Source organism: Coenobita brevimanus, chromosome 57 (genome assembly GCF_032717465.1).
Source record: "Coenobita brevimanus isolate Jiangsu-jjx chromosome 57, ASM3271746v2, whole genome shotgun sequence".
Lineage (NCBI taxonomy): Eukaryota > Metazoa > Arthropoda > Malacostraca > Decapoda > Coenobitidae > Coenobita > Coenobita brevimanus.
The window spans coordinates 22770152-22842240 of NC_137010.1; the positions used below are offsets into that span (position 1 = coordinate 22770152).

The 72089-nt window shown below is 45.7% G+C and overlaps 1 protein-coding gene and 1 non-coding gene across 2 annotated transcripts; both read left to right on the forward strand.

The window, feature by feature from the left end:
• Positions 1 to 11578: 11578 nt before the first annotated feature.
• On the forward strand, positions 11579 to 56923 carry LOC145402117 (uncharacterized). Its single transcript, XM_080274234.1, has 3 exons — positions 11579 to 11674; positions 26003 to 26200; positions 53017 to 56923. The coding sequence occupies exons 2-3, from the start codon at positions 26006 to 26008 to the stop codon at positions 56680 to 56682; spliced, it is 3861 nt and encodes a 1286-aa protein (XP_080130360.1). The 5' UTR covers positions 11579 to 11674; positions 26003 to 26005; the 3' UTR covers positions 56683 to 56923.
• Positions 30638 to 30756, forward strand: LOC145402498 (5S ribosomal RNA). Its single transcript, XR_013897793.1, has one exon. It is a non-coding gene; the product is annotated as a 5S ribosomal RNA (ribosomal RNA).
• Positions 56924 to 72089: the final 15166 nt, after the last annotated feature.

Here is a 72089-nt window from a genome sequence, read left to right on the forward strand (position 1 = left end):
TTCCTGCACGTGATCCTGTGGCCTCTAGATGTAGAGGCCCCCAGTGGAACCCAGCCCCGTCGGTAGTAAGGCTGTGACACCTCCGCCACCCTTTTACCTGACCACCACGACGCCCAGATCCGAAAGAAGTGACAGTGATAGTACAGTGTCCGTGACCCAGTAACACAGAGGCAGAGCAGTGAACTATCTAACGGAAGTCAGTGATGATACCAAAGTAGTGGGGTGAGTAACAGTGACAATGCAACCGTGAATACGGCCACCCAGTGAGAGATGGGTCTATCATAGTGAATTCGCTACCACCAGATATTACCCCCAATACTAAAACCGTATCCAGATCCCAGTGCCAAAGAAACACTTACCAACAAGGAACAACATCAGCGACTCAACGAATATATAAAACTCAGACTTCCTATAAATAATAATACTCTGCTCCAAGTGCTGTTCATTTTGATCTGAGCAGTATCCTGCGCGATACTGATAACCTATCTAGATGTAAAGAATTATAATTGTCCAGTGTATCTGTATCAGTGACATCTACTCGTTCCCTCATCCAACTTAGTAATACACGAGTAAGGTTGTTGCCTTGAGTTTTTGTGTCCTACCTCTCTCCTATTTGTCTAAGCTCTGGTCTAGAAAGAGAGCCCCGCTACACACTAGGCGTTTACGGGACGGGAAGCCAGCCCTTAAATCACCTAGCATTACAGTAGTTATGGTAGTTGTTATGCTAGGTGTTTAAGGGTCAGCTTCCCGTCCCTTGAACGCCTAGTGTGCAGCTGGGTTCTCTTTCTAGACAGGAGCTTAGACAAATAAGATAGGCAGGACACAAAAACTCAAGGCAACAACCTTACTCGTGTATTGACTAATTCTGTTTGTGGAACAGGTAGATGTCACTACAACAGAAATCTGGGTAATTATAAGTCATGTACTAGTATCGTAGTATCGCGCAGGATACGATTTAGTCAATAGTTCAGGATAGCAGGGGAATGACACAATAAACAGTATTCATAGTATTTCGAGCAGGGGAATAGTACACTGTCACTTGGAGGGAAATAGAAACTGTATTTAGGTTGGGCAAGTATTACACTGGTCTTGTAGTGCAGAGAAATTACACTATAAAGGCCGAGTCTTATATGTACTGAAATCACTGCACTCTTATTAGATCTCTCTTCTTACTCTCACTGCGTAACTGTTCACCTGGATCTTAATTATCACACATTACTAAACCCTGGACTTATGTTCTCTTGGATATTACCTGCCCGATATTCTAGACACTGTCACTGCACTATTCACTGTCACTCACTGTCGGTGGGGTGGCGGGAGGACTCACAGCCCGACTCCTAAAGGGGGCTGAGTCCCGCCTGGGGCCTCTGTATCCAGCAGCCACAGAATCACTCACAGGGGCGTCCTCTCTCGTCCAGGGCTAGGGGCGGCGAAGGGCCCTGCACTGTCAGGGCTGGGAGTTAGAATGTGGCCCTGAGGGCTGAGGCTGAACAGCCTCCTGAAGCACACACTTAGGTGCATGATGGAGGACAAGGGTCGTCTGCGTCGGGATGGGGAGAGGCCTCACCCGGGGGTCCTGGGGGCGGCCTCGGCGGCCCGGTGGCTGCGGTCTCCTGCTGTCAGGGATGCCATTAGGAGTGAGCTGTGGCATTGGTCATTGTCGGAGTCCGTCAGGTTGGGTCCCTCTGGAGCTGGCTGGGTGGAGTACAACCCTGGGGATAGCACAGGGCCTCTCCATGGTTCCTTGGGACTTGGACCCTTCTCCTGGAGGATGTCACATCGTGGGGGTGTGGCAGCACCTGACGGAGGAGTGGCTGCTGGCCATCTCCTGCCGTAGGGCCAGGCTGCTGGCCATGGCCCATGTGGGGGAGCGGCTACCGACTGTCTCAGGGACACCTTCGGAGCAGCTACCGGCCGTCTCTTGACAAAGGTGGGAGTGGCTACTGGCTGTCTCCTGAGGGAGGGGTGAGTGGCTACTGGCCGTCTCAAGGGCACCTTCAGAGTGGCTACCGGCCGTCTCCTGACGAAGGCAAGAGCAGGTACCGGCCGTTTCCTGAAGAAGGGGTGAGCGGATACTGGCTGTCTCAAGAGCACCTTCAGAGTGGCTACCGGCCGTCTCCTGGTGAAGACGGGAGCGGCTACTGGCCGTCTCCTGAAGAAGGGGTGAGCGGCTACTGGCCGTCTCAAGGGCACCTTCAGAACAGCTACTGGCCATCTCCTGACGAAGGCGGGAGCAGCTACTGGCCATCTCCTGAAGGAGGGGTGAGTGGCTACTGACAGTCTCAAGGGCACCTTCGGAGTGGCTACCGGCCATCTCCTGATGAAGGCAGGAGCGGGTACTGGCCGTCTCCAGAAGGAGGGGTGAGCGGCTATTGGCCATCTCAAGGGCACCTTCAGAGCGGCTACCGGCCGTCTCAAGAAGGGCGTGGCTACCTGCCGTCGCTGGGGTGGTGCCTGGAGCTAGAGTAATAGCTCCACCCCAATCCTGTTGAGGGTCAGCTCACCTGCAAGGTAGTCTCCATTTCCTGTTATGGTGGCGGCGGGCAAGTTCCAGGTCATAGGAGTGCGTGGCCCGGATGGACTTATGTCCCTGTCATCTAGAGTTGGGCCGTGCGCTGTCCGCCCCTCTGTAGGCTCCTGCTGGGGGTGTTGTGATGCCCTCAGTTGATTATTCCTGGTATTGTAGTGCCCTCCGGGGTTATTCCCAGCATTTTAGTAGTGAGTTATGGCAAAGTTTGTTATGGTCCTAATGATTATGGTTGTTAATTAAAACAGCTATGTGAAATACCGGCTTGGCAGACCAAGCCAGACACCACAACCCTAAGAGGAGGGTACAGGGAGGTGACCCCCATCCCACAAGGAGATGACGGAGAGGCTCGTTTCACCTGCCGAGCCTTCCAGGCATAAACAGCGTATCTCCCCTGCGACCCTACACCCCTCTTCCCCGCAGCCAGACCACCGGACAGTGTACAGTAAAAGTACACTACACTTCAGCGAAAGTAACACTCCCCAGAATCGGGTTGGGACTTTCAGTGGCAAAGTTCCAAGCAAACCCTTGGACGCCAAGTCCCCTGGATCAACTTCCTCTTTAAAAGAGGACTCAGGAGGAGCCTCAAGGGTTGCTATCCCCCTACCCCAACAGAAGGAGGGCACACTCCACTGAAGCTGTGGCATAAGCCGAGAGAGTTCATCAGACCTCTTCCGACGTCCCTGAGACAAATCTTTCCCTGATGGCAGGAGGGCACACTCTGTCGGAGCTGTGGCGTAAGCCAAGAGAGTTTGTCCAACCTCTTCCAACGTCGCAGGGACAGGAATCCCTACCCCAGCAGAGGGAGGGCACCCTCCGTCGGAGCTGTGTTGTAAGCTGAGAGAGTATGTCCAACCTCTTCCTCCCAACGTCATTGAAGCAGGAGTCCCAGGCCCAACGGCTGGAGTGCAGACTATGCTGGATCCGTGGCTGTGGCTGGGAGAGCCCAACGGGCACCCACTCACAGCCACCACAGTCGGCAGTGTCCGGGAGAATCTCCCCCGACTCCTCCCACACTCCTGTCTCCTGTAGGAGCACAGGCAGTACCCAACGGGGCTGCCTGACAGAAGGAACGTCCCCCAGGCCTCCCCCGCACACCATGGACCGGAGTTTCAGTAGGACCTCACGGGCCGGCCAAGTAGGAGGGTCGGCCCTTGGCCGCTCTCCCTTCACTAGTCCCCAAGCTCCTACAGCAGGAAGCACCTCTTGCTCCACCCACCCCTCCTGCGGCAGAGCGAGACGCCCCTCTCCATGCCTCTTTCCTTGAGAGGGCAGGATCTGCTCCCCTACAGGAACCCCACCAGAGACCAGATCGGGCGTGACGTCCTCGAGGCCAGGTGTCCTGTCCTAGCAGCCCCGTTCTCCCCAGGTGCTGATGGACTCCGCCAGGACGAGGGGCCACAGTCCTGTCCTGATGGCCTCCTCCAGCAGATGAAACCGCAGCCCCCAGAGTCAGTGGACCTCCCCTGACGCCTGCTGTAGCCGCCAGACCTCCCCCAGTGATGGCGGCCACAGTTTTCCCCTGACGGCCGCCCCTGTCGGACGAGACGGCAGCTAAGCCAGGGCACTGCCCTCCCCACAGCCAACCTGAGGCCCGGGCCTCCCCAGGTCCATCCCCAGTACCCCGTCGACGACTAAGGGCCAGCACCGTGTGGCACGCTTCCTGGCCCTCTTCGGCCCTAGTAAGAGAGCCTTGCATCACCCAGGGCCTCTACAGAAAGAGGGCCGCCCACTAACTCCTACGGGACTCGTGGCAACCCCACAGGCGACCTACCCCTGGAATACACTCCAGATGGCCCAACCCCAATGCCCAACCGCCGCCTGCGCTTCCCGGCGCAGGGTCTCCTGCCGCCCGTGACCCGAGCACTCCCCTCCGCCTGTTCCGTTAGTAAAAGACTCTGGGGTTGTTTGTCCCCTAGTGTCTGGGAAGCCCCTACCCCAGTGGACCCGCCCCCTCGCCGCAGTGTCTCCCCCACCAGTGTTACCTCCCCGTGTGGAATAGTGAACTCCCCACCAATATGCTCACGCGCAGAGTGCGTGGTGCTAGGCCACGGGCCGCCCCCAGGTGTCACCATCCCCTCCCCCCCAGTGTTAAATACGGACAGACAGCGTCAGTGCCGCATCCCCTCCACCTCCCCTTTTGCTTTGGCCATATGAAGTGAATAGAAAGTGATACATGAGGTGTACTCCCAACTCCCTGTCTCGTAAGAAAGTCTATATCACCACTCCCCCCTCCCCCTTCCCCCCCTCTGCCCCACGCGCGGATAGATTATATTCTCTCGTCCTATGTAACGCACACGTAGCATAAGGCTAGCTAGGATATCGTCAGTGTCACGCGGGTGCATAAAACTAGCATAGGAGGCCACTTATGTTACGCAAATATAAATATAAGGACTTGAGTATATACTGTCGTCTACGTCACGCGTTTGGGTATATTGAGATATACTTGACTGTCTCTGTTATATATTTGAGACCAAGCGCACCTGGTGTACAGTGTGAACCATATGTACGACACTGTATGGAAATTATCATATGTAAGGAAAGGTAGAATACTCTGTAAAGGTCAAACTCGCTGAACAAGGTGGAGACATATATTGTAAGGACTAGCCTTCTGAGATTATCTGGTTATCATATGTCCCATAGTTTTGATCACGGGTGTGTATGTTGTTGTCTATTGTTGATACATAAGTGTGCCTTTGACCAGTTGTGTTTGGACTTTCCATCCTTGCCTGTGACTGACCCGGTCGAGAACAAAGAACCCAAGGTCGCACTGTACCTGAACCCGAGAAGTCGGGACTCAGAATACGCTGCATAACACTATGGTTCTGGTGGTAGAGGTTATGGTAGTTATGATAGTGGTAGCTGTGGTTATGGTAGTGGTAGTATTGACAGAAGTATTAGTTTTGGTGTTGGTAGTTATATAGTAATTATGGTAGTGGTAGTTATGGCAGCTATGGTTATAGCACTGGTAACTCTGGTTATGGAAGCTATGGTTATTGCACTAGCAACTTTGAGCCGGTAATTATAACTGCTCTGATTATGATACAAGTTATGGCCGTGGTAACTGTGGTACTTGTAATTATGGCTATGGTAGTTATGATACTGGTAATTATGGCTACTAATTTAAGCAAAGGTGTTATGCTAGGTGTTTAAGGGTCGGCTTCCCGTCCCTTGAACGCCTATTGTGCAGCTGGGTTCCCTTTCTAGATCGAAGCTTAGGAGACTAAGAGAGACACAGGGTACAAAGACTCAGGGCAACAACCTTACACGTATATTAATTCTAAATGTGGAACAGGTAGACGTCACAAAACAGTAATCTAGACAATTATATGACATGTACTGAGATCATGGGTAATAGTATCTCGCAGGATACTGTTTGAACAATAGTTCTGGGTAAAAGTGAATAGCACAATGAATAGCACTTGTGATACTGGGCAGGGGAATCGGTCACTGTCACATTTAGGGAAATCTACACTGTGATTAGAGTGGGCAGCTCGTCTTTAGCTCTTATGTCGGGGAAGAATTATATTACTAGAGCCGAGATACACATTTGCTGAGGTCTCTGTAATAACTGGTTGGCTTCTCCCCCTCTGTCACTGTTTCACTGTTGTTTTACACTTTCGTCACTATAGCACTGATAGATCTTTGACTTAATTTCCCCCTAACATCTTAACACACTGCCCGATGTCTACGTCACTGTTTCACTGTCACTGCACTTCCACTGTCACTCACTGTCGGGACTGAGCAGAGTGGCAGCGTTGGCCGAGGGAGGCGGGAGAGATCACAGCCCGGCTCTTGATGGGGACTGAGCTCCGCCAGGGGCCTCTTTGTCCTACGGCCACGGGATCACTAGTGGGGGCGTCCTCTCTCGTCCGGGGCTGCGTGCAGCAAAGGGCCCCACACTGTCGGGGCTGGGAACTGGAGTACGGCCCTCAGGACTGGGGCCGAAGAGTTTCCTAAAGCGCTCGCTCAGACGCCCGATGGAGGACAAGTGTCGTCTGTGTCTGGGTGGGGAGAGGCCTCACCCGGGGGTCCTGGGGGCGGCCTCGGGGGCCCGTCAGCTGCGGTCTCCTGCAGTCGGGGATGCCATCAGGAGAAGGCTGCGGCGTAAGCCTCCGTTAGAGTTTGTCAGGTAGGGTCCCTCTGGAGCTGGCTGGGTGGAGAATAACCCTAGGGATAGCACAGGGCCTCTCCATGGGTCATCAGGGCTGAGGCCTTCCTCCTGAAGGTTGCCTTGCAGGAGGTGCACAGTAGGGTCGTCTGCGCCCCCACCTGTCGGCAGGTCTGATGGTAGAACGCCCTCTCATAGAGGAGTCACAGGGGGTGAGGGGCTTTGGTACCCCTCCCCGGCGTGGCTGCTGGCTGTTGCTGGGTTCCTGTGGGCAATGAAACGAGAGCAGCTACTGGCCATCCCTTCGTCATAGGCAGCAGTCGCCTGGGCCTGACTCCCTGACGGAGGTGCAGGCGAAGTGAAGCTACTGCCATCACTTGCCTGTTGGCATGGCTACCGGCCGTTGCCGAAGTCCCGTGTAGAGGACAACGTGCCAACGAGGAGCGGCTACCGGCCGTCTCTTGCTGACGGGTGCGGCTACCAGCCATTGCCTGTGTCATGTCCTCTGAGACAACTACAGGAAGAGAGGGGACGTACCCTTCTCCCCCCAGCACAGCTACCCGCAAGGTAGTCTCCGTTTCCTGCTATGGTGGTGGCGGGCGAATTCCAGGTCGTAGGGGCGCACGATGCGGGTGGACTTATGTCCCTGTGACCCGGGGTCAGGTCACGCTCTGTCTGCCCCTCCGTAGGCTCCTCCTGGGGGTGTTGTGATGTCCTCAGTGACTGTTGCCGGAATTTTAAAAGGTAATTAAAGTTATGGTAGTGGTAGCTGTGGGAGTGGTAATGGTAGTTGTATAGCAGATGTAATTATTGCAGAGAAATATTTTTGTTATGGTAATGGGAGTTAGAGCAATAAGAGTTATGGTATAGCTGTGCTAATGCTGGCAGACAACTGTTTGGATGGGCTAGGTAATTGTGAGTTAAGGCAGATGCCATTTTTATTATTATTAAAATGCTGAATAGTATTGCTGAGGGCATCTCAACAGCCCCAGAAGGAGCCTATGGAGGGGCAAACAGAGCGCGACCTGACTCCGGGCGACAAGGACATAAGTCCGCCAGGGCCGCGTGCCCCTATGACCCGGAACTCGCCCACCGACACCATAGAAGGAAAAAGAGACTATCTTCTGGGCAAGCCGACCACCAACAGGATTGGGGTGGAGCTATTACTCTAGCTCCAGGCAGCAGCCCTAAGACAGCCGGTAGACGCTCAACCCTCCTACAAGAGACGGTCTGCAGCTGCTCTGGAGGTAATCAGGAGACAGCCAGTAGTCGCTCCCACCTTCGTCAGGAGATGGCCAGAAGTAACTCTGAAGGTGCCCTACAAGAGACGGCTGGTAGCTGCTCGACCCTCCTACAGGAGACAGCCGGTAGCCGCTCTGAAGGTGCCCTACAAGAGACAGCTGGTAGCCGCTTGACCCTTGTACAGGAAACGGCCAGTAGCCGTTCTGAAGGTGCCCTACAAGAGACAGCCGGTAGCTGCTCTGGAAGTAATCAGGAGACGGCCAATAGCCACTCCCACCTTCATCAGGAGATGGCCGGTAGCCGCTCTGTAGGTGCCCTAGAGACGGCCGGTAGCCGCTCGACCTCCTACAGGAGACGGCCATTAGCCACTCCAGAGGTAATCAGGAGACGGCCAGTAGCCTCTCCCACCTTTGTCAGGAGACGGCCGGCAACCACTCCAAAGGTGCCCTTGAGTTGGCCTGTAGCCGCTACCCCACACAGGGCAAGGCCAGTAGCCGGGCCTTTGCGATGGCCAGTAGCCACACCCTTAGAAGGCCACGGTCAGTAGCCGGGCCCTACAAGAGGAAACGGCCGGTACCGCTCCTTCGTCAGGTGCTGCCTCCTCTCCATGAGACTACTACCCAGAGGGAGGTCCCAGCCTGGAGGACTGCTGGAGAGGCCCTGCGACCACCACCAGCCTCTTCTCTCTACAGCCGGTCCCTTGGAGGCCTCGCCTGACAGACCCCGACGTAGGCCAATGCCGCAGCCCACTCCTGACGGCATCACCGACCATGGAGACCGCAGCCCGCAGGACCTCGAGACCGCCCCCAGGACCCGTGGGCGGGACATCCCCACACCTTGATGCCGGAGATTTTCGTCCTGAGTCAGGCGCCTGAGCGAACAATTCAGGCATCTGTTCAGCCCCAGTCCAGAGGGCCATACTCCTGCCCCGAGCCCTAAGAGTGTGGGGCCCTTCGCCACCCACAGCCCCGGACGAGAGAGGATGCCTTTGCGCGTGATCCCGTGGCCCCTGAATACGGAGGCCCCTGGCGGAACTCAGCCCTGTCAGTAGTCAGGCTGAACTGTTCCCGCCGCCCTTGTATCTGACTGCTACCACGCCCAGTCCCGATAGTGAATGACCAAAAGTACAGTGAAAGTTATAGTGAAGCGAGGGCAGAACAGTGAGTTACTACAAATACGGGAAGTCAGAAATAAAACCTGTCAGTGTTAATGTAAAAGAAAGGTGGAATAGGTAAGGTAACCGTGAGACAGTGAACACGGCCGAGCAATGAATAAAGTGTCTGCCCGAGTGAACGTAATCCCATCACAGTGACGTAGACTCACGCTAAGATCAATCAGAGGCTCCTAGAACCAAAGTAATGATTAACGGCGTAACAGTCAAACAAAGTAGACAGCCCAACAGTGATAACAGTGCTTCGGCCCCAGTGAAAGGAACTCCACCTAAACAGATAAAGTCTAGACTTCCCACGAGTGATAGTGCTTGATTTCTCTGCCCTAGGACTCCTGATGTTAGTTAACGTACTATTCACTTTTGCATGACCTTGTCCCGAATAGTAGGCTATCCTGCGTGAAATTGCTACCCTCAATCAAGACATAAGTTTTATAATTGCCCAGAATAATTACTCTTGTAACATCTGCCCGTTCCACTTGCAGAAAGTGACAATACATGCCTCTCTCTTATTTGTCTAAGCTCCGGTCTAGAAAGAGAACCCAGCTACACACTAGGCGTTAGAGGGACAGGAAGCCGACCCCTAAACACCTAGCATTACAATTATTATTATTATTATTTGTAATGCTAGGTGTTTTAGGGTCGGCTTCCCGTCCCTCTAATGCCTATAGTGTGTAGCTGGGTTCTCTTTCTAGACAGGAGCTTAGACAAATAAAAGAGAGGCAGGACACAAAAACTCGAGGCAACAACCTTACATGTGTATTACTAAACTCTACGGTGGAACGGGCAGATGTCACAAATACAGTTATGCTGAACAATTATAATTCTAAGGCTTAGATATCGGGTGTTAGTATCGCACAGGATACTATATAAGACAAGATCGGGTAAGGTGAATAGCACTTAGGGCAGTGAAGCTAAACACTACTATTTGGGAAAGTCTAGGCTCTGTATGCTGGTGGAGTTTGTGGCACTATTTTCACTGCTGGCAGGCTAACTGGTTTGTCTGTCGTGTTGTTAATTATTATTGATGCACTGGGGCCTCTGTATGATCTTAATGCGAGGCGGAATCACTATATATGGTAGCGTGTTCACTTTAGAGTCTAGTGGAAGACAGTGATAATACCAAAGTGTTGGAGAAAAGAATAGAGACAATGAACAGTGTACGGAATAATACAGTAATAATATCAAAGTTGTGGAGTAATTGGTAATAACTGTTTAAAAGGAAAATACGAGTTGAGGGTAACAAAGTAAATACGCTACGAACAGAAATTATCTCGTAATACTATAATCATAATCAGACCCCAGTGCCTTACACAACCCTCCCCAGTGAGAACCTCAACAACTCCACACGCATTGAGTCCCTGAACTTCCCTGATTAAGAACGCTCTGCCTCAAGTGCTATTCACTGTGACTCAAAACAGTATCCTGCGAGATACTAGTAACCATATCTAGACATAACAGTTTATAATCGCCCAGTATACTTGTACCTGTAACATCTACGTATTCTCTTGTCCAACTATGCAATACACGTGTAAGGTTGTTGCCTGGAGTTTTTGTGTCCTGCCTCTCTCTTATTGGTGGAGCCCCGCTATACGCTAGGCGTTTACGGAACGGGAAGCCGAACCTAAAACACCTAGCATTACAGATTTCATTCTCTTCTTTTCACAGATATAGTCAAACACTCATTTTTTAATCCTCTCTCTCTCTCTCTCTCCATTTTTTTTTTCACAGTAACTCGTACATTCACCTTCACTCAAATTTCATTTTCTTCTTTTCATATATAATCAAACACTCATTTTTTACTCCCTCACCCACATGTAAATTCTTCCAGTCTTTTATTTAACTGAAAAATAAGTGTGACGAAAGAGAAAGAAGTAACAAAAAACAAATACTCAAAAGGATGAAGATGATGCACGCAAGACCTTTTCTTCTACGTATTACTGAGAAATTAAGACTGGAACCACATACTGAAGGCCACAGCAGCTGCCCCATTCAAAGAATACCAATTACCGGTTTCTTCCCCATGAAGTCTTTTCATTTTATTTTTGCAATCATCTGACGATTTTATACAGTTAAGGGACGACCTCTCGTCGTGATGCTGTTAACAATGATTAATATTGTTCCCGAGTCCAAGATCTTTTTTCTTAATCGTCCGCATTACAACAAAATAATAATAAAGAAAATAGACTTCGTAGTAAAGATGTTATGAAAAACAATACGAGTGCACAGAATGAAATAGTTACAAATGAAGGAAGAACAGTAAGAGCTATAAAGGAAAGTACATTGATGTAAACAGAAATAAAATAGTGAAAGGAGTTTTACAAACTTTTACATGGCTGAGATGGAAAAATAATCCTACTTGAAAGCAATGCAAAGAACATCTCAACAGAGCACTAATTAAAAGAAAACATCATAATGAGGAATGAAATTAAGATCCGACACATTTTCAAATTTGGCGGGCCCAGACGTCACAATCTCGCTGAATCCCGCGACTGGCGAGACCAGTCGTGGCATTCCAGTTTTCCTTAGTGTTCGCCGTGAGATGATCTATTTCTCGTATTTTCAACGCTTTTACCCTCCTTAGATCGGTTCCTGGGCCAGCAAATCGTCGAAGGGACTAGAGGGAGTAAGTATGCCGGGGTTGATTGGGTAATGGCGGCCGTTCTCTCTATTTTAAGTGTGAAAATGGGAAATTCTTAGAGAGACTGGGATTCCCGAGGACGCCTGCCCAACATGTCCATAACTGCGTCTCTATTGATTTTCAGCCATATTTGCCTCAATTTCCTTCCATTTTCACAATCGTGAGGTATAATAAGTTCGCCAGAATATGCCCAACGTCTTGTTTGTGTCTTAAGTTGCTTTGTTTACCTTGTTAGGATGAATTAGGGAGAACGGGAAACGAAAGGTAAATTTTTCTTTCATTAAGCAAACCGAGAATGGGAAATAAAAGACGATAAAATAACAATATAAAACCCTCAGGTACCTTCGCCTCCCTTTCTTCCTTCAGCCCCGCCTTCTAACCAATAATGGAATAATTAAGTACGTTGTGGTCTACAGAACAAGCCCTTTAAATTTGAAAAATAAGAAAGAACGGTTGAGAAAGAAAATGGCTACCCTCCCCCTCCCCTTTTAATTTACGGGGAGTGTAAATAAAACCAAAACTAACTAAAAATCCACAACTAAATTAATTCTGATTAATTACCATTGCCCTTCCAATAGATGCTTTGTGTAGGTAATAAAAGTATTAGAATAATTTACTCGGTTTAGCGGTTACGTAAGAGAACGATACGTCATAGATAACGATTTGTATATGAATAGTGACTAGTTTTCTAGTTTCAATCTGCTTTCATTAATTTCTCTGTTGTGCTCAGTGTCTGTTCGAGATGATTAGTTTATTAAACTGCTGCCGCGTTACATCAGTTTAGTAAATTAAAACCATACCAGTTATTATTATTATTAAATTAGGTGATGGAAGAAATTACAGTAGTAGTCTACTTGGATGTCTGTCTATTGCCAGATGCCCACTAGGATGTACTGTACGTAATTATCACGTGGGTACTTGAAAATTTGTTGCTGTAATGTTAATGCTAATGTTACAGTACTGAATTGTCAGTGTTGGGATTATTGTAGATAAGAGGCTAGATAATTTTCATGCAGTGGATTTTAGGGAGACTGCTTGCCTTTTTCCATTGCAAATTATACATTTTATCCAGGAGGATTTGAAGTCAGGTATAATTATTCCCTAGTTCAAAAGGAAAGGGGAAAAAGAAGTGTGTGGTAATCATAGGAGCATTTGTCTTCTTAGTGTAATAGGAAAAGTGTATGGCAGGATACTTATTGACAGTTAGGGAAATAACAGAGGAATCAGTTGGAGAAGAACAGGGAGGCTTTAGAAAGGGAAGAGGTGTAGATCAGATATTCATTCTTAGGACTTTAGTGGAAAAGTTTCTAGAGCAGGGAAAGAAGTTGTATGTGGCCTTCATGGATATGGAAAAAGCATATGACAGGGTGGATAGACAAGGATTATGGAAAGTATTAACCCGTTAACTGCTCTGTACAGCCTGGGCTGTTCAGAGTGCGACTGCTCAGTGCAGCCCTGGCTGCACAGGTGAATTTCGAATATAGTGCCATGGTGACCAAGGCCGACCTATGCAAGCATGTTTGAGCCTTGAAAACCGAAAGTGACACCAAAAAAGAAAATGAAAACCATACATATTACAGGGAATCAGACACTTCAATGTTCATCCATGACTTTACCAAGGTAAATATTGAGCTAATATTTCATTACTATATACGCTGGCATGTGTTCTCTCAATTCCTAAGACAAAAATTTGTTCTTTGGGAAATTTCATTTTTACCCCTATGTCTGCACACCGCGGACACCTCCAAAAAGCCGCCATGCGCAGTTAACGGGTTATGAATACACTCAAACCTCAATTTACGGTAAGGGATTAAATGGGGAATCAACTTTTCCCTTACTTGAAAATGTCCATTGTTTTGCCACATATAAAGACAATTTTATTATGAAATGCAATGATTGTTTCACTTATTTATATGATTATGAATATTAATTTACGGATACTGTATAAAGAAACATATTAATGTGTATAACATAGACGTTACGTATCATTTTTTAATTGTCTTGTCGGTTTATCAGATAGAATATGGAGTCCCTTAAATCTGAAATCCCTTAAATGGAGGTCACTTAAATCGAAGTTTGAGTGTATATGGAGTAGATGAGAAGTTGTTGAATGCTGTGAAGAGTATGTATGTGGGTGCTAAGGCTGCAGTGCTTGTGGATAGAGAACTGAGTGAGTTTTTCTATTTGAAGGTTGGGTTGAAACAGGGATGTGTCTTGTCTCCATGGTTGTTCAGTCTGTACGTGGATGGGGTTATAAAGGAGATAAAAGGTAGGTCAGTGGATGTTGGAGTGGCCCTGGTGAGAGAGTGCAGTGTCTTGAAACTCCCTGTACAGTTGTTTGGAGATGATACTGTGTTATTAAGTGAAGACAAAGGGGAGCTGCAAGGCTTGGTGGATGAGTTTGGGAGTGTGTGTAAGAAAGAATCTAAAGGTGAATGTAGGGAAGAGTAAAGTTATGGTCTTCGAGACAGGTGAAGTCAGTGAATGTACAGTGAGGTTGGATGATGAGGAAATGGAAAAATGTGATTACATTTAAGTACTGTACTTGGGTAGTGTGATGAGTAAGGATGGAAGCATGGAGGGTGAAGTGCTTGAAAGGGTACAACAAGGAAGAAAGGTTGCTGGTTCCTTGAAGGCAGTGATAAGAAACAGGGAAGTGAGCATGGAAGTGAAAAAGTTATTACATGACAGTATTATGATACTAACTCTAATGTATGGAAGTGAAGCTTGGACGTTGGAGGGACACAAGTCAAGAGTGAGAGCAGTGGAAATGAGTTATTTGAGAGGAGCCTGTGGAGTCACATGAGTGACAGATTGACAAATGAGGATATGAAGGAGTGTTGTGGTGTGGATGTGGATGTGATAGGATGCATTAGCAGAAACACGTTGAGGTGGTTTGGCCATATGGAGAGGATGGAGAGTCAGAGACTGATGAGGAGAGTGTATGTGAGTGAGGTGGAGGGGGAGAGGGAGGGGAAGGCCAAGGATGAGATGGAGGGATGGAGCTGAGAGGTATATGAGAGAAGGGGGTGTGAATTGGGAGCAGGGTAGTGAAATGGCGGTGGACAGGGTGACTTGGAGGCGATTTGTTTGTGGCCACCCCGTATAAGGGATTAAGGCGTCTGGCAGTTGTATAAAATAAAATTTGTCATTTAGGTTAGGTTAGGCCGTTTGCTGCAGTTTTGGACAGTCATTCCCCTCGATGCCAGAGATTGAGCATTGTGGAGAGCCACCATTAGGTAACCAAGGCCAATACATGCAAGCATGTTGGAACCTTTATAAACACTGTGATATACGATATGTACTTTGAATTAGGGAGACTGCTTGCCTTTTCCATTGCAAATTTTTCATTTTGTCTATTAATAATAGGTAGGGGAGGAGATTCTCCAATTATCACATCTAAGTTAAATTAGGTTAGATTCTGTTACGTTTGGTTAACATCTTTTATCCTTTAATAAAGGTAAATATATACTGGTATATATGTATGTATATATATATATATATATATATATATATATATATATATATATATATATACAGTAAAAGTCCCATTATTCGGCATCTATGGGACTGGAATGATGCCGAGAAATTGGATTTACTGAATAATCAAAACCCTGCCCACTCAGTACCTTAAATATATTGGGGAACACTGTCATCACCACTTATGGTATTACAACTGTGTTTGAGGAGTACTGTATACTGTACAATACTGCAATCAATACAGTACTATACCTGAATTTGAAATATGTATATAAATTAGTGAATATATACAAGCGTAATGACACAGTAGGCCTACAAGTCAGGTAACACTTCCTGGATGGCCGAAATGATAGGGAATATTACCTACCAGCTCAATACATCACTTGTATTGGTTAATTCATCACTACTTATATTATTACAAATATGTTTGGAGTGAGTACTATGTACAGTACTTTTTCCAAACACAAAAAAAATAGTCGGAAAATTGCATAAAATGATGTGAAGGAATATGAATTGGTAAGGCCTTTCTGATGAAAGTTAAACTTACATTTAGGACTGATTCTTATGTTCGTTTTTTTGTTTACATGTGAAAGGGAGAGTATTGATGGAAACAGTAATGTATTCCAGTAACCCCTTAATAACCTCCGGCATTGAACAACCCTTTACAGTACCGATGTCGAGTTAGTGAGCTATGAAAAACTGTGAACAATTATGGGAATGTAACGAAGGTCACTGGTATGTTTACATGACTCTACGCTACGATTCAAGCAGTCAGGAGGTCGGTTAATCTCAGATGTTTTTGCCCTTTTGGTAATTGCACCATAACTTTGTAATTTCTGCAGTGAATCATAGCGAATCATAGCATGGGTTTAGGAAGCTAAATAACACATTGTTAGGTGCGCCAGACGATTATCTTCACATCTTTAAGAAAACGGAAGAAATTTAATCCCTCTCTGAGTACATAGAGTAAGTTTTTTCCATTCTTCTGAAATCAATTTATTTTTCTTAAAGATGTGAAAATACTCGTCAGGCTCACCTAGCAATGTGTTATATAGCTTCCTAAACCCATGCTATGAGTCACGGAAAAACTGATAAAGTTACAGTGCATTTACCAAATGGGCGAAAACATCTGAGATTAACTGACCGCCTGACTGCTTGGAATCGTAGCGTAGAGTCGTGTAAATATACCAGTGACCTTTGTTCCTTCCCCATAATTGTTCAGTTTTCTTTATAGCTCACACTAACTCGACATCACTGACATTGGTACTGTAAAGGGTTGTTCAGTGCTGGAGGTTATTAACCTGCCCCATCCTGACGTTTTCTGAGCAGTGGTACGCCCCAGTCCCGACATTTTTGGACTTTTTTTTTTTTTTTGGCTCAAACATCCGCTTTTGGTGAGAAACATCGAAAATTCATAGAGAAATCGCTCACCTGAGGTTTAAAATACTCGATTTAGGTACGAGTACTTCCTTACCTGACTGGGTTTTCTAACAGGCTGGCACCAAAGGAAACGAGTTCTATGGGAGGGTAACTATTTTATCCACTCATAAACAGTATTTATTTATTTACTTGGTACGAATTTATATGTAGTACGAGAGTATATTGGTTTTCAAACAGTAATATAGGCATTCTAAGCATTGTTTCACTCACTAACTCATCACCATTCATGACCTTTTTTTTCCCACATTACCTGATCATCATTTCTGATTGTTTCTTCCTCTAATGCTATGTAAACTTTGTCCTCCACATTGTCATCGATTGGGGAATCACTCTGGCCCTGAATGTCTTTATTGGCCATGTCACTGGTAACAGGTGAATTGCCGAGACAATGGCGTGCGGAGGGGGGGGAGAGGTTATGCAGTGTAAGGCATTGTCTCTGCTTGGCATCTTGTAGAGGAACAGAGGAAGGTGTCCCGTGTATACGTGCCAAAAATCACTCGTGAAAATTGAAAATTGTGCAAATTAGAGATCTTGCAATGTTGCCGCGTTAATTCACGTCGCCGGGACATGAGTGCACATCATGTGTGGACATTAATTCACGTCGCCGGGATGGCGCGGGTTAAGGGGTTAATGAGATACATTACTGTTTGCATCAATACTCTCCGTTTCACATTAAACAAAAACGAACAAAAGAATGAGCGCTAAATGTACGTTTAACTTTCGTCAGAGAGACTTTAGCAATTCATATTCCTCCTGTTTATTTTTAAGTATTTTTCTGACTTTAGGTTAGGTTAGGTTTGTTTAAATTATTAGGTACAGTTAAACTCGGTTAGGTTAGGTTTAGTTAAACAGGACAGTCCCTTCCACCATTATGCTGAGGAATAAAAATACTAGAGCTGTCACAGCCGTACAGCTAAAAACAACGGGGAAACTGATTTAACAAGCAACATTTATGGGTAATGCATTACAGTACCAGTGGTTCACGGGCTACGCAATTACTGGTATATTTGGTGGGGGTGGTTACTGTACGGTATGATCTAGCTATCTATCTATAGCCCGACGCCCTAATCCTGCAAAGGGTGGCCGCAGACAAAACGCCTCCAAGTCATTCTGTCACCCACCATTTGACTCCCCTCCCCCCAACTCACCCCCCCCTCCCTCATATACCTCTCAACTCCATCCCTCCACCTCATCCTCGGTCTACCCCTCCCTCTCCCTCCCTCCACCTCACCTACATACACCCTCTTAGTCAGTCTTTCATTCTCCATTCTCTCCACATGTCCAAACCACCTCAGTGTATTTCTCCTAATCTTTTCAACCACATCCACATCTACCCCACAACGTTCCTTCACTTCTTCATTCGTCAACCTGTCCCTCCACGTCACTCCACATGCTCCTCTCAAGTAACTCATTTCCACTGCTCTCACTCTTGACTTGTTCCCCTCTTGCAATGTCCACGCCTCGCTTCCATACGTCAGGGTAGGGATCACAATACCATCATGCAGTGACTTCTTAACTTCCATACTCACCTCCCTATTTCTCATCACTGCTTTCAGTGTACCAGCAACCTTTCTCCCCTGCTGTACCCTTTCACGTACTTCATCCCCCAAAGTTCCATCCTTACTCATCACACTACCCAAGTGGTACTTGAATGCACTCACATTCTCCATATCCTCACCATCCAACCTCACTGCACACTCTGTGACTTCATTCCTCTCAAACACCATAACTTTACTTTTGTTTACATTAACTTTCAGCTTCCTCCTCCTACACACTGTCCCAAATTCATTCACGGTATGATACTATGCAATATTGTAATCAATACAGTACTATACCTGAATCTGAAAAAATATTGAAATTAGTGAACATACTGAAGTGTAATGAAACATTAGGCCTACAAGTCACAGATAACACTTCCTGGGCTGCCGAGATGATTCCGGACATCTGCCGAACAATCAAAGATTTTCGTAAATGGGACTATTTCTCAAAACTGCCGAAATGTCGGATCTACCGAATAATCGGCTGCCGAATAATAGGACTTTTACAGTAGCTACACTGTGCGTAATCACATCTTACACTGAAGGTGGCATCATATTGGGCCAAAAGTGGCTAACATGGGAGCCAGTTTTGTTAGCTGCTAGCCAAACTGACCCATGGTGAGTGGGATTTTGCTTGCGAGACAAAATGGATAACAATTTTTGCTCACAGCTTGTTTATGAGATTAGAACTCAAATGAGCCCATATTAACCCCTCCGTTGCTGTGGGTCCGGAATTTTACATGCACCCCTCGCCGACTCCGGGGCCATTTTCTGAAGTTTCAAAAATTGATTTTTTTTTTTTTCTTGCCATATTGAAGAGGAAGTTCTGATGCATCTGGCAGTGCAAATTTCTGCTTCGTAGGCCCATCATGTGGTGTGCAATCGAACACAGAAGTTGTGTAAATTTGGGCAGCTGATACTAGACACATGTAGGTATTGCAGTGAAGCGGAATCCTTTGTTTTTTGATTTTAAAAAAAAAAAAAAAAAAAAAAAAAATGTCAGTGGTGCTGAAATTGTATGAAATAACTATATATGTGTATTTTGAAGTTTCTCAGTAGCTGCATAATATATGAGGTTTGAATGTAAAAAATTATACAGTATTATGAATTTATTTTGCATTTTTCAGTGTTTATTGTGTTTATGGTAGTATCAACTTATTTTTGTAGTCTGGGTGGTGGATTTTGTTGGAAAAGGGAGGCGAGAGTGTCTGTTTTCAGACCTAAATGATGTAAACGTCATCCCTTGAGAGTACAGGTTGGAAAGTGAGGGTTGAAATGCAAGATGACCTGCCATTCACACCTGGCATGAGCTGATTAGCAGGAAGGGAAGGGAGGCCTTTTCACCCACGATAGCATCACGTGAACACAGAAAACATAACTGTTATGCTTGTAAAATGCAAAGAATATGTAAAATGATTCTAAAGTGCAACAAACCTGAGCAAGTAGGTAAAGATACCAAACAAAAATTAATTTTTCTTTTATTTTCCTGTCTTTTTTGTTTATGCTTGTGTTTATTTATAATTGTAAACAGAGTGGTAGTGTGTGTTTTGCAAGGGAGGAGAAAGATGATATTTTCTGTCTGGGTCGAGATAATGGTTGTAACTGTGTGTGTTTAGGCACGGCCACGAACGAAAAAATCATATATCAACTTGTCACGGCAGCAGATGGTGAACTGACAATTGAGGTGTGAGAGTGTGAAGTGAAGGTCAGTCTCATGTCCCAGATGTTCTTTCACTTCCCTAAACTTTTCACAGTTTTCTACATGTTGCACTGCATCGAATGATCCAAACCAGTACAACAAACCTGAGCAAATAGGTAAAGCTACCAAGACAAATATGTATTTTTCTCTTATTATCGTGTCTTTTTTTTTTTTTTTTTTACCTGTCTATCTGTCTATTGCCAGATGCCTTAATCCCGTAAGGGGTGGCCACAAACAAATCGCCCTGTCCCCTGGCATTTCATTGCCCTGCTCCCAGCTCACGCCCCTCTCTCTCATATACCACTCCACTCCATCCCTCCATCTCATCCTTGGCTTCCCCCTTCCCCTCCCCCCCTCCACCTCACTAACATACACTTTCCTAGTCAGTCTTTCACTCTCCATCCTCTCCACATGGCCAAACCACCTCAGTGTGTTTCTCCTAACGCTTCCTATCGCACCCACATCCACACAACAACGCTCCTTCACTTTCTCATTTGTCAGTCTCTCTCCATGTGACTCCACGTGCTCTTCTCAAATAACTCATCTCCACTGCTCTCACTTTTGACTTCTGTCCCTCCAACAAGGTCCAAGCTTCACTTCCATACATTAGGGTTGGTATCACAATACTGTCATGTAGTAACTTTTTCACTTCCATGCTCACTTCCCTATTTCTTATCACTGCTTCCAAGGAACCAGCAATCTTTCTTCCCCGTAGTTACCCTTTCAAGCACCTCACCCTCTAAACTTTCATCCCTACTCATCATACTACCCAAGTACTTAAATGCACTCACATTTTCCATTTCTTCCTCATCCAACCTCACTGTAAGTTCATAGACTTCAGTTTTCTCGAAGACCATAACTTTACTCTTCCCTCCTTTAGATTCCGTTTCTTACTCTCCCAAACTCATCCATCAAGCCTTGCAGCTCCCCTTCGTCCTCGCTTAAAAACACAGTATCATCTGCAAACAACAGTACAGGGAGTTTCCAAACAATGTCCTCTCACACTAGGGCTGTTTCAACATCCAGTGCCCTACCTTGTATCTCTTATAACCCCATCCATATACAGATTGAACAGCCATGGAGATATGACACATCCTTGTTTCAGTCCAACCTTCAAATAGAAAACTTCACTCAGTTCACTATCCACACTCACTGCAGCCTTAGCGCAGTCATACATATTTTCCGTAGCCTTCAACAACTTCCCACCTACTCCATATATTCTTTATGCTTTCCATAATCTTTGTCTGTCCACCTTGTCATATGCTTTCTCCAAATCCATGAAAGCCACATACAACTTCTTTCCACTAAGGATCTAAGAATGATTATCTGATCTACACACCCTTTTCCCTTCCTAAAACCTCCCTGTTCTTTTCCATTTGTTTTCCCTAAGTCTGTCAGTAAGTATCCTACCAATAACTTTTCCTATTACACTAAGAAGGCAAATGCCCCTATTATTACCACACACTTCTTTTTTCTCTTTTCCTTTGTACAGGGGAATAATTATACCTGACTTCCAACAGACATTGGGTAATCGTAATCTGTAATCATAATCGATTGTAATGGATTACAGACTTTTGTGTAATCGTAATTGATTACTTAGGCATTTTTTTCAACGTAATCGCAATCATAATCAATTACTTAGGCATTTTTTTTTCAAAGTAATCACAATCATAATCGATTACTCTCATATTATAATAATAATCATGGTTACTTTTACGACTGCATGGCCCCAGATAAGTTAGTCTTCCACAAATACTCGTCAAGAATAAAATACTGTAGTTAAGTGTCAAACAGTCAAATATACACCATAAAAGTCTAAAGTCTATAAGTTACATGAAAACAAAAGTGGATTGTAGGTTATCACTTAGAAGCTTCCATATAATATCCTACCTAAGATAGGATAATATCACCTGGGAAGATCTCAGTTTGTAGAAAAGTTAATAGAATGAAAGGATCAAGGACAAAGTAAAGTCTCAGTGCTTGAATTATTAAAACACATTTGTATTGCAAATTGGCAAAAAAATAAAGGAACAACTTACTGGACATAGCACTGTACAGTATATTTTAGCCAGAGTAACAGCTGCCATAGGTTTTGCAGAGCTTAACCCTATGCTCTTCGTTATGCAGGCAATTCTTATTAAAATGATTTGCATATAAGATATATATCCCTAGAAAATATCAGTTTTATATTACTGGACGATGTTTTTGCTTTTAATAACTAACTACAGCTATATGCTTAATGTCAAGTATAAAAGAAACATGCTCATAATGATATAGTGCTTAACAGTACATGTGATCATGATTGTAATCATGATTACTTCTTGTGTAATTGTAATCATAATCGATTACTCTTACATTTACTGTAATCATAATCTGATGTTTGCAAGTAATCCTAATCGTAATCGATTACAATACCCCTGTAATCGCCCTATACCTGACTTCCAATCCCTGACTTCCATTCTACACATCTTCCACATCCGTTCTACTACTATCTCTCCCCATGCTTCAGCATTTCACCACACACTTCATCAGTTCCTAGGGCTTTCCCCACTTTAACTTTATTCAGTGCTTCCTCAACTTCCATCCTACTGATTTCTTCCTCTCCTCTCACATCCCTCCTTCTCCCAGCCAATCCCCAACCACTTATACTTGTATTACTGTCATTCTCTGTGTTCAACGATTCCTTAAAGTGTTCTCTCCGTCTGCTCACTTTTTCTCCCTTCTCGACTAATAATCTACCATTTTTATCTTTCACTCCCCAACTAACTTCTTTGGCACCCTGTCTAACTCACTTTACCTCTTTCCAGAACATTTTCTTACATTCCCTCCACTTTACAGTCAAGTTCCTTCCAAATTCCTTATCCACTCTCTTTTTACTCTGTCTTACTAATCTTTTCACCTCTCTCTTTCTCTCTACATATAACTCTCTTTTCCATCTGTCAACATCTTCTTTGACCCTGTTTCACATCCACTCACTGTATGCTTTCTTCTTTTGTACCACAGCCTCTCTCTCCTCTTCAGTCCACCATGCTGTTCCCTTCACCCCCTTTTGTCTTCTCTTCACCCCACACACCACCTCACATGCTGCACAGATTTCTCCTGTGATTATCTTGCACTCACCTCCCACATCCCCCATCTGCTCCAGTCTATATTTACCCAATTGTTCCTCCACTTCCCTTTTATATTCTGCCTTTTTTCCATCCTCATGTAACTTTTTCACCCTCCTTGAATGGAGTACTTCCTCCTGTCCTTCCCTTCTTTAATTTCTCCATTTCATTTGGACCTTGATTCTGACCACCACTTGGTGGTGGTCAGAAAGTCAACTCCCCCAGCCTCTATATACTCTTGCATCCATAACACAGCTTCTCATCTCTTCATCCACACACATAATCAATCATTGCCTTCCGTTCATTCAGTTCACCACCCTCCCTTCTCTTCACTCGCCATGTATACCTATGGATCATTTTGTGCCTGAAGAGGGTATTAGGTATCACCAACCCCCTCCCGGCACAAATGTCCACTAAGCACTGCCATTCTTGTCCATCTCTGCAGGCACACCCCACTCACAAACTACTCCATCCACCTTCACATTCCCTACTCTTCCATTCATATCTCCAAGCAAAAACACTCTCTCATTCTTTTCAGACTTTTCCATACATGCCTCCACATTTGTCCAGAACTCTTCTCTCACCCTGCTTGCACGATCTTGAGTTGGCGCATACACGCACAGTCATCTACATTTGTAGTCCAACTTTCAGTCTTACCCACACAGTCCTTGAGCTAACTGATCCATACTGTGTTATATTCTCCTTCCATCTGTTACTCATAACAATACACACACCTTCTTTTGTCCTATCATTCTCATTTACTCCTGTGCATATACCCCATCCATACTCCCATTCTCTCACACTCTCACCTCTCCATTTGGTTTCAGTTAATTCACATACATCCAATTTCACACCCTCAACCACCTGGACAGTCTCTCTTTCACCTCATCATTTGCACCCCCCATGTAGCTATCTGTACCATGTCCTTTGTTCAGTCCTTAGTCGTCACCTTCTGGTCAGTCCTGTTTCGAGGATTTTTTGTTTGTGCCTGTATTTATTCATAATCTTAAACAGGGTGGTTGTGTATGTTTCACAAGAGAGAAAGATGATATTTTCTGTCTGGGTCGAGATAATGGGTGTGGTTGTACTTGTTTAGGTACGGCCACGAGCGAAAAAATTGAAAATCCACTCATCACAGCAGCAGACTCTGAACTGCTTGATGGGGTGTATGGGAGTGTAATGTAGGTCAATCTGAAGACATTCAGAACGTTCGTTCACGTCCCAAAAATTTTCACTGTTTTTTTTATAGGCTGCACTCAAACGACGCCTGGGGCCATTTATTGTCTAAACGTCATTTGATGTCAGCGGCCACGGAGAGGTAATTTTGTAACTGGTGAGAAAATATTCTGTTATCACAGAAGGAAACTTCAACTAAAACTGTTAAGTAAATGCAGTTTAATTCTTGTGGTTTTTATTCACTTCTATTTTTTTTCTTGTGTATTCGGACACTGGTGACCAGCTGCGGAAGCTATCGGTTTTGTTTCCAAACACATTTAAAGCAGAGTGTGACCAGTACAGTCAGGCCTCTACTTATGAAGGATCGACTTACAAAAAATCCGCAATACAAAGAAAAAGTAATTTTCAGGGGTTAAAAAAAAAAAAAAAAAGTAATTTACTGATTCAAACCACACACCGAGTACAAGTCCATGGTCCGCAACAGATGGCGACTGTACACTCCCATCTTCCCCTTGCTTGGATGCCCAGAGCAATGTTGTTATCAACACAAGTAACATCAGCGGTGTTTTTCGTCATTTAGACTTGATAATTTCCCCCAACATGACCCAGAAACAGAAAAGTAGCGAGAGTGGTAGTGGTAGCAGCAGAGAATGGCATGCAGTTACAATGGCAACCAAAGTGGATATACTGTAATTAAGAGTGGAGAGAGGGGAGAAGCTGAGTGATGTGGCATGTGTGTTGACCCTGAATCCCCCAATTGTAGGAACAATTACAGTATAATGGACAAGGGATGTATTCTTGAACATGTAAAGGAAGCTGTACCAATGAATCCCTCAACTGTAGGAACAATTTTAATGGACAAGGGACGTATTCTTGCACATGTAAAGCAAGCTGTATCAGTGCATTCAACAGTATATGTAAATATATCACTTACTGAATTTTTGCTTTTTTTTTATATTAACCATTCAGGCTTGAAAATAGAGGCTACTAAGATTGATATAAGTTTAAGTGGAGGAATTCATCTCAGTGAATGATATAAGGAGTCTGCAAGAGAAAAGATGGAATTGTGAAAAAGCAACTTATGAAAGACTTTCAGGAACCAATTATTTTCATAAGTTTGGAACAGCCTGGCAGTTGCAGAAACTGAGGAAAAGGGAATGGGTACACCGTGGTGGTTTATTTACAAATGACCACGAGACGGCAAAGCAGACAACACTGGTAGCCATTTCAGCTTGCAAAAACACGCGAGTGTGACAACAACTCAACTTTGCTAGTCATTTCGCCTCACAAAAGCTGCTCGCATGTTAGCCACTCTTGGCCCAGTGTGATGCCGCCTTAAGATGCAAATGATTTTAGCAAAAACAGTATTATTTTCACTTTTGTCAGATTATCTCAGCTGAATCAAGCTGTCAGACCTCCTCATTCAGTTCAGGATGCAAGCAGACAAAATGCTATTTTAAGTGAATAATGTGCCTAGGTAATATTAAATGTTTTTAATGAAATCAAGAGCCAGTTCTTTACGAAAATAAGTACTCAAACATCCCATATCAACTTAGCAGTGAAACAGCTTTTTAAGTTAAAGAGACACACATGAGAACTTGTGTGTAGAGAGTATTCTTTTAACTTTAATTCTCACAGTCACTAACAGTTTCATGTAGAAAGACCACTGAAGTGAAGGGATTTACAGCCTACCAAATGTTAATGTAGTCTCATTACTGAATAATCTGGCAAATCCCACTTTGATGAAAATTTGTTAACTGCAATGTGGTTGGTAATGTCAGGTTCCATGTAACAAAGCAGTGGTGATATACCAGACAATTGTGACTTGTATGAGTAATGTATACCAAACCTTTAACAAAGTCCTTCTCCACAGACAATGGCATCATCATCTATTGAAGTAATGGGGGTGCCAGGCAGCGGGGAGGTGAAGGTGATGATGATGGATGACAGCATTGGGGAAATGGAGGAGGAGGAGATGCAGACCATCATCAGTGCCACCAACCAGGATGGCCAGATGGTAACTACTGTGGAACAAGTGCAGCATCATCCAGAAGCAGAACCTACTGACGAGGTCAGGAGAATACCATCAGTTATATTCGTCAATACATCGTATACTATTAACATCATTATCCTGAATCTTAAGCATCATTATCATCATAATCTTTAGCATATCAATATCACTATTGTCATCACCATTCTTTGACAGATTGCTTTTTTTAATATCATCATAATCCTGCATCCCATTGAATGATGAGGTAAGTAATATCCAGAAGTAGGAAAAAAGAAAGCTCAAAAGTAAGAGAACTTTCACTTGCCCAGTGAAAAAGGCCACATGATCATGTGCACTTGATTGAAGCCTTTGAAATATTTGCCCAGCTGGAGGTAGAAAACCATTCGCACCAGTATATGTTTTCTTTCATTCTTTTTTAGATGCACTTCATAGATACTCACGGAATAGAGTAATTCTGTTGATTACAGCTACAAAGATGCCATTTCTATCTCGATTCATACTGTACTTCATCCCTTCATTCTGATCCTGTGTCATTCCTTGTGTTCCCTCAACTTCAGTGCCTCATTTTCTCACACATTCCTTTACCATATTCAGCCATTTTTTGGCTTTCCAAACGTATTTATATCTTCATGTTCACTCACATATACCATTTTCACTACTCAGTTGGTGCTGGAAAGTATGCCTTCGTGTGGTGGCACCAGTATAACCAGGCAGCTCTGCTGTTAAGTAATGCAAACAGCCCTAAGCTCCCTACCTAACACCTGAAAGAAGGATGTTGTACACTGGGGTAATAACAACAGCCAGCTAACCTACCTTTTTCATTCTTTTATTTTGACCATACTATCCACACACATGCTTCTATCCTCCAATTAATCAGCCACTTTATTCCACATCATTTACATGCAGTGTCAACTCGCTTATTGTGTAGGCACCTAGTGGTATATGATATGCTACGTTATAAGATATTTGACTTTGACAATCTTCAACTTTTGACTTCCTTTTTTATTTGTTATGTGATCGGCCAGTTCTTGGCATAACAGTGTTCATAGTAAGAAATATTATGATTGATGGGAATATGTAGCACACTACCAAAACAGTCATCACCCCAAATAAAAGATGCCATAATTACCCTCTACATGGTTTGTGCATTACAGTTCTGACTGATAATGGGCATATTTTCTTAGTTTTAAAGTGGCAAATTGAGTGCAATATGTGAACAGTAATGTATTATTACCAATCAGCTGATCACCTTGTGAACGTAGGGATTGTGTATTCCCAGTTCAAAGTTTTGCCTACATCAGCTGATGATTATCCTCAGCATAACTTGTGCATTATAATTCTGAATGACAGTTAACTTGAGGCGTCCCGTCGACGTATGACTACGTCGCAACGTTATGTCACTGCCAGTCCTGTCTACGTACTGGTACGTTGCGCAATTGCAAGGTTCATAATTTGCACAAATTTCAAATCTCGCGCTTGATTTTGGGTACGTAGGGTTGGGAGACCTTCCCCTACCTGCCACCAGGCAGGGACACTCGGCGACCTGCGCTGACCCTCGGCTCAATCACTCACCTGTTAGCAGTGACCCAGGTCAGACATGGCGCCCAGAGGTCTCTCGGAGGAGGAAATTCAAGCTGCCCTGGACGCCTTCACAGGCAATAGTGATTCGCCCCTTGATGACAAGGTGGGGGACAAGGATTATGTCCAACCAGAGGAGGAGGAGGAAAGTAGCAGCAGTGATGAGGAGGTCCCGTCCCCGAGGAAGCGGCGCTACATGACCTATCGTTCCGCTACAGAGGGCCAGCCTGCACCAAAACATTGTGCAACAACCTCTCGGTAGCCCCTACGTGATGTGAAGCCCGAAATCGAGGACGAGGATGGAGCCGTGGGACGTGCTGCCACGTGGTATGGCCGCAAGATTATCATGCCTCACAGCCCCAAGCGCACAGCACGTTGTACTAGCAGGTGTGGGCCTAGTGTTTTGTTTGGGGAGGACGGAATTGGCGTGGAGGGAGTGGGGTGTGAAATGGAAAGTGTAGGGGCGAGCATTGAAACTGAGAGTGGCGGGAGTGAGTCATCGTTCTCCCATGGTGGTGTGAGGCGGCGGAGCATATCACGTGGGGCAGTGAGGCTGCGCGGTGAATCACGTGATGTGGTGATGGAGCGGGGAGGTGAGGAGGAGCCACTCTCCAGGAAGTCTTATGCTCCCCAATATTCCCGGACTTCCTCCCCACAGCCCCCTGATGTTCCCCAAGGTCGTAAGAGTAAGGGAAAGGGGAAGGGTAAATGCCGAGGGAAGAGGAGTGCAAGTGGGGAAGCCCTCCACACTCCTCCTCCACAACCTCCCCCACCAGCATCTCCTCCCTACCCTGACGAAGGGGACGATGGGGGCAAGGGTAATGTGATTTGGAATTGAGAAGATGGCAGTGATTTTTCTCCCATCATTCACCCCTTTTGTGGTAGGTGGTGGCAACCATCATCCACTCACTTGATGTAGTGCTGCCTACTTCTTCCTTAGCCTTTATCATTCTTTTTCTGTGCCTGCCCTCCTCTCTTCCTGTTTCTCCTGTCTTTCCTGTCACTTCTTGTTGCTTTTCTTTCCTTTACAGGTGGCTTTACATTGAGTGACAAGCCAAATGGTTTCCTGTAAGCCAAGAAACCATTTACAGCACTGGGTGGTAACCATATAACCAAACCATAAGTGCTCCCTACGTGTCAACAAGTGGGTTGGTGGAGGGTTAGTGCCCCTCCCCGTAAAACAACTAACTCAAAGTCAAATGGCCACCCCTTACGGGATTATGGCGTCTGGCAGTAGGTAGGTAGGTAGGCATTCACCCCTTCACTGAGCAGGGGCACACTGGCTGCGCGGCTCCAGGGATTCACCGTTGTTCCACCAGGCTGGATTTTTTCCACCTGTTCTTCGGTGAGGGTTTTTGTGGAGCAGATAGTGAAACAAACCAACTGTTTTAGCAGCCAGCGCCGTTAAAGTGAACAGCTGGGCACAAGGAGCAGGCATTCGATCATTTATGATTACCCTGTTTCCCTCGCAGAAATGTTTTTATTTTTTCCCCTGGTACTTTTGATGGGTACTGTATGTAAAAACAGAATTCTGGCATACTGGACAAGGGACCCTATCATGCAGACACCAATATTTGGCAAGATAACAAGCCGTAATCGGTTTCAGCAAATTCTTAGCCGCCTCCACTTTTACGATGCTGATGATCCTGCCAGTGCAGATGACACTGATAAGATGAGGTGAATTAGGTTGGTTTTTGATCACCTGCGGCAAACATTCCGTTCCTCATTTTATCCCTATAGAGACCTTGTCATAGACGAGAGTCTCGTGTTGTGGAGAGGCAATATTTCCTTTCGGCAGTACATACCCAGCAAAAGGCACCGTTTTGGGTTCAAGATCTTTGTTATGTGTGACTGTAGGACTGGTTTTGTGCAAGCCAGTCTTGTACAGCGGTGCACAGACAGACATAATAGAAGATCGGAGTATTGGACTGTCCGGAGCAGTGGTAAAGACAACGATTGAAGACTACCTTCTTCGTGGTTACGTCCTTTACCTGGATAACTGTCACACTAGCCCTCTTCTCGCTTGTTATCTACACCTGCATGACACGGGACTCTGTGGTACCGTCAAGGTGAACTGGCGTCGCATGGTCAAGGTGGGGTGGAAAACAGAAAAAAATTAGGTGGTCTTCTTCCAGGCTAACAACATCCTAGCTACAGTGTGGAACCACAACAGAGAAGTCAGGCTCTTGTTCACGGTTCACCGCCCATTGAGGCATTGTACCGAGTCCGTGGATTACCGCAGCAAGAGGAGGTGCCACATCTGGAAACCTGAGTGTGTGCTTGATTATAACATCAACATGCGCCTGGTGGACCAGTCAGACTCCATGATATCCACTGTCGAGTGTGCCAGGACCATGATGAAGTGGTACAAGAAGCTCTTCTTTCACCTGCTAGATATAACTGCCCTCAATTGCCACCACCTGCACACCATGACAACAGGAGTGCAGGAAACCTTTGAGGGGTTTGTGAGGGAGCTTACACGTGAGATTTTTGCCAGGTATGCGGTTGAGAGGCCCCAACAACACACACGCACTGCCCCTACTGCCCAAACTCCCCTGAGATTATCCGCCCGCCATTTTCCCACTCCTATATCTCCCCAGCCAAATAGACCTAGGCCCCAACGCAGGTGTCGTGTGTGGTAATTCCCGTGCGAGACCCACCACTCAGAGAAAAGACACCCGCTATGAGTGCGTTGAGTGTAACGTGGTTCTCTGCATGCACCCTTGTTTCAGTGAATATCACACCTTGATGCAGTTCTGATATGGTGTGAATGCGATATGACGCTCATGCTCAGGAAGAAATGCGACATACAGATGCTCAGTGTAATTATAAGGCCCGTAAATATGTAAATAGTTGTATAAAAGTGGAAACGGGTGTAATGTAAGTGGAAAATTATTATGCAAGTGCATAAATATATTAGCCAACGGCCATGCCACGCTGAGTACACCGCTTCCCGTCCGATCAGCGAAGTTAAGCAACGTTGGGTCTGGTTAGTACTTGGATGGGTGACCGCCTGGGAACACCAGATGCTGTTGGCATCCCTACGTGTTAAGTGGGGTTGGTGGAGGATTAGTGCCCCTCCCTGTAAAACAATTAACTCTAAGCCCTTGACCACCCCGTTTGGGATACATGGCGTCTGGCAATGGATGGAAAATAATGGATAAATATATTCTAAGTCGAAACATTTCTAGCAAGTGTATATAGATGCGATATTCTGACGCTCAGTGGAATAAATAAGGCCCGCAAATATGTAAATACAGTAGTTGTATAAAGTGGAAACGTGTGTAATGTAAGTGGAAAATTATTATGTAAGTGCATAAATATAATTTAAGTCGAAAATTTCCTAGCGAGGGTATATAGATGCGATATTCAGACACTCAGTGAAATAAATAAGGCCCATAAATATGTAAATAGTTGTATAAGGTGGAAACGGGTGTAATGTAAGTGGGGAAGCATATTGGAAGTGAAGAAATAAAGTATAAGTTGAAACACGAGTGATAGCGAGTGTGCTTGCTACGTGAATATGCGCTGAGGTGGTTTGGCCTTGTGGAGAGGATGGAGGGTGAAAGACTGACGAAGAGAGTGTATGTGAGTGAGGTGGAGGGGGGAAGAGGGAGGGGGAGGCCGAGGATGAGATGGAGGGATGGGGTGGAGAGGTATATGAGAGAGGGGGGTGTGAGTTGGGAGCAGGGCAGTGAAATGGCGGGGGACAGGGCGACTTGGAGGCGATTTGTTTGTGGCCACCCCAAACGGGATTGAGGCGTCCGGCAATAGATAGATAGTTTGATTTTGCTAAATACCCTCGTAAGGAATGTCTATCTATCTATCTATAGCCCGACGCCCTAATCCCGCAAAGGGTGGCCGCAGACAAAACGCCTCCAAGTCACTCTGTCACCCACCATTTGACTCCCCTCCCCCCAACTCACCCCCCCCCTCCCTCATATACCTCTCAACTCCATCCCTCCACCTCATCCTCGGTCTACCCCTCCCTCTCCCTCCCTCCACCTCACCTACATACACCCTCTTAGTCAGTCTTTCATTCTCCATTCTCTCCACATGTCCAAACCACCTCAGTGTATTTCTCCTAATCTTTTCAACCACATCCACATCTACCCCACAACGTTCCTTCACTCCTTCATTCGTCAACCTGTCCCTCCACGTCACTCCACATGCTCCTCTCAAGTAACTCATTTCCACTGCTCTCACTCTTGACCTGTTCCCCTCTTGCAATGTCCACGCCTCGCTTCCATACGTCAGGGTAGGGATCACAATACCATCATGCAGTGACTTCTTAACTTCCATACTCACCTCCCTATTTCTCATCACTGCTTTCAGTGTACCAACAACCTTTCTCCCCTGCTGTACCCTTTCACGTACTTCATCCCCCAAAGTTCCATCCTTACTCATCACACTACCCAAGTACTTGAATGCACTCACATTCTCCATATCCTCACCATCCAACCTCACTGCACACTCTGTGACTTCATTCCTCTCAAACATTTACCAGTACGTTGATTGAAAAATGGTACAATGTCATAAAAACAATAATATGAAAGTAAAAAAAATATAATGTATGTTGAGAGAAGAGTCATAGCGAGTGTGCTGAGTAAGCAGATGTGGCAGTAGTTTTGCTAAATATCATCGTAATGAATGTAAACAGCTGAAAACATTTACATAAAGTCAAAAATGGTAAAATGTCATTGAAACAGTATTATGCAAGTAGAAAAAATGATATGTTTACTGAAACAAGAAACTTAGCAACTAGCTTGTAACCAATATGACCAAACTCGCTGTGCTTGCGCGATGGAACAGTGCTTATTTTTCCTATATATATAATTGAAAACCATTATATTGTTGTTGTGATTGTTCATTAGTTCCAGATCAATAAATGTAGATGTGTTCTTTGTTGTTTCTCCCAAAATTACCTACCATAGAAAACATGAGAGCCTGACATGTCAGTGACAGAGTACGATACCTGACGCGGGGTGCCTCACCTGTTCTGACCACTTATGGACCCCGGCAAGCCCTTTCTTGGCGAATTTCCTTTGTTTCTTAAAAGCGGAGGTTTTAGCCAAAAAAAAAAAAAAAAAGTTCCAAAATAGCTCGGGATTGGGGGGTATTGGAGGTGGGAAATCGGTCGGGACGGGACGGGTTAATACATTTTAGCACTGAAGTGACAAAAATTGATTGATATACAGTGATTCCTTGGTTAAAGCAGCTTTCACTGTCACTGTGAGATGAAAATCTGCACCCCTGCCATTATAGCGTATTTTTCAGCTTAAAAGCATTGTTATTGCATTCTTGAGCCTGTTTCTGCCAACAGTGAAGATTCAGTGTCTGTGGTTTCTAATGTCTTTGAGGGATTCAGAGAAGAGGCCCTACTCGAGGAGGTAATCCCAGGTGGTGGAGACCACCAACTTCCCACCCCTTATTCTTGGAACCCTACCCCAAGTCCATCTCAGGTTTCTCTGTGGTACATGTTTCTTCCATGTGCCTGTGTCACCACATCCTATTAATCTGACTATGCCTATGTGTGTTTCTGGTGCATACCCTAACATGTATGTATTTAGCGAGTCTAAATTGTCATAAAAGGGAAAATTTGGGCTCGCACTCGGGGGGTATGGAACCATTTAGGATAACTCCCGTTGGTTCTGGGTATCCATTATCATGCAATTCCATTATCATGTGCCCTGCTGGTACCAGTTATATGTGATAACCAAGGGATCAATGTACAGTAATCCCTCGATTACCCGATGTAATAGAGCCAAAGGCATTCCGGGTAATGGACTTCTCTCCTTGCCCCCATTTGTACATAACCTAACTTTGAAAGCCAGTGCAAAAGGTCACTACGGTTCATCATACAACACATGTTCCTGTTGTTTAACACTACTCAATCTGGTCAAGCAGACTTGTAAACCACAGCCAGGCAATTACCATTGTGATTGGTCAAACAAACCCATCAACCACAGACGGGCAGTCAGCACTGCAGGGCCATACCATGCAGTGACATGAAAATATGAAAAAAAACAGCTATGCAAGAAAAAATGCAGTGGGCACAGAACATAATGGTAAAATGGAGTAAAATCATGGTACAGAACAGTAAGCTAGAATAAAATTAATGTCAATACTCACAGTTCGACCATCCTACACCATTCCTACCCAGGATCTTTGGCTTCTAAAAAGTCGGCACTACCCTCTTCCATTTCCCTGGTGGAAGTGCCATTGTCACACACCCTAGGAAGAGGCATGCAAAGAATAGCAAGGCCTTAACCCCTTCTTTACCAACCCCTCCCCCCAATGTAAACATTATGTTTACCCCCCATACCGACCTGACAGCTCCCCCTCCTGTAGTGTGAGGGGTAGTGTATACTTCTAGCCACGTCGAAACTATTGACTCTTAGTGATTTGTTTGTATACTGATGATCACATACACCCAGCATGATGTTGGTAATAAAAAAGGATTATAAAATAAATCATTACAGTATATAAGTTTACATATCTTATGCTGAAGTACTGTTACCCAGGTAACTACTGTACAAAGTGGCTTGAAAAAAAAAAATGTCCTGCACAGATGGATGGCTTATTTATTTACCTCGTAAGCTGTGCATGAAGTGTGTGGACACACGTGATGGTGATGGCGACCTTGACCCACTTGTTGCAGAGAGTGCGGTGTCACTAAGCTCGCTACTAATTTCCTCCTCCTCCTCACTCACATCAACCTCGCAATTATTTTCAGGATCACATACATCTACTGACACATCAGACACTGCTGCATCATCCTCTGATACATCTAAATAAGTATCCTCATGAGGAATAAACTTGTCACTATCGGAATCCGCCAGACGCCACGAGAGAAAAATATCCTGTACACCCTCTGTGGTCATTCTCTCAGGCAGGCCAAGGGGTGTAAATTTTGCCGTATGTCAGCAGAAAATATAGTACGATATCTGTAGTAGAAAATATAAATAAAATAATGATTGGTCTAAAAGAGGTTACATCACAGATGAGTGAGCAAGCCATTGGTGCCACCGCAACTCATTCATGATGTATCTTATGATGTCAGAATTCGTCAGAACTTCGTCACAGTCGTTGTTGTCAAAACACAGAGCTGTTGCTAACACGAGGTTCTCAGAAACAGCCTTACCGGGCTACCCTAAGGCCCATAAGCTGCCATTCATTTGAGGGTGTACCTGCATACCACGGTAGCAGTTCTGGTGTCTCATGGGTGTTTGCAGGTGATGTACGGGGGTACATCAAAACACTTTTTCAGTAAAGAAGGGGTTAAGCAGGTAGAGAACAACCACAAAAACCACCATGTGCATCACGATAACAACTGTCTGAGAGGAGCTGTTTACTGCTGGGCAGGAACTGGAAACATTTGACGGGGTCGCTACCAGACGCTGAGTAAACTATTCAGCCAGACGGGGCGGTGCCACCGGGCTATTCCCACTCAGGCGGATGCGAAAATGTTTGTATGGCCATAATTTCCATCTGGACGCATGCATTTTGTCTGAATATTACGAAACAATGTACGAATAATGGTTTCGAACAGCCAGACGCAACATCTGGGTAATGGCCATCCGGATAATCGAGAGATTACTGCATGCAGACAGTAATATAATAGTGTCCAGTCCTCTGAACAGTTTATTGCTTCAGAGCTGAAATATGTATGTTAACCCATCCCGTCCAGATGACATGTATACAGGTCCTCCCAGGGCCATCCAGGGGTCATGTATACTTGATCTAATAATTTGCGCCATTGTTTGAATATTCAGCTGGTTATTTTCACCATCTGCACTGGCTGGCAACTCTCCCGCACACATCCCAGTCACGCTTCAGTTGCCTGCCTATCTCTGTGATGGATAGACCTATGCAAATACGTATTCCTGTGTCTGGACCCTCGGGTGACCGTCTGCGCCCACCGACTTCAACACCAATGAAGTCAAAAGGCCCTAGGAGGAAAGGCCTAAGTGATAGTGCAATAGGGAGGGAGTTAGATGTACCATTAGTGCTGATTGTGAGTGGGGAAAGTGACTTCTTCTTCGAGGAAGGTGATATTGCGATGCTGAGTGTGGAAAAGTACGCATCGGAGGAGGAGAGTGACTATGAATTCTCCACTGTGCGCCGATATTTTCCGTCTGCACGCGCATCAGCCTTTTCTGATGATGAAGGGTCGGATATATTTGATGATCATGCAGAGGGTGATATACGCTCAGTGGAGAAAGTGGCGGGGGAGGTAGGGAGTGAAGGAAAGGAGGAGGTAGAGGGGTGGCGGGAAGAGGAAACGCCGCAGGGTGATCCGTCCGACACCAGAGCGGCCTAGGGTGGAAATTTCCACCCATGCAGCATCTTCACCACCTTCACCCACACAGCCTGCATCACTACATGCATCACCACATGCCTCACCACACCAGCCTGCATCATTACATGCCTCTCCACATGCCTCACCACATGGCCTGCCATGGCGGCCTGCCTCACCACGTGCCTTATCACCACAACCTAGCACATCAGGTTATGTTGGTGCAGGTGCACGCCGGCAGGCACGTGCCTACCGACACCTTTCACCAGCGCCATCACCACCACGATCACCATCACCAGCATCATCACCTGCCTCATCTAGCGGTGAGTCGGTGGACTCGCCACCACACCGTCACGCTAGGGGCCGTTGCAGGGCATGGGGCAGGCCATGTGCATGGCAGATAAGACAGGAACCGAGTGCTGGTAAGTTAGAAACTTTTGTCTGGGAGGAAGGGACGGGGTTTCAGCCTGAGGTATCTGCGTTTGATGACGCAAACGCAGGTGTGCAGCCAGAATTTCCCTGTAACAGAGCTTCTTCTGCTGTGGACTTCTTCCTTGCTTTTTTCACTATAGCAGTGGTGGAGTTTATTGTGAAAGAAGTGAACAGTTTCAGGGATTTCTGCTGCAATTGGTCTGAGACCTCGCACCTGAGAGAGAGTGCGAAAATGAAAGAATGGAGTGCGATGAGTGTTTGTGAAATGTATGTCTGGCTAGCATTGACAATGTTGATACCTCATGATAGAAAACATAATATACATGATTATTGGCTCATGGATGATATTGCTGCAATGCCAGTATTCAGTGAGTATATGCTACGTGACAGATATTTAGACGTCCTGAGGTACCTACATTTTTCCACAAATATGGGCCCACATCCGAATGATAGGCTGTGGAAAATTCGCTTGATTCTGGAGATGATGAAGGAAAAAATTCGATCTTTTTTCAGGCCATTCCAAAAGGTTGTTATCGATGAGTTGCTTGTTTTGTTCAGGGGACGTCTTGCCTTCATTCAGTACATTCCCTCAAAGAGACATCATTGCAGAATAAAGTTCTTTGTATTGTGCGATTGCAAGATTGGGTACGTGCTGGATTTCACTGTGTATACAGCGAGTGATGCGGTGTTGTCGAAGGACGATCCCTGTGGTTTCTCTGGCTCATTTGTCAAGAAGCTAATGGACAGGTACTTCAGTGGCAACCATATCCTTGACACTGATAATTATTACACAGCACCAGGTCTTGCAAAGAGGAAGCATTTGCCATCCTTTCCCCTAGGCACCGTTAAGGGAGAGTGCAGGACCTTGAAAACAGGTAAACTCCTAGCGGTTGTTATCGATGAGTTGCTTGTTTTGTTCAGGGGACGTCTTGCCTTCATTCAGTACATTCCCTCAAAGAGACATCATTGCAGAATAAAGTTCTTTGTATTGTGCGATTGCAAGATTGGGTATGTGCTGGATTTCACTGTGTATACAGCGAGTGATGCGGTGTTGTCGAAGGACGATCCCTGTGGTTTCTCTGGCTCATTTGTCAAGAAGCTAATGGACAGGTACTTCAGTGGCAACCATATCCTTGACACTGATAATTATTACACAGCACCAGGTCTTGCAAAGAGGAAGCATTTGCCATCCTTTCCCCTAGGCACCGTTAAGGGAGAGTGCAGGACCTTGAAAACAGGTAAACTCCTAGCAATTCACTGACACGATAAGAGAATGGTGAATGTCCTCTCCACGGTCCATGAAGGTAAGTTGATTTACACAGGCAAGGTCGTTAGGAGAATGAGGCAGCCAGTCTTCAAGCCTGATGCTGTTATCGACTATCACGTGAACATGCAACTCGTTGATAAATCATATATGCAGATCGGCGCAGTCGATTGTCTGAGGAGGTGTTGTAAGTGGTATAAGAAGGTATTCCTACACGTACTGGATATCTGTGTACTGAATGCCTTCATTCTGCACAAGGAGGTTACACAGACCAGCACATCCCTCAGGCAGTTCGAGAAGGATGTAATTTTCGGCCTTCTGGAGAGGTATGGACAGGTACATCCTTCCGTGAAATGGAGGCACGGTGTTCAGCAACTGCCTGACTGCCTGCAGTGCAGGGACTGCCTCAGCAGGCATTTCATGGTAATACTACCTTGCACACCTACAGGCAAGAAAGCCTTCCATTGTTGCTGTGTTTGCACCAATTCATCGCGCTGACCACAGCAACTCTGAATGTGAGTTTGCACTGTGCACTGAATGTTTCTTTGATTTCCACTCAAAGACCGAGTGTAAGGAGTCTGGGTATTATGTATAAGTTAGTTTTGTACATACCGGTATGTTGTTTTTTGTGGAAATAGAAAAAATTATTTCACTGCTCTGCGTATATTTATGTGAAAAATGGAGGCAGCCTTATTTTATTTAAAAAACTTTTGTTTATACATATTTCTTATGATGAAAAAGTATAACTCAAAAGAAATAGAAAGTCATGGTGGCAAGTATTTCTGGTTATTGACTATTGGTACTTGGTTCAGTTTTTTTTTTTTTTTTTTTTTTTTTTTTTGTAGTAGTAGTACATGTAGTAGTAGTGGTAGTATGTGTTGTAGATGTAGTAGTAGTTGTAATAGTAGTAGTTGTGGTAGTGGTAGTAGTACTTGTAGTATGTGTTGTAAATGTAGTAGTAGTTGTAATAGTAGTAGTTGTGGTAGTGGTAGTAGTACTTGTCGTAGTGGTAGTTGTAGTATTAGTAGTAGTAGTTGTACTTCTAGTAGTAATGGTATTATTTCTAGCAGTTGTGATACCCAGACTTCTACTCGCTCAGCAATGCCAGAATCTAGCAACAACACTAGCCAAACATACATTTCCATGTGTATTTACCTATTTGTATTTACCTATTTGTAGTATACAGGAATTGAGCAATGCTCGTGTTGTCCTGTCTCCATATCCACATTTATCAAGTCTATCTTTACACACATGAATGTTTTTCTCATGCACCACCTCTTTGTCTAAGTCGTTCCAAATATTTAAGAATATACCTAATTGTGATATACACGGAATGTACTATGCTCGTGGGTTTCCGTCGCTGTTTCTCAATAAGTCGAATTTAACTTTAAACTCGTTTATGTTTTTAGACTGGACGATCTCTTTGTCCAGGCTATTCCATAAGTCTATACTTCTGTAAGGAAAGCTATATTTCTTGATATCCTTCAAACAGCTTGACTTTTTCAATTTCATTCCATGTCCTCTTGTTGCTCTCTTATCCCATACAAACAGATCTTCTTTGTCAATTTTATCTACTCCCACCATGGTCCTGAACACCGCAATCATGTCTCCCCTCTTTCTCCTTTCCTCTAACGAAGGCAAATCCAGTTTTTCCAGCCTCTCTCTGTATGACAGGTCTGTCAGACTGGGGACCATCTTGGTTGCTGTTCTTTGTATTCTCTCAATCTTGTTTATATCTTTCTTTTTGTGTGGGGACCACACTACCGCTGCATATTCTAACCTGGGGCGGATCATGGCCACTATCAATTTTTTCATCATTTCCTCATCCATATAATGAAATGCTACTCTTATGTTAGTCAAGAGCTTATAAGTCTCTCCAACTATCTTGTTAATGTGCTTTTCTGGTGACAAACTATCTTGGACCAGCACTCCCAAATCTTTCTCTTCTCTCCTTTTTGTGATTAATTCATTACCCAAAAAATAATTCAGTGATGGTCTCTTGGTACTTTTACCCATTTCCAATATTTTACATTTCTTTACATTAAATTTCATTTCCCACGTCCGGCTCCAATTGTGTATCCTATCCAAATCCTCCTGCAGTATTTTACAATCCTCCTCAACCTCTATCTTCCTCAAGATCTTTACATCATCAGCAAACAGACTCGCATAACTGTTCACTCCATCTACCATATCATTTACATAAATCAGGAACATTACTGGCGCCAACACCGAGCCCTGAGGGACTCCACTTGTTACTTCCCTCCATCCAGACATCTTTTCCTTTATTACTGTCCTCATTTGTCTGTCTCTCAAAAAGTCTCTCATCCATTCCAGAAGTTTCCCCTTTAGTCCTCCTATATATTCTAGTTTCCACATTAGTCTCTTATGAGGTACCTTGTCAAAGGCCTTCTCTAAGTCTAAGTACACACAATCCACCCAACCATCTCTCTCCTGTACCACATCAATCGCTCTTGAGTAAAAGCTCAACAAGTTTGAAACACATGACCTTCCACTTCTGAATCCAAACTGACATTCAGCCAAAATATTCATCTCTTCCAGATATTTTATCCATCTGTCTTTCAGGATTCTCTCACACAATTTTGCGACCATGCTGGTTAGAGACACTGGTCTATAATTCAGGGGTTCTTCCCTGTTTCCTCCCTTGTAAATTGGTACCACATTTGCCCTCTTCCATTCTTTTGGCACTTTCCCCTCTTCCAGTGAGCATACAATTAAGCTGTGAATTTTATCCGCCAGTTGTTCTCTGCATTCCTTCAGTACCCAATTAGAAATTCCATCAGGTCCTGGGGCTTTCCTTACATCTTGAGTTTCCAGTAATTTATACACTTCCTGCACCTCCACTTTTATATCTTTCATCACCGTGAGAGAGAGAGTGTGTGAGAGAGAGAGTGCGAGTGTCTGTCCGTAATGCGGAAAGAGACTAGCAGCTTGAGTTCAAGGTCATTGCTACTGCGACTGGCCTTCATGTACCCAGTATGACTGATTATGGAAAAATATTCACGGAAACAGTGTTTGTAGTGGATTTTGGTGTCCTGGAAGTGTCATCGAAGTGTTATCATTGTGGTGGGCTGGTGTAAGCCTTTGTTGTGTCACGGAACCTCTGCCACGCATACAGTCTAACTGTCTGTCTATAGCCCGACGCCCTAATCCCGCAAAGGGTGGCCGCAGACAAAACGCCTCCAAGTCACTCTTTCACCCACCATTTGACTACCCTCTCCCCAACTCACTCCCCCCTCCCTCATATACCTCTCAACTCCATCCCTCCACCTCATCCTCTCCCTTCCTCCAGTTCACCTACATACACCCTCTTAGTCAGTCTTTCATTCTCCATTCACTCCACATGTCCAAACCATCTCAGTGTATTTCTCCTAATCATCTCAACACATCCACATCCACCCCACAACGTTCCTTCACTTCTTTCGTCAACCTGTCCCTCCATGTCACTCCACATGCTCCTCTCAAGTAACTCATTACCACTGCTCTCTCTCTTGACTTGTTCCCCTCTTGCAAGGTCCATGCCTCGCTTCCATACGTCAGGGTAGGGATTACAATACTATCATGCAGTGACGTCTTAACTTCCATACTCACCTCCCTATTTCTCATCACTGCTTTCAGTGAACCAACAACCTTCCTTCCCTGCTGTACCCTTTCACGCACTTCATCCCCCAACGTTCCATCCTTACTCATCACACTACCTAAGTACTTGAATGCACTCACATTCTCCGTATCTTCACCATCCAACCTCACTGTACACTATGACTTCATTCCTCTCAAACACCATAACTTTACTCTTGTGGACTTTAACTTTCAGATTCCTCTTTCTACACACTGTCCCAAATTCATTCACCAAACTTTGCAACTCCCATTCATCTTCACTCAACCATACTGTATCATCAGCAAACAGCAACACCGGAGTCTTTCAAATCTCACTCTCATTCATTAGAGCCACCCCCGCATCCACTGCCCTACCTTGCACCTCCTTTACAACCCCATCCATGTAGATATTAAACAGCCATGGAGACATCACACAACCCTGTTTCAGTCCCACATTGAGATCAAAGAACTCACTCAGCTCACCATCCACTCGCATCGTAGTCCTAGCTCCTTCGTACATACTCTTCACAGCACTCGGCAATTTCCCCTCCACTCCATATATTCTTAATACCTTCCACATACTTTGCCTATCTGTTCTGTCATAAGCTTTCTCCAAGTCCATGAAGGCAGCATACACTTTCTTTCCCTTCTCGAGATACTTCTCCACTAAACATGTTGGAACAAATATCTGATCTACACACCCTTTTCCCTTCCTAAATCCCCCTTGTTCTTCTCCAACTAGCTCCTCTGTCATATGCCTAACCCTATCAATGAGTATTTTACCATATATTTTTCCAGTCACACTAAGAAGGCAAATACCCCTATGGTTACCACATACTGTACTTCTCTCTCCTCTTTTCCTTCGTATAAAGGAACAATTATACCTGATTTCCAGCCCTCTGGAACCCTTCCCTTTTCCCAAGCCAATCTACACAACTTCCATATCCACTCCACAACAATCTCACCCCCATACCTCAGCATTTCACCACACACTCCATCAATTCCTGGGGCCTTTCCCATCTTGATCTTATTCATTGCTTCCACTACCTCCGCCCTACTGATCTCTTTCTCCCTCCACTCATCTCTTCTTCTCCCAGCCATTCCCCAACCACTTATACTCGCACTGCTCTCACTCTCTACATTCAACAAATCCTCAAAGTGCTCCTTCCATCTCCTCAATTTCTCTCTCTTGTCCACCAACAATCTATTATTCCTATTTTTCACTCCCCTGCTATTTCCCCTTTCACACTACCTTATTTTCTTTACCTCCTTCCAAAACAATTTCTTACTCTCCCTCCATTCACACTCAGATTCCTTCCAAATTTTTCATCCATTTTCTTCTTACTCTCCTTCACCAGTCTTTTCATTTCCCTTCTCGTGCTCACATATACCTCTCTCTTCTCTCTCTCATCTTCTCCCCTACCTCTACTCACTAGCCTTTCACTATATGCCTTCTTTTGTTCCACAGCTCGTTTCACCTCATCATTCCACCATGCTGTCCCTTGCACACCCCTGCATCTCCTCCTCACTCCACAAACCACCTCTCACGCTGCGCCTATCTCTTCCGTGAATATCTTACATACGTCTTCCACCCCTTCCATCTGCTTTAACTCATACGTTCTCAATCTATCTTCTACTATGCTCTTATATTCTGCCATTTTCTCACTATCATGCAACTTCTCCACTCTTCTCACAGGAGCTGTTTCCTCCTGTCTTCCCCTTCGTCTCTTCAACTATTTCCTCTGCAGCTTTACCTTGGCCATCACTAAGTGATGGTCTGAAACTCCATTCCCCCACCCTCTCCACATTCTTGCATCCAACACTCGTTTTCTCATTCGCTCATCCACACACACGTAGTCTATCATTGCCTTTCGTTCAACAAATTCACCATCTATTCTCCTCATTACTCTTCATGTATACCTGTGGATCATGTTATGCTGAAAGTAGGTGTTAGCTATTGCCATCCCCTTACCAGCACAGATGTCCACCAAAGCACTACCATTCCCATCTACTTCAGCTGGCACACCCCACTGACCAACCACTCCATCCACTCGTACATTCCCAACTTTGTCATTCATGTCTCCAATCAAAAACACTCTCTCGCTCCTCTCAAGTTTGTCCATACATGCTCTACGCTTGCCCAAAACTCATCTTTCACTCTTGCCACTCGGTCCTTTGTCGGCTCGTACGCACATACAGTTGCCACGCTTGTATACCTACTTTCATCCTCACCCATACAATCCTTGCACCCACTGTTCCATACTCTCTTATATTCTCCTTCCACTTCTTGCATATCATCAGACATACTCCCTTTCTTGCCCTCTCATTCTCATTAACTCCTGCAGATATACCTAAACCATATTCCCACTCTCTCACCCTTTCACCTTTTCATTTAGTTTCAGTCAATCCACATATATCCACTCTTGCATCCTCAAGCACCTGAACAATCTCCCTCTCTTTCACTTCATCATTCACTTCTCTCACATTCCAAGTGCCCATACAGACACCAGCAAAAAAATAACGAAAATTTCCCTCATTCCCCACTCACTCACTCTCCCTACACGCACTTCACGGACCATCTGATGCCATCAGCTTAAAGTTGAAGGATTGATGAGTAATGTGAGACTTTGTTTGTTATAATTTGTTAAGTATTAACAGAGATATGAAGGTTTAAATATTGATTTCTGTCGGGAATGCATGTCTGTGGGGAGGACTCGTGACTTCTGCTGGATGGGAGGGGTTAAGAAGGTAGACTGTAGCACCAGCTGATCAGAGTGGTACTCCCAAAAAGCGGACGCTGAGTGAACTATCCAGCCAGACGGGGCGGTGCCACTGGGCTATTCCCGTTCAGCCAGGCGCAAATGTGTTCATGCTTCCATAATTTCACATGGACACATGCATTTTGTCCTGATATTATGAAAAAAATGTACGAATAATGGTTTCGAACAGCCAGATCACAGCATCCGGGTAATGGCCATCCGGATAATCGAAACAGGAATATGATAGTGCCGAGTCCTCTAACAGTTGATTGCTTCGGAGCCAAAATATGTGTGTTAAGGGGGTAGACTGTAGCACCAGCCGATCAGAGTGGTACTTCGAAGGGGAATGGGAATGCTGGTGATAGGGAGAGCTGGTGCACCCATTGCACTATCTACTGGACCATCCCCCTTTTCTGGCCTTTTCAGTGTGACACTTATATGGAAACTAGACCAACATACTCTTCCAGACACTTTCACCTAACTGTCTCATGCACTACTCTACATGTGCTTTACATATCACACAATGTATCCCACTACGTACTGTACAGGGGTCGATGCCAACAAGGGCGTGTGGCCAGAAAACTTTTGCCCCCGCTACTTGGTGGCAGACCTATTGTGGTGAGTCGTGATGAGGGCCCTGCCAGCATAGATTCTGGTGCTGGGATGGGTTGGGGTTCAACCTGTGCTAGACGGTACAGGGCATTGCGATTCCCAGGCTGACGCTTCCATCCAATAGAGAGGGGCCCGAGCCTGGAAGTATCACCCCAGGAGGCTGCCCTATTAGTAGGTGTATAATGGCAGAGCGGTTAAAGTGCCAAGGCATGCTTGGACGGTGTCCCTGTAGCTGTCCTGGCAGGACGCCCCAAGGCCACTGCCACAGTCATTGGTTACGGCTGGTTGGCTGTGAGTCCAAGATCCCATGCCTAGGCCTGTGACTGTGAGGGTGGGTGGAGCCTGTGGTATGATTCTCCTCATTATTTATTCTTGCCAAATTATGACAAGAAAGAAAGATCTAAGCAAGCCTGAGGAAACTAAATCACCCAGTGGGTTCAGACTGGCATCATGGAATGTGGGAAGTTTGAGGGGTAGAGCAGGGGAATTAGTCGAGGCATTTAGTAGGAGGTGGGTGGATGTGGGATGTGTGCAGTAAATCAGGTATAGAGGAGGATCAGCCAGAAGGAGGAGGATCAACCAGAATGATTGCCGGGAGGGATGCACATTACAAGTTGTTTTGGCAGGGTAGGGCAGATGGATATGGTGGTGTGGGTGTGTTGGTTGGGGAGAAATGGGTGGAATATGTCATGAATGTGGTGAGAATCAGTGATAGGATAATAATGGTGAAAATTTTGCTCGGTTGGATTACGTTTGCATTTATATCAGCGTATGATCCAGAGGCAGGCGTGAATGAGGTAGAGAAGGATAGATTCTGGGATGACCCAGTGTGTTTAGTAAGTGGTATGGGGGAGGATGAGATTGTATTTTTGGGAGGAGACTTAAATGGTCATGTAGGTGAAGCAGCTCACTTATATGAATGAGTATGTGGGGGATGTGCATCTGGTACAAGAAATGAGGAAGGGGAGGGGATACTTTAGTTTGGGGAGGCAGTGAACATGATTGTGTGCAACACACATTTTAGGAAAAGAAAGAGTTGGCTGATTACATATGAGTCTGAGGAAAATAGCAGCCAGATAGACTATGTCATTGTCAGGAGTGCTGATAGGAGGTTAGTGAAGGATGTAAGTTATAGGGAGCGATGTAACATGGTGCTTAAAGAGCAAGTGATGAAAAAGAGGACATATGCACCTAGGAGGAAAATATGGAAGTTGAAAAGCCAAACAGTAAGGGATGCCTTCTACAGCAAGATGAATAGAGCAGTGGCTGAACAGGGAGACATCGATAAAAATGTTAACGAACAGCCCAGAGCCCTCAAGAGCAACCTCTTGAGTTACTGACTCAGTGTGTGGATGGATGGGCTCCCCCAAGAATACTGTAACTTGGTGGTGGGATGAGGAAGTAGAAGCTGCAGTTAAGAATAGAAGGCTTTTCTGGGAGTGGAGAAAGGGTGGTAGCAGAGAGGAATACTTTGCTGCCATGTGTAGGTCTTGAAGAGTGGTTTACAGAGCAAAGTCTAAACCTCAGAGACTTGTACTTGATAACCTAAATAGTGGGGAAAGGAAGAATATGATATTTAAAGTGGCAAATCAGATGAAGAGGGAGAATAGGGATATCACAGGTGAGCAGTGTGTGAAGAATGATGAAGGATAGGTAGTGGTGATTAGTGGGGAAATTAAAGACGCCTGGAGAGAGCACTACTATCGGTTGTTGAATGAGGAGTTTGACTGTTACAGGGAAGGTTTGGAGCCAGCAGTTACACTGTTTGGCTTTTGGCCTTTGATTGATGCAGCTACTGTGACCAAGGCATAGGTAGGATGCTGGTGGGGAAGGCAGCAGGTGTGTCTGGGTTCACTGTGGAAATGTTGAAAACCTCAGGAGATATAGGAGTACGATGTTTGGCTGAGAGGTGATAATAAAAGAGGGGCACACATGAACAAGTTGAAAACACAGGGCTTTGAAGGGGTGGTGGGACCTGAACCATAACAATACCTGCACGCCGGGGCTGCCATCTTGTCCGAGACAAGCGATGGTCACCTTGTGTGTGCCTGGCACTAGATGGCAAAATCCTAATAGCGGGAAACTTATTGTAAATCGAATTTTGGGTTGGAACTTTTCTATTATTGTTGTAGCGAAATACTGTAAACCGAAACGTCATAAAACGAGTAATGACTGTACACAAAAATATATATACATTTTCACACATAACATTGTCACGGGGTTTTTAAAATAAATGCTAAATAATATTTAAATGATAATAATATTCTATAATATTGACGAGCAAGGACAATGATTGTCTTGTTACATCAAGCAATGATTCTTTACTCTGGCTTACTTTGCCGATTTTCTCAGAACGAGAATTTATAAACTTTCTCAACAGTACACAGCAGAGACTAATTACTCACAAATGCTGATTACTAGTACTGTTAGCCTCTGGAGAAAGTTACTTCACCCCTGACAATAAATAACTAATACTAATAATAATATCAGGCTCTTGCTGATGCTTAACTCCTAGGAGGCACAACGGATTTTAAACTTAATACACAAGACTGGCCTAAGTACCAGTTATGAATGGCAAATGTTTATGCAAGCTAGGAGCTAAATGGAAAATAAGCTTAATTGTGGAGAAATGAAACAAGAATTTACATTACATTAAGCTCAAGAAAAAGAACTGTTAAATTTATTGATTACAAAAATAAATTTAACGTTACACTTCAGAATCAAATAAAGAGATCGCACTCACCCACTCACACAAGAGCTAAATTCTTACGCCTAGGAAAAACACCTTAACTAAGCTCTTAAAACTAGGAAAATACAAAAAGGAAATACTAGTCAATGAATGCTGTGTATCACCAAGGGTGGGAGCTTGGAGAAACTGTAGTCAGTGGAGTCTGGGTGCTAGCGACCTCTCCTCTCACACTTCTGGAGCACAGAACCTCACTCCGTCAGAGCAAACACTGGACTGAGTAAACTCGTGAGAAAGAAATGGGAGTGATAGGCCGCATTTTTTAACGGTCAAGTGAGCGAAACGCGCCCAAAACAAATCGCTCAGCGGAAGCACTAATGTCTCACACAAAGACGATCACGTATGACAATGAAAAATTGATTTGACAAAGCTTCCGTCCGAATGAGCGGTTAACTGAACGATAAACTGGGATTCCACTTGAGTTCGCGGATTCCCAAAAAGCCAATGTCACTAGCCGACTCGTGACAAACATATACAGTAATCACCCTAATATCCGGACGCCCAATAACCGAACATCCCCACTAACCGAACCTTATCGTCCTGGGATCAAACATTCCCAAAATGGTCCGAAAATCCAAAAAAAATGGAAAAAAAATCGATTTTTTGCCGTCCGTAATTTGAACTTGCCGCACGCGCCGCGTGAGAGCATTGTTTTGGTTCGTCATTCCTCCGACGTCCGATAGAGCGCCGCTGCATCCTCCCCACTTCCCGCCTGTCTCTCACCGCGACAAGACCTGCGCTGTTCGCCATGGCTGCCCACGTGCTCGCTTTTGTGGTGGTGCCGTACTTGCTGCAAGACCTCCTGCTGCTCTCTGCCCTACTCTTAGTGTGTGTGATGATGGCCCCGCCTCCTGAGAAAAGGAAGAGAGTGGTGTTGACTCTGGAGAAGAAACGGGAGATATTGGAGAAGGTTGATGCGGGTTGGTCTTCCTCTCGCATTCTCCGCGAGTTCAACCTGGCCCGGTCGACTTTGTTCGATATCAAGCGTTCCCGAGACAAGCTCATGCAGTACACGGCTGACTTCTCGTCGAGAAGCAAACGCAACGTGGAGAGGAAGGTTATGTTTACCCCCAAGTATGCAGAGATCGACCGCTCCACGTTGATTTGGTATCGACAGCAACGTGCAGCTGGTGTGATGGTACGTGGAACGGAGCTGAAGGCTGCTGCTGAGAAGTTTGCAAGGCTTCACGACGCCCTAGACTTCAAGGCATCCGAGGGTTGGCTCTTCGCGTTCAAGTTGCGACATGGCCTTACTAACCGTAAAGCACATGGCGAAGCATTGGACGCTAACGAGGATGGAGTGGACGAGTTTCGGCACAAGGTGAAAGGCTTGATCGACAGGGAGGGCCTCACTCTCGGTCAAGTCTATAACGCTGACGAAACTGGCCTATTCTATCGCTCGGTGCCAACGAACACTCTCGCCGATGAGACGGAGAAGCGTGTACCTGGCCGCAAGCTTTCTAAGGAACGGATATCTGCTTTGTGTTGTGCCAATGCTAACGGCATGCACCGGCTTAAGCCCGTTATTGTTGGCCGTGCAAAGCAGCCTCGGTGCCTTCGTGGGGTGATGGATGTCCTTCCTGTCGTATGGTACCATTCTTTGAAAGCATGGTTCACAGCTGTGATTTTCAAAGACTGGTTTCACCATCACTTCGTCAAGGAGGTCATACATTACCAGACGAAGACACTGGGAATTCCTCGCGACCAGGTAAAGGCTCTCCTTCTCCTCGACAATGCACCTGCCCACCCGTGCGACAAGGACTTGGTTGCTGAGAATGGCCGTATTAGGTGCATGTTTCTGCCACCTAATACGACTGCTCTCATTCAACCAATGGACCAAGGAGTGATCGTGGCAAGAAAGCGCCTGTACCGTCGGAAGTTCCTGGATGAGGTGATGGTGGTTCTCGAGGACGAGGACGAGCGCAGGGAAGGACGTGACACTCGAGGCAAGCGGACTTTGGAAAACCTTCGCCGCTACAACATCAAGTCTGCGCTGTACAACTGGGCTAGTGCATGGAAGGAAGTCCCTGTGAAAACTCTTGAAAATGGTTGGTCTCGTCTGCTTCTCGGAACAGATGTGGAGTACGATTTCCTAGGGTTTGACGTGGATGACTTCCATGCACGGCTACGTACGCACGGCGACGATGTTGATGTGGACGATGTTCGTGAGTGGTTGGACGACGACGAGGGCGATCCTGGGTATCAGACGTTGTCTGATATCGAGATCGCGTCTTCGGTTGCTGGTGTCAGTCCCGAACTTGAAGATTCCGACGACGAAGGCGATGATGATGCAGACTCCACCCAGCAGGACACTACTCCAGCCATCCCCAAGCTGAGCGCACTCCGGGAACATCTAGAGTTCGTCCTAGACTACCTGGAACACCCGGACTGCGACAGGGAGATGGGGCCCTTGGGACTCGTGGAGGAAGTGCGTGCTTTCCGGCAGCGCATCATCAATCGCCAGAATCGTCGGTCCTTGCGTCAGTCAACGATTGACAGTTTTTTCAGGCCCGTGACCCCCGCTGTGCCAAGCCCTGGTTCCACTCTGTTGCCTCCCCAAGACAGGCCCTCATGCTCCAAGCCATAGCCCAGCACATCAGCTACAGTGGAGTCACCGCTCGACGTGAGTTTGCGGCTGTCTTCAGAGTCTTCTGTAGTCGGTACGCCATCACCACTACCCACCGATGCACCCCTTGGACGCCTGCCAGTGATACTCTCGGGCTCTGACAGTGAATAAACAGCAAGAACTTCTCCACTAGACCACACGGGAATTTTGAGTGTTGTGCAGTGAAAAAAACGGTGTGTTGTGTTAAGGTTTTCAAGTTGGGAGAAAAGACTAAGTAGAAAAGAAATTTAACGTAACTAACCTTCTTTGTTTTGGCTTTGGAAACTTAAAAAAACTTGGGAAAAGTTAATGTGCAACACTTAAATTTAATGGAACATTATTTGGACTAAAGTGAACACTGTGAAAAGAACGGACTTCTGTGTGTTATTGACTAAGTTCAGTGCAAGACTTCAGGAAGAGTGTAGTGCAAGTGCTTCAGGAAATCGTTCTTACTGTCAGAGTCCGAGAGGAGGCGGTTATTCATCGAGGTGGCCAGGGACTTGCTGTAAGTAGCCAAAATGTTTCATGTTGTACTATTTCCCATACTATATTTACCAGAATGTTTCATATTGTATTTTTTCCCATACTATACTTACCAGAAAGTGTCATACTGTACTTCTTTCCATACTAAACTTACCTCATGCATGTGCAGTAGGAATGTGTTTTTCAGAGTTCGGTTAGGTTCGGTTAGGTTAGGTTCGGTTAGAGTCCATAAGTACCAGAATGTTTATTAATGTATGAACATACTTCTAAACCCACATTTTATGTTTCTATTGCATTTATTTCAGTCATTTATGTGCCTTATTGGTGTGATTTGGGTGTTAAATAGGTGCTATGCATGTCCGGAGGGAGTTGTATAGGTGTTTCTCTGTGTTAGGGTCCGTAAGTACAAGTCCATTAGCTGGGGCCCAATATCCGGACGAAACCAATATCCGAACCTACCGATGGCTCTATTGATCCGGATATTGGAGGGGTTACTGTACATACATATACAGGCAGGGCTCTTGTTTGGCAAGCCACAGTTCGCAAATGCGAGTATTTTTTCCCTTCGGTGAACAAATTTTACGTGCAAGTCACCTTTTGGTGAGGAGAAAATACATCCACTTCAAAACCCAGTAAACTACAAAATTAGTAAATCTCAAAAAAAAAAAAAAAAAAAAAACGTGATTGATTATTAAGGCTTTTCTTGTCGCCAGTGTGAATGTTTAAAGCCTCATTATATGATTCTAATCATCACAATGTGTAAATAAATAATTTATTGCTTGTAGAATATTTCAGCTCGTAGTCATTTAGGCTACTAAAAAATATTTGGCTCGTAAATCTGAAACCTTAGGAGCCAAATGGCTCGCAACTATCGGCAGTTAGCAAGAGCCCTGACAGATATACCCCAGTTTACAATTGGTTATGTAAAAACCCATCATTAGGCAGGTATCGTATATTGGGGTAGTTTTAACATGTAAAGTAATGAGATGTTCTTTTTCAGCCTTGGGTTTCCCACCAACCAAGTCCTAAACCCACCCAAAGGAGCCCAATAACAGGTTTAAAGCCAATCTAAATGGCCTAACAGTTGTAAAAGAAGCTAACCTAAGCCTTACACCTGTAAATAACTCACTGAAACCAACAAATAAAATCTGAAAATCATCAAATATAAGTCTGGAAAAATCAAGCCTAGTAAACTGTACCCCAAAATGAAAATGTTCACCCCACCTACAGTATAGCTAAAACACATTAATCTGAGTCTAAAACTGTTTGTAACTCAACCCAAACACAATTTTAGTCGAAAATATAATCAAAATCGGTAGAAAAATCAAAACCTATCGTTAAACCAGGGTTAGGCCATCGTTAGGCGGGGTATGGTGGTGTTTCTACCCCCATCGTTAAGCCAGGGTATTGTATATCGGGGTAGTACTGTGTGTGTATATATATATATATATATACAGTATATACTGTATGTATAGATATAGATGTCGATATATGTTTAATACTGAACTTAATACAAGGAACGTTTTGTAGCACGAAATGTCTCGTGTGATAGATGTAATACCAGTGCCATATACATTTCATACATACAGTATACACACATTACTATATGTTTTTTATTTATTCCCACAAAAAATTTCAGGTAATGACTTGAGAATGTCAGTATTCTTCAGCTAGGAAAGTTTCAGTTGCGTATGAATGAACTCTTGTATATGTGTAAGATTGCTTGTGATTCACCATAAAGCTGGAAGTGTTAGTTGATCTATTTTTTTATTTATTTTTTATTTATTTATTTATTTTTTTTTGCATGTATTCACTGTGTCATGAGCAAGAAGGATCTGCATGATATAAAGTTGTTTTTATTAAACCTTTAGATGGTACACTACACTACACCTATAACTAAATAAAACTATGTGTAGCAGTGATAAAATACTAGCAGTTATGCAGACTTATCTTGAATGGGTTACAGTAGTATTTGGGTTTATGTACATCCTTGGCATTAGCCCCTTCTCAGTGATGAGTATCATCTAAGCTGAATTAAATTATTTGGCAGTAGGAATAAAACTATGGAAAAGACACGTTGGCACTATGAGGATTAACCCCTTTATTACACAGTAATAGTCCGATTATAGCATGAACGAAATTAAAGGCCTGAAAGGGTCAAGGGAAATTATTTATAGTCTCTTCTCAACAGGGATTATCTTCTAAGCTGAATAAAATCATCTGGTTGTAGCAGTAATACAATATGAAAGTTACCAGTTTTGCGAAGGGATTAATGCAATTTGTTTCCTAACCCCATTACTACCAAAATTGTTAAGGTGAAGAGAAGTATCTGGTTGTCGCACATGAAGAAAATTATATGAATAGAGTCATCATACTGGAACAATTAATACAGCAATACTGGTACCTTATTATCACTATCTTGGTAATAATGTGTGGTATATATTTTTTTTAGTCTGACTGTGTTTTATGTTTCGTTTTTGTAGGACTTCAGCGGTCTGGCATCGGACTTGCACACGCTGGAGGGCATGGAACCTCCTCCGGGGACCATCATCTTCTCCCCCCAGGACCTACTGCGCCCAAGCAAACCATCTGGCCGAGGTCGGGCCAAGAGTGTGATACGCAATGCCTTTGCTTCCATCAAACAGGAACCAGCAAGTTTTACTGGTAATCAGAATCTTGAGGTTCCAGTGGCATGTGACATCTGTGGTAAGGTGATGATGACAGGCAAGACTTTGGTACAGCATATGGCCATACACTCAGACCTCAAGCCATTCCAGTGTCCACATTGCCCCAAGTCCTTTGCTCGCAAGGTGCATCTGCAGGGGCATTTAGTCATACATGGTATTGAAAAGCAGTTTGAGTGTCCCATTTGTCATCAACGGTTCAGTCGGCAGGACTGTGTCAAAGTGCACATGCGTCTACATGACAAGAGCAAGTGTGTGTATTGTGATGTCTGTCATAAGGCTTTTCTCACTGTAGGGGCATTAAATATCCATCTCAGAATTCATAGAGGTGAGAAACCATTTAAGTGTCACCTGTGTAGCAAGTGTTTCACTCAAAAGAACCACCTGATTACACACATCAAACGTCATACCAAAGTCACTGATGAGCACTTCACCAAGAAACTTGGGCCTCGAATGTTTAAGTGCGAACACTGCCCTCGCTCGTTCATTCGTTTAAGTGACTACGAGCGACATGTGCAGTGGAATCATGGGGCTGTTGCTGATGGCAGTATTGTGGACAAGTTACCTACAGTTGGGAACCTTATTGATGGGGAACACAAGCAAACTGGCCTTGCCCCACAGATATTCAAGGCCCCAAAGGATGCTCTCAACAGTAAGCCACGGACAAGACGGCCTAGAAAAGTAATGTGCACAACCTCAACTCAGACAGATGATGATGGAGGCCGTGTGATCATCCCTCGTCAGTACCAGAGTCAAGCAGTCTCAGCTAGCACCCAAGTCTCAGCTCCTCCAACTCCACGACCAGCTGATGATGATATTTATGATGAAAATGATATGTTTGATGAGGGGATGGACCGTAATTACAGCTCAGAAGAGGAGGAAGATTCTCAGCCTGCAGCTGATGGGGGAACACAAGTGGACCGCAAGATTTTTGCTCTCCCGGACACTGCAGAAATGGCCTCTGACCCTATACAAGATGCTGCCTTTGATGCCATAGTCCAAGGCAGCCAGAAAAACACACAGGAACAAGAAGACACAACTGCTCAGGATGAACACACAGCATTCCTTCAAGAGGTTGTGTCCTCCATGACAAAACAAGGCATTGGGGACACAACAAACAGCACAGAACAGACAAGCAACAGTGACCATATCCCAGAAGGCGGTGAATCCTCCCCAAAGGCAATGAGAGTAGAGAGTATACAGCAGGAGGAGGAAGCAGATGATACAGACCTTCAAGTTAGGATAGTCAACAGTGAGGAGATGGAGGTAATGCAACAACAACAACAACAACAACAACAGCAGCAGCAAAAACAACAAACACAGGAGGATCCAGGATCAACCAGAGTACAGGAGCAGCAGGAGGCAGAGATTGAAGAGGAAACAGGACCACAATTCCGGGCTCAACTTTCGGGTAGAGGACGGGGTCGAGGAAGGGGACGAGGACGAAGGTGGAGTCCATTTGGCTTGACTGGAGCAGCTGAACTACGAGCCATAAGGAAGAGCATGATGAAAAATCTTTTAAATCGTGGCACAGAGGAAGCAAAAAATGCCAGTGACTTGGCAGCAAAGCCCAAAGAAACTGTTGAAACAGAAAAGAAACAAGAAACTGCTGTGGAAGAGGGAGAGACAGAGGGAAGAGGGAAGCGCATGGCAAAAAATAAGCAACATGGCAAAGACTTTGTATGCAACATGAAAAATTGTGAAATATGCTCGCCAAAGACAGGAGTGAAGGGACCTATTAAAACCAAGCTAGGAGTTAAGGAGGATTCTACAGAAAAGCAAGAGCGTGTATCCCCAGTAAAGAAAATGGTCCCTTTGCCTCCTAGGCAGCCTGTTAAGAATGTATTGAAAGATATCAACAAGCAGCCAGAGAAACAGATCCTGGGCTTGGCAAACACAATACACAATATCATGATGAGTGGTGGCAAGAAGATGGAGAATCGTGTTGATGAAACAAAAATGAAGGTCGGGAACCGTGTGGGATCTTATCCAGTCGACATAACAGCCAACCCCCTTACTAGTAAGCCTATCAAGAAAAAGGAAGATTACTTTGTGACCACCAGTAAAACTGATTCCGTGCTGTCTCCACCAGTGGAGCTCATGTCCTTCTGCATCCCAACATACTCCTGTAAACTCTGCAGTCGAGAGTTCCGATTTGAGGGCAAACTTCACCGACATATTGAATCTGTACACCAGAATAAGCCCATCTTTTCTCCAGATGTCAAGCCTGGACGTGGGTCAAGTAGGATGATGGCACCACCTAGCCACATCCTTCCTCACCCAATACAGCAGCCACCACAGCCACTGGAGCCAGAGAACCCTGAGATAGCTGCCCTAAGGTCTGAATGGGATGATGATGATGACGATGATGATGATGGGCCAGAGTCAGCACCTGTATCTGCACCTACCCCATCTGCTCCTCCAGCCACCACCATAGCTCCCATCACCATTGTCACACGTGAGATTGCACCCATCACTACCACTGTTACAGATGCCTATAGTGGTGGTGTCAAGGTCAACATGAACAAACTGGCTGGCCTTCTACCGCAGGCCAACAAAAATAGTGCCATGGAGTATGAGAGTGGCAAACACAAACAGGTTGTGGGACAGGAGCTAAATCGCCCAAGAGAACCTGAAACCATAATGGCAGACACCTTAGACATGAAGTGCCGGCGGCTGCTGGAGAAACTTTTTGATCATGATCTTTTGTTAAGCTGTGGCTTACTGGAGGAACATGTTTCAGTTGTGTTAGGCAGAGTTCTCCAGCATTATGGTGTGAAAATGATAGAAGATTATGGACAAGGTCAGTATGAAGTTTTGAAATATAACTTGTGGCGGCTGATAGAGTGGAAGGTAACTATGGAACAGATGGAAGAATTCTATACTGCTGGCAAAAGTGTGGAAGAAATGATGGACGATATTATGAATGAAATGGTACCTATAGTGTCACATCATTTTGTACCCCAGGAGCAGGCAGCATCAGGAACTGCTACCAGCAGTGGTGCAAACCAGGTGACTGCCATGGAGGCTGTTGAGGTTGGGGAAGGTCAGGTTGTCCTTCAGCATGTAGCAGGAGTGCTAGGGGGCCAAATTAACCTTCCTGAAGGGGTAACACAGGTGGTTCTCTCACAAGATGTATCACCAGACCTTCTCCAGGGTGCACACATTGTTACCATTGATCCTACAACAGGTCAGGTCATATCCCAAGTTACTGCAGACCAGGTTATCTTAGCAGACAGCATTGGGGATGAGCTGGAGCAACAGGTAGCCACATTGGATGGGCAGGTTGTGGTCTCTCAAGGTACCGCGGGTCCTGGCAACATTGTGGTGTCTCATGCCCCAGCACAGCAGCAGGGGCAGGTCCTGGTGCAGACCACACAGCACCATCAAGTCCAGCATCAGCAAGTCAAAATGGAGGCAGTTAACACTACAGCACACCATCATCATCATCACCACCAACAGTGAGCACCACACACATCCACACCAACAGCATATGACACTGTGGTCGCCTACATGACACACAAACTTGCATTATAAGTACTAACTGAAATTGCAGTTAATCTGTAACCATTTTGCAGTACAATATCTGTACTAATGCTACATACACACTTTATAAACCACTTAATACTGGGTTGTGTGTGGTTAGTACTGTATTTTGCAGTTGTGATTTTAGCTAGTGACCAAAAATGGCTATGAGCTATGAACAATGATAGGCCCTTTAAGTCAATCCAATCACACATTAAATTGATAGAACTTAGTACCTTACCTGATCCTACATACTGTACACTTGTCAGTACATTTAAAGGCCCTCTTCTTTCACGTTGAGTCTGCAGACAATTCCTCAGGTTTCTTGTATATATGTATTAATTGGCAATGATGGAAGATTCTGTAGAGAGTGCCTTTCTTTACCAATGTATGTATATCTGGATGTTTGTTTCCATTTAAAATGAATGCAGTATTGTTTGTCACTTTATAAATACAATGCCGTATTTTTTTTTTCTCTCATTCAATATGGAAAGTACAGTCATGGTCATAAATAATCACCTATCTTCCGGTACCCCGTGCCTCAGGCTAGATCCTTTATGCGTGGCAGGTCACTGGAATAAGAGGGGCTGACAGGGAGGTCAGAGAGAGCAGGGAAGGTGGGAGGTGGGATGTGTGATGGTGCGGGGGTGGAATGAGGGAGGGGAGGAAGGATGTGTAGAGGAGGAAGAATGAAATGCGAAGTGGTGGTTATATTATTTGTCTGTTTTCTTTCATTCATATAAAGGAGTTTATATTTGGTAGATCTATCTATCTATATTGCCAGATGCCTCAAACCCGTTTGGGGTGGCCACAAAACAAATCGCCTCCAAGTCGCTCTGTCCCCCGCCATTTCACTGCCCTGCTACCAATTCACACACCCCTCTCTCATATACCTCTCCATCCCATCCCTCCATCTCATCCTCGGCCTCCCCCTCCCTCTTCCCCGTTCCACCTCCCTCACATACACTCTCTTCGTCAGTCTTTCACCCTCCATTCTCTCCACATGGCCATACCACCTCAGTGTGTTCCTCATAACGCTTCCTATCACATCCACATCCACACCACAACGCTCCTTTATATCCTCATTCGTCAGCCTATCTCTCCATGTGACTCCACAGGCTCCTCTTAAATATCTCATTTCCACTGCTCTCACTCTTGACTTGTGTCCTTCCAACAACGTCCAGGCTTCGGTTCCATACGTTAGAGTTGGTATCACAATACTGTCATGTAGTAACTTTTTCACTTCCATGCTCACTTCCCCGTTTCTTATCACTGCTTTCAAAGAACCAGCAACCTTTCTTCCTTGCTGTATCCTTTCAAGCACTTAACCCTCCAAACCTCCATCCTTACTGATCACACTACCCAAGTACTTAAACGTACTCACATTTTCCAATTCCTCACCACCCAACCTTGCTGTACATTCACTGACTTCACCCCTCTCAAAGACCATCACTTTACTCTTCCCTACATTCACCTGTAGATTCCGTTTCTTACACACCCTCCCAAACCCATCCTCCAAGCCTTGCAGCTCCCCTTCGTTTTCACTCAACAACACAGTATCATCTGCAAACAACAGTACAAGGAGTTTCCAAACACTATCCTCTCTCACCAGGGCCACTCCAACATCCACTACCCTACCTTGTACCTCTTTTATTACCCCATCCATGTACAGATTGAACAACCATGGAGACATGACACATCCCTGTTTCAACCCAACTTTCAAAGAGAAAAATTCACTTAGTTCACCATCCACATGCACTGCAGCCTTCGCACCATCGTACATACTCTTCACAGCATTCAACAACTTCCCATCTACTCCATATATTCTTAACACTTTCCACAATCCTTGTCTATCCACCCTGTCATATGCTTTCTCCAAATTCATGAAAGCCGCATACAACTTCATTCCCTTCTCTAGAAACTTTTCCACTAAAGATCTAAGAATGAATATCTGATCTACACAACCTCTTCCCTTCCTAAAGCCTCCCTGGTAGATAATGCTGCATTACACGTTGTATAGCGGCGTCAGATAAACTTTAGATTGGTGGTGACATCAAGGGCTGGCTTCAGAGAAATATACTGACGTAACAGATCAGACATTAGTGGAGAGCCGGAAGTTTCCAGCATGACACACTATTGCCTTGTCCACCAGTTTGTAACTAGCTGTTTTTTGTAGGAGGAAAATATTCCCAAATGAGAGGGTGTTGGGATTGGACTCTATACCGGCACATAGTCCAAGCAACGGGTTATGAGAGGTATTGTTATTATATCCACCCATGTGCACAGACATCATACCTACTGATCTTTTATGCACAGTTATTTTAAATAGCGTTTTTCCTACAGACATACCATAAAATGATTGACATAATGGTGACTAAAGAGGGAATGTATACCCATAGGATGATGATATTTATGGTGGACACAGGCATGTCAAAGATTGGACATGATATTTAGTCCAAAAATTAATTACATGTAAGGATGGAGGACGTTTCCTGCACAAACATTACGGAAGTAAAAGACATTCAGATTCCATTCTACGTACGAAGTCAAAATACACAGATAAACACAATTATCTGGCTCCGCACTAATGTTTGATCTGTCACGTCAGAATATTTCTCTCACGAGCCAGCCCTTGATATCACCACCTTTCTAAAGCTTGTTATCTGACGCCGCTATACAAGGTGTACTGTAGCATTATCTACCAAATATGAACTCCATTATGCTATGCCCTGAATGAAAGAAAATAGACAAATAATGTGACCACCACTTAGCATTTCATTCTCCCTCCCCTCCATCACCCCACCACCACTTAGCATTTCATTCTCCCTCCCCTCCATCACCCCACCATTGCTCATCCCCCCCACCCACCTATCTTTCTCTGGCCTCTCCCTCTCAGCCCCTCTTACTCCATTGTGACTCGCTTCACATAAAGGAGCCAGCCTGAGGCACGAGGTACCAGAGCATAAGTGATTATTTATGACCACAATTGTACATCATATCTGAAATGACGTAATACAGATGTTTCAGTATTGTAAGGTCTGTTCTTTCCACCATGAGGCATTCCTCCACATTAGAGGTCCTATGGTTAAAAGGATCAAGACAACTAGGCCAGGATGAATCCAGAGTAACCAGAGTTTACTGGCGGTCTGTAGTGTGTAACAGTGATCATCATCGGAAATTGCTAACATGCCTTGCAGCCAGCCAACTATTTATAGAAAAAATCCCCCAAAATTATTAGTCACAGGTAAATCTGATGTACTGAATAACTTGGTTTTTCTATTCACCCCAGTGATGGAATTTGCATTGATGCTATTTGCCATCTGAAAGCCAGTCCATGGTAATTACTCAGGATGATTTTGTGGCATGTAGCTCTTGACTCAAATGGCTTAGCTGTCCAGTATCTGTCTTCAAGGATCTCTCTTCTGTACTTATTTGTGTTGGCATGCATTGCTATGATTTTTTAAAAACCATACCAGTATATTGAGCAATTGGTACAGAGTAATAAACTTTACCGATATTGTATCTTCTTTTCTACAGATGTGTGACATTAAAGTGTGTAATGGAAAGAGGCATACTAGCACTTTTATTTATAATTTAAATAAAGGTCATTACATAAGAACTTTTATTATTTGTTTGTTTTACCTTGCACTATAGTAATAAAAAAAAAAAAGTGAGATAGATGAGAATGGCAGTGCGTTAGTGGACATTTTTGCTGGAGGGGGTTGGTGATAGCCAATACCCTCTTCAGGCAGAAAATGACCTACAGGTATACATGGCGAGTGATGAGAAGGGTGGGTGGTGAACTGAATGAAAGGAAGGCAGTGATTGATTATGTGCGTGTGGATGAAAGGATGCGAAGATGTGTAATGGATGCAAGAGCTTATAGAGGTTGGGGGAGTGGAATTTCTGACCACTACTTGGTGGTGGCCAGAATCAAGATCCATATAAGATGGAGAAACAGAAGAAAAGATGAACGGGAGGAAGGAGTAGTTGAAAGGAGAGTGGAAAGGTTACAAGGGGGTGAGAAAAAGGCAGAATATAAGAGAGAAGTGGAGGAACGATTGGGTAAATGTGAACTGGAGCAGATGAGGGACATGGAAGGAGTGTGCAAGATATTCACAGAAGAGATATGTGCAGCATGTGATGTGGTGTGTGGGGTGAAAAGACGGAAGGGGGTGCAAGGAACAGCATGGTAGAATGAAGAGGTGAGACAGGCTATGGCACAAAAGAAGAAAGCATACAATAAATGGCTGAGAAATAGGGGCGTGGAAGAAGCTGTGAGGTAGAACAGAGAGTTATATGTAGAATGGAAGAGAGAGGTGAAAAGATTAGTAAGAAGAGAGTGGATGAGGAATTTGGAAGGAATTTGAGTGTAAAGTGGAGGGACTGTAAGAAAATGTTCTTGAAAGAGGTAATGAGATAAGACAGGGTGGCAGTGAAGTTAGTAGGGGAGTGAAAGATAAAAATGGAAGATTACTAGTGGAGAAAGGAGAAAAAGTGAGCAGATGGAGAGAACACTTTAAGGAATTGTTGAACACAGCATGGAAGTAATGCGAGTATAAGTGGCTGGGGAATGGCTGGGAAAAGAAGGGAGGTGAGAAGACAAGAAATCAATAGTATAGAAGTTGTGGAAGCAATGAAGAAAGTCATATTGGGAAGACCCCAGGAACTGACGGAGTGTGTTGTGAAATGCTGAAGCATGGGAGAGAGTAGTAGAATGGATGTGGAAGATGTGCAGACTGGCCTGGGAGGAAGGTAGAGTCCCGGAGGATTGGAAGTCGGGTATAATTATTCCCTTGAACAAAGGAAAAGGGCAAAAAGGAGTGTGTGGTAATAATAGGGGCATTTGTCTTCTGAGTGTAACAGGAAAAGTGTATGGTAGTATACTTATTGATACTTATTGACAGAGTTAGGGAAATAACAAACAGGGAGGCTTTAGGAAGGGAAGAGGTTGTGTAGATCAGATATTCATTCTTAGATCCTTCGTGGAAAAGTTTCTAGAGAAGGGAAAGAAGTTGTATGTGGCCTTCGTGGATTTGGAGAAAGCATATGACAGGGTGGATAGACAAGGATTGTGGAAAGTATTAAGAATATATGGAGTAGATGGGAAGTTGTTGAATGCTGTGAAGAGTATGTGTGATGGTGCTAAGGTTACAGTGTGTGTGGATGGTGAACTAAGTGAATTTTTCTCTTTGAAGGTTGGGTTGAAACAGGGATGTGTCATGTCTCCATGGTTGTTCAATCTGTACATAGATGGGGTAATAAAAGATATACAAGGTACGGCAGTGGATGTTAAGAGTGGCCCTAGTGAGAGGGCAGTGTTTGGAAACTCCCTGTACTGTTGTTTGCAGATGATACTGTGTTGTTAAGTGAAGACGAAGGGGAGCTGCAAGGCTTGTTGGATGAGTTTGGGAGTGTAAGAAACGGAATCTAAAAAAGAATGTAGGGAAGAGTAAACTGATGGTTGCTGAGAGAGGTGAAGTCAGTGAATGTACAGTGAGGTTGGATGGTGAGGAAATGGAAAATGTGAGTACGTTTAAGTACTTGGGGAGTGTGATGAGTAAGGATGGAAGCATGGAGGGTGAAGTACTTGAAAGGGTACAAGGAAGAAAGGTTGCTGGTTCCTTGAGGGCGGTGATAAGAATCATGGAAGTGAAAAAGTTTCTACATGACAGTATTGTGATACCAACTCTAACGTATGGAAGTGAAGCTTGGACCTTGTTGGAGGGACAAGTGAAGAGTGAGAGCAGTGGAAATGAGTTATTTGAGAGAAGCCTGTGCAGTCACATGGAGAGACAGACTGACAAATAAGGAAGTGAAGGAGCATTGTCGTGTGGATGTGTATGTGATAGGAAGGTTAGGAGGAACACACTGAGGTGGTGTGGCCATGTGGAGAGGATGGAGGGTGAGAGAGTGACAAGGAGTGTGAGTGAGGTGGAGGGGGGGAGAGGGAGGGGGAGGCCGAGGATGAGATGGAGGGATGGAGTGGAGAGGTATATGAAAGAGGGGGGGGAGATGAGTTGGGAGCGGGGCAGTGAAATGGCGAAGGACAGGGCGACGTGGAGGCTTTTTGTTTGTGGCCACCCTGTACGGGGTTAAGGCGTCTGACAATGGAATCCCAAGTACTGTACAGTACATACAGTAGTTTGTAGCTGTACTGACCTTGTCATGTGTCGTCAGGCTGTCTAAGGCCCAATATGATACTGTACATGTGATTGGTAGTTCATTATTTATGTTAGTGGTACAGTAAAAGTCCCCTCATTCAGCATCTTTGGGACCAAGTAGGTGCCGAAACAGCAAAAACTGTCGGATGACCGGGAAAACCTGCTGAAAAGTTTCTAGCAATCATGGTCGGTCACCCCAATGCAATCACAGTGTCTAGCAAGTAATATTGGTCAACCCTAAGCACTAACCTGGCCTTCTGTTTCTTAGGGTCGTACATAATGGGAGAGTACGCACTGAAATCTTCCATTATCTTCTTCCTGGGAATACCCTCCTCTTAATTTTTTCAACAATCAATCTTCTTGATGATGGCACGTTATGGGTCCGTTTTCTCACAACACCAGTATGCTTTCCACTAGTATAGCGGCCATAGCACAACATGAGAACCGAGACAATGACCACAAAATAGCATGACAAAGTTTTCAAACTTTCAAAAGGTCCCATTCACAAAGCCAGACAATCACGAATCATGATGGACGACAGTTCATGAAGTATAGGTAGGTAGAAATCTTCAAAGTGCTATGCTCCACACTAAACCACGCTAGGCTATAGGTGAACTGTTCAGACTTTCGTGTTAAACTGGACTTAAAAATGTGCTTGATACAGAAAAAATCTAATACTTATTGGCGCTAAATTATTATGAAAAGCGATAAATTATTAACCACTAAAGTACTAAGGTCGACGACTGATGTTTTTTTCACAATTTTTTTAATGGACGAGGAACGTTGATCATGCAACTTACACAAAAAACTGGCGGCAGCTTGCTCCACCCCGGCTGTGACGTAGATGGCTTCTGACCAATCAGAATAAAGTTTTGAACACGTGGGAGGGAAGGCCTGTACACAGGAGGTGTGGGGGGTACCCCCCACATCCCTCTACCTTACCTCCCTCCGTTCTTAGCACAACCACCACCACCTCCCCTCCCACACCCTCATGCTTCCTCCGCCCCTCTAATGTGGATCCCTCCCCAGTCATATGGAAGGAGGGAATATTCCCCCTACCCTCCCTCCACGTCCCTGTACTCTACTGGGGCCCTTCCTTTTTGTCTGGTGGTGGTCTCCTCCTATCCCTCCATCCCCATACATCCCCTCCGGCCTCGAATATTTTGCATAATTTTTATGCTTTATGGTACATTTTGAATCATTACCTGTACTTTATTTGTGACTTTGCATACAAATATGCACACCACAATTACTTTGTTTAATTTTTGTCTTTTTTTTTTGGGGGGGGGGAAATCCTTGTTACCTATCTGCTTTACCTGCCTATGGATATAATTGTGTACCTGTCAAAGATTATAGCATGTATTCTTCATTATTTCTTTGTACATTTTATGTCTGAACATATGGTAACTCCTTATCACTTGTTAATAGTTTCAGCTCCGTCTCGGCCTTATCATATTTTGGGGGTGTTCGTTACCATTTTATTTTTTTCTAAGCACTTTACATTGGTTTATAACATCTATACACACCAAAAATATTGATTTTGGTGATTTCTGTATGAATTTTGGGAAGAAAACGTGTGCAAGCAGCGTATTTTCTTTCTCGCCTGGGTCACAATAGGTAACTTATCAACTTTGATGGGCGATACTCAGTAACTATTGGGTTGGAGGGTGGGGTTTGTATTTTCAGGTGTGCAAATTCAAGCTCTATAACTCAGGAATAAAACTTTTAACCTTTGAGAAAGTCAAAAAATAGGTCTGTCCTGGGTGGTAGTCAAGGCTGGAGAATTGCATACCAGAGGAGTTAAGAAAAGCGCCAACAGCACCAAATTGGCCAATCAGCTTGGCATATGTTCCGGAAGAGCAGAGAACTTTTGTAATGGGGCTGTTTATGAAAACCGCAGAAAGACCGGAAATACCGTAAGAGCAGAGGCCGAATTAGAGGTCTTTTACTGTACGGTGACTTTCAAAAGTACGAGTTGTAATAATAAAATCAATAATAATAATGATAATAAAATGCCCGCGACCGGACCTTCCGCCCCGCCACCCCCCACACCACCACCGGGCCACCACCACCCCACCACCCGAGGAGGAGATAACGGTCAGGTTAGTGACCCGGGACAAGAGGGTCATCCAACCACCACTGACCTGTGCCCCTTCTTCCCGCAACTACCTCAACACCAGGTGAGCCTAGACCCGCAACAAGTTACACGGCGGGTTAACCATCGACAGCAGTGGGGCGGGACTGATACAACATCAGTCCCTCGTAGTTTTGTGGTGACGACCACGGCTTCACCCCAGCGGGACAGGAGGTCCCTAGGTGAGCCACGAGGTGTTTACACCTACTGCCACCGTGAGCCACGGGGAAGTACCATCCTCTGCCGCAACAACCTTGGTGAGCCATGAGGGGCTTGTATCCTCTGCCACCGTGAGCCACGAGGGCGTAATACCCTCTGCCACAACCAGGACAGGAGGTCCTTTGACGAGGGAGGAGAACCCTCTATAACAAACAGGGCAGGAGGCCCAATAGTGGACTGTACGGGGCTCACACCCATAGCCACTCCAAGGGTAAGAGACCCTCACACAAAGCCACAAGTGGGTCCCAGGACCGATCAACCTGGTGCCACGGCAGTTGTGAAGACAAGAGAGAGAGTCGCCTCTGTGCTACCCTCCATAAGTGCAAGAGAGACCACGGCCTCCGTGTGTCCTCTAACTCCTGCAGGAGTAGCTAACTCCTGCAGGAGTAGCTGGACACCACCCGGGAGAGTTGCCCCGAAAGTGTCACCCGAACAGAGGCCCGGTCCCAGTCGGGACCTACCTCCCACCCCCGGGAAATTCTTGTCTTCCCCAGGTACCAGCAGGAGACGAGGCCGCAGCCCACACCTGACAGCGCGTCCCCCAGCAGACCTCCGCAGCCCTCGGACCCCCAGGCGAGCCCAGCAGCCCGTTGACGCTGACCTCCCCCTGCCGCAGACCCTACGACGTCAGGCCCGTCTGCTACACCTGTTTGGCCCCAGTCCCTAGGGCCAACATAGACAGGCCTCCCTTCACCGTGACCAGAGGAGGGCCTACGACAGTATCGAGACCCCAGGCAAGAGGGTCTCCCTGCACCGTGACCAGAGGAGGGCCTACAACAGGTCGAGACCCCAGGCAAGAGGGTCTCCCTGCACCGTGACCAGAGGAGGGCCTACAACAGGTCGAGACCCCAGGCAAGAGGGTCTCCCTGCACCGTGACCAGAGTGAGGACCTACACCTTATAGTGACAGAGTGATATCGCCCCAGAAATTCGGGCAAGAATATTGACTTTTCCTTTCCTATAGTGAGACAGAGATAGTGATCCAGTGACAAAGTGAACCAGCGGGATTACACCAAAAAGTGTCCGTAAATACCTTCCCCTGGAAAAGACTATAAGTTCTGGGCTCGTACAACTAGTGCTATTCCCAAGTCCAGTCTAGAGGAGTCCCCCCCCCCCTTGTCAGTGTACGCGCGGGCGAGAGTTGCCACGCCGAGCCCAAACAGTGAATTACAGTGCTCTGCTCCCCTTGTTCTTTTATAGTAATAATCCCTCCCCGGCTCATCAAGCCCAGACATCTCGATTGCCCCAGTACACTAAGACCTTTTGGACTTTAATGCAAGTTAGTCTCATTCACTTATGGACCCTTAATCTATTGTAAAGTATAATTATAGTGTGTGTGAACATCCCGTGCTGTACTAACGTAACTTTGTATATCTGTATCCTCTGCCCATAATATCATTCTATGTAATATTGTCAAGGTGTTAGAATTAAGGTAATAGATGTGTTAAAGGTGGACTGCCTAGTTTTTATGTCCTGTTTCTTTGTTAGTGCATTACTTCCGGTCCGGAAAGAGGACCCCGCTCAGTAGCTAGTGTTTTTAGTACGAGGAGTCGGCCTAAAAACACTCAGCATAACACTGGTGGCAAGCGGTGGTTCTGGATCCGAGTAACGCACGGAGGAACGTAAAAGGAAACCTTGCACAATGGCAGCTAATCCGTACATTCAATTACCAAAATTCAACCCAGACCAATGTGACATGGATGTTTATTTGGACATGATCAAACCCCTTTTAGACATAGGGTTTGACTCAGATAAGGAGAAAATTGCAGTCACACTACCGAATCTGGGAAAAATGATCACAAATGTCGCACCCAAAATAGTCCCAGAACTGTCATGGGACCAGTTCACTCAGATAGTGAAACAGGCTTTTATGCTTTGCATGGGCAGAGTTGTCGCACTCTCACAACTCGACGCCCTCACCTATGACGGTAACCTGGATGATACTTTCACCCAGGCTCGGCGCCTCGTCACCGCCGCTTATCCCGAAGCTGAAGTAAATACTCGGGACACTCATACCTTCAACGCCCTGCTGAGGATCCTCCCGAGCATAGTCAGGGAACATTTCTCCATATATGATCCCTCAGGAAATATGGATCAAGACCTGCAGCTCGTCAGGCGTCTTCTCGCCGCCCGTCCCACACCACAACCACTTCACGCAGTGACAAAGTTCCCCACAAACCACAACCTCCCACCAAAACCCAAGCCGACGCCTCACCAAACACCTGCAGACCCGCCTCCCACAGTACCCAGGGCTTACCCGCACAGGAAGCGCCACAACCTCAGGGAACAAGGGAACTTAATCAGTATAAACCCTTGGGAGTTCACGGCTTGCAGCCGCACCTGCCCCCTTCATGACATAAGGGAACAACTCAAGGCGAATCGGCGAAAGAACCCCCAACAAAGCCGTAGAAAAGTTTCCTCCCTGGAAGACGACGCCCAAGAGGACGACGTACCACCACTGCTCTACCAAGGACCGGAAGAAGACGAGCATGACGACTACCCCCATCCTCAGCAGATGGATTTTTAGGCCCGCCCCCGCACCTCCCCACGGTGGCGGGGGCCACCTCAAATACCTACAAACCCCCAGTCTACAACAAGATATGGCTGAACGGGGTCAAGACAAGATTATTGGTGGATACGGGAGCAGCCAGGTCTTGTCTCTACTCCCACTTTTACTCCCGCCACATCTCAGCATTCAGCCCACTTCTCCCCACTTCAGCCAACCTCGTAGACGCCGGGGATGGCCCCCTAACCATCCGTGGGGAAACCAGGGCCTTACAAACTACCACCCACCAACGAGTCTCCACCGACCATCCATTCATCATTTTTGACTCTTCCTGTAGCCAATATGATGGTTACCTTGGCCTGGACCTGCTTCAGAAACTCCACGCGACCATTGACTGCTATCAACGTCGCCTCCACTTCGGTCCAGCCCAACCCAACCAAGCATTCACTGACAAAAAAAAAAAAAAAAAGAGAAAAAAAAACACCAACACCACCCCCACACCACCCACACACACAACACACCACCACACGCTCCCTCTCCAGCCCACCTGTACATGTAACCCAAGCCTACACTCCCCAAATGCCTCAGTAAATTCCCTCCCACCACCACCCCCCACTCCACCCTTGCCATCACAAAATCCCTCATTCCCTGCCACTATTGCCTCCACCGTTACCATTCCACCCCACCACGAAGCATGGGTTACACTCACCAGACCCTCAAGTACATCAGTCCTTTTTTCACCATCCATCCCCACCGGACCCCTAGCATCCTGCCTAGTCTCTCCCACTTTCCTCCCTCCCAACGCCCACCAAATACGTATTGCCAATCTCGCCACAACACCTTTAACCCTGCCCCGAGGCCTCATCATCGGTGACACAGAAGAGGCAGAACCATGTTCAACACCACCCCCCAATCACCCCACCCTCCCCAACATACCACCACATCTCTCCCCTGCCCAGTCAAACAGCCTCCACCAACTACTCCTGGACTTCCAGGACTTATTCTCCATCGGCCCCACTGATCTCGGCCATACCACCTACCTAAGCCACGAAATTCACACTACAGGACCTCCCATTCGCCAACCATCTCGCAGAAAAAATCCTAAACAATGGGCAGAAGAAGACCGGCAGGTTCAAGAAATGCTAGATGCCGGTGTCATATCAAACTCCACCAGCCCATGGTCATCACCTGTAGTACTCGTGCGAAAAAAGGACCGAACCATGCGGTTTTGCGTCGATTACCGTAAAGTCAATGACGTTACCATCACAGACGCTACGCCACTACCCAGGATCGACAACTCCCTAGATTCACTACATGGATCCACCTGGTTCTCCACCTTAGACCTGCAATCAGGCTATTGGCAGGTTCCAGTTCACCCTGACGACAAACACAAAACCGCCTTTTCTACATCAAACGGGAAGCACTACGAATTCAACGTCCTTCCTTTCGGACTCTGCAACGCCCCTGCGACATTCTCCCGCCTGATGGAATCTGTGCTGAGCGGACTCACCTGGGAAACCTGCTTAGCCTACCTGGATGACGTAATTGTTTTCAGCCATACCTGGGCCGACCATCTCCACCGCCTCAAACAGGTATTCCACCGCATACGACAGGCCGGATTGAAGCTAAAACCAACCAAATGTGTGCTAGCTGAAAGATCAGTCTCCTTTCTCGGACACCTGATCAACACAGAAGGCATCTCCCCCGACCCCGATAAGCTACGTGCAATCGCCAACATTCCACCACCCCACGACGTGCACGAAACCAGGGCCTTCCTAGGACTAACCTCCTATTATCGGCGCTTCGTGAAAGGCTTCGCGAACATCGCAAAACCCTTGCATGATCTTACAAAAAAGGGAGAACCGTTCGCCTGGACTGAACCCCGACACATCGCATTCACCACCCTCAAAGCCAAACTCACCTCCGCCCCAGTCGTCGCCTTCCCAGACTACAACCTACCATTCCGCCTGTACACAGACGTCTCACTCCACGCAATAGGGGCAGTCCTTGCACAAGTACAGGACGGCCGCGAACACATCATCGCCTGTGCCAGCCGCACCCTCAACTCGGCAGAAAAGAATTATGCGGCCACCAAACGTGAATGCCTAGGGATAATATGGTCACTTGAGTACTTCCGCTCATACATATCAGGCACCCATGTGATCATCATCACGGATCACCAATCCCTACAATGGTTGCGCCAGTCCAACACCACTAATGCCCAGCTCACTAGATGGCGCGAAACCTTAGAAGAATACGATTTTGAAATATCGTATCGTCCAGGCAAACTCCACACGAACGCCGACGCCCTATCAAGACTACCCATCAATGCCATCTCACCAGAACCCGACCTGATTAAGATGTGGCAAGACAACCAACGCCCTACCTGGATTCCGCCCAATATTTTCAGCAAGCTCCACCTGCATGGCGAACACTTGTTTGACCCTAACGGCCACATAATCCTGAGCCCCACAGCCGCCCATGACACCATGCTCCACCTCCATGCCGACAACGGAATCCACTTGGGCACCAAGAAACTCACCCAAGTGTTCAACGACATATACTGGACACCGAACCCCACCACCATCGCCAAAACCATTGTGCAATCCTGCCGAGCCTGTGCGTTAGGAAAGGATATCACCCGCACACCAGGCCCATCCGGAAAACTAACGGCCGCAAAACCCTGGCAACTGCTATCCCTTGACGTCGTCGGACCACTCACCCCCAAAGCAGGATATAAATATATAATCACCTTCGTGGACGTCTACTCAAAATTCATCATAGCTTGTCCTGCTAAAGACCACAGTGCAGTATCTGTCGCTGATGCTCTGATTCGCCACGTGTTTCCATACTTTGGCATTCCCCAGGCATTACACTCCGACAATGCACCAGAATTCACCGGAAAGGTTTGGCAGGAATTAGCTAAAATATTCGGATTCCACATCTCCCACTCATCCCCCTACAGGCCACAAGGCAACAGCATCTGTGAACGAAGCCATCTCTCCCTCCTCAATCAAGTCCACACTCGCATCACACAAACAGGGAATGAAGACTGGCCTGCCCACGTCAAAATAGTTCAATGGGGCCTGAACACATGCCCGCGAGAAGACGGCATAACACCACACGAGCGAGTATTCGGGGAAACCCCGCTCCTCCTCCCGCTCCGCCACCACCTCCAGCCACCCTCCCCACCCTCCCCCACCGACCCTCTCCACCATCTCAAACGCTGCCTCCACCACCTACAAGCACAACAAGACCTTACACCCGATACCAACCACACCAACCCCTACAAAACAGGCCAATCCGTCGTCGTCGCCCAACTCCCTACCCCTAACAAAATTGCACCACGATTCATCGGACCCTTCACCATTACTCAAGTCCCCAACCCGTATCAAGTCATCATCAATCAACACGGCCAGCAGCGCACGTATCGCAACCGCCACGTGCGACCTTTTCATCCACCCAACAATAACCACCCCCGCACCCACATGCCCAGCACCTCTGCCCGACCACCTGGCCATGACGACGCTTCCGGGAATTACCCCCCACACTCACACGCCTACTACTTCTCACCCCCACCCAGCACCTCACCTACCACCTCACCACCCCCCACCACCCCCCACCACCCCAGATCTTGACCCACCTCAACCACCGCCCTCACCACCACCCCCACCCAGCACCTCACCTACAACCACACCACCCCTCACCACCCCGGATCCTGACTCACCTCAACTGCCGCCTACACCATCACCACCACCCAGCACCACCACATACTCAACAACGCCCACCCCACACTCCACCACCCATTCCCGCACCACCCCTCACACCACACACCCTCCATCCCCTGCCTCTCCACCAACCCAAACCACTACCTCCTCAAATCATACTCCTCCACCTTCGCCCACCTGCGCCCGCACCACGCCCAGAACCACCCAAGCAAACGCGCCCGCCCTACCCAGCGACCATGCTCACTATACCCGCCACACAACCAGGCCACCCACCTCACCTCCCAACACCCGTACACCCTCACCACCACCACATGCTCAGCCACCCTCACCACCCACACCCACCCTCACCACCACCACAATTAGATCAGGCCACCTTTCATGCCCACCACCCAGATATACACCTACACCACCCCACGGCAACCAGCCAACCCACCATACACCACCACAAAGACCCCCTACCCCAAACACCTCCCCCATCACTCTCCCTCTCCACCAAGCACGATGGAAAAACCCCAAGTCCCAATTCCCCAAAGTCAAATCCCCTACCCACCGACCCATCCCCCATAAAAGCACCGACCCGCCAACCATAGCCAGCAT

Excerpts from the sequence above, each read along its gene's own strand:
- LOC145402117 (XM_080274234.1), top strand. The coding sequence starts at position 26,006 with ATGGCATCATCATCTATTGAAGTAATGGGGGTGCCAGGCAGCGGGGAG. Across the intron at positions 26,201-53,016 it reads AAGCAGAACCTACTGACGAG|GACTTCAGCGGTCTGGCATC; the intron begins GTCAGGAGAATA and ends TCGTTTTTGTAG.